At 36.6% G+C, this 54,542-nt stretch overlaps 2 protein-coding genes across 3 annotated transcripts in view; one reads left to right on the top strand and one right to left on the bottom strand.

The window, feature by feature from the left end:
* The first annotated feature begins 11,363 nt into the window (after positions 1-11,363).
* On the top strand, positions 11,364-43,352 carry psidin (phagocyte signaling impaired). The gene is made up of 17 exons (XM_068370943.1): positions 11,364-11,447; positions 15,746-15,970; positions 17,142-17,335; positions 24,584-24,721; positions 25,123-25,283; positions 26,251-26,471; positions 26,780-26,949; positions 27,611-27,774; positions 31,417-31,610; positions 32,217-32,386; positions 34,392-34,535; positions 36,793-36,926; positions 38,936-39,088; positions 40,015-40,135; positions 41,198-41,321; positions 42,109-42,380; positions 42,919-43,352. The coding sequence occupies exons 1-17, from the start codon at positions 11,387-11,389 to the stop codon at positions 43,198-43,200; spliced, it is 2,928 nt and encodes a 975-aa protein (XP_068227044.1). The 5' UTR covers positions 11,364-11,386; the 3' UTR covers positions 43,201-43,352.
* Positions 43,353-48,990: 5,638 nt separating this feature from the next.
* LOC137638661 (microtubule-associated protein futsch-like) overlaps positions 48,991-54,542 on the bottom strand; it is a 75,130-nt gene continuing 69,578 nt past the window's right edge. For both annotated transcript variants that reach the window (XM_068370941.1, XM_068370942.1), the window contains exons 7-10: positions 53,927-54,096; positions 52,879-53,056; positions 51,205-51,364; positions 48,991-50,654 (exon numbers count right to left, since the gene is read on the bottom strand). In XM_068370941.1, coding sequence (XP_068227042.1) covers positions 50,404-50,654; positions 51,205-51,364; positions 52,879-53,056; positions 53,927-54,096 — 759 coding nt within the window. In that variant the 3' untranslated portion in view covers positions 48,991-50,403. The remainder of the gene's footprint in view (positions 50,655-51,204; positions 51,365-52,878; positions 53,057-53,926; positions 54,097-54,542) is intronic.

The following is a 54,542-nucleotide window of genomic DNA, read 5'->3' as shown; positions in this document are numbered from 1 at the left end:
TGAAGCCTTTTAGTATTATCATTATTATTATTAAAAATGTAGAACTATTTGTTTATCAAGCTCAGAAGGTTACTTTGACTTTTGCGAAGCAATGAATAACATATATGACATGTAGTAATCTCTACCATTATAAAAAGATTGGGAAAGAAAAGCACAAGAGAACATACGCACCTCCGCCACCCTGTAAGCGCGTGTTCGAGGACCGTGAATAGTTCGTAATCGTGTTCCAAACGGAATCTCACAGCTTAGTACGAGACACAGCCCCCAACCGTCCTTAATTCGCCGAAGTAATAATGACCGAACCCCTCTACCAAGATATTCTGTTCTTCCAAAAGGTCTTGTTCCATATAAGTTAATGCCTTGCATCTTCCAAAAATCTAAACACATATTAAGTTGAAGACTAATAATTATCTCTTTTAAGTTTTTTTTTTTCATCATCGTGGTAGTTTTTTTTATTGAAATGGCTCTAAACTTTTTACCTTCGCATACACTGGCAAGTAGATGTATAAAGTATGTATACGTCCAATTCATACATGAAGAAGAAATATACTTTCCATGCCAAAACGCACATTGCATATTGAACGTTTAGACGTTCACTCACGCAAACTAATACATTTATCAATATAGTATAATAGTGCCCAAATTTGGTAATTTAAAAAGTCAGCACATAGTACCACAAAAGCCTGCTTGCAAATACACAATAAAAGACATTTCATATTACTGTATAACTTTCTTGCTATTACTTTACCAATATGGAGGTTTTTCACTCTACACTAACGGAATCTTTGACAGGTATGTGCTATTAACTATACACTGAAGATTGATAGCCTTTTCAGATATATCTGAACTTGTTTCATGTTTACATCACAGAAAACCTGTTTTTGATAATTATCGGAAGTAACTGTGGCATCGTGAAATTTGTCTTTATTCTTTAGGTAGACCTGAACGTAAGAGGGGTTTCATGCACAAACTAGGATAATCGTTCGGTAAGAGTTTTCTTACGTTAAAAACATGCTGTCACCGGCTCATGGATTAGAGTTGAATAATTTAATCGTTGGGACTTCCATGGCAAATCTACCCGCACTTCATCGTAAATCACATATCATTAGGCCTTCCGAAACATAGATCGAACAGAGGAATCGTAAGCAAAGTCCTATTAAATGCATATCAATTTTATACACTGTTGTCGTTTGTTAAGTGTAAGTGGAACTTGCCTCTCTCCATACCAATCGCCGTCTCTGAACTAGGGAGTCGTTTGTCTGGTCTCTTCCCCTAACCAAAACCAAACCTTCTCCTCCAAAGCCTCCTTTGCTTCTCGACCTTGAACCCAAGTTCTCGCAACTCTCCTATCCTTCATTGTAAAACCATAATGTAGTTTGGGGTCATTAAACTTTTCAAAGTAAGATACTAGGTCATTTAACACATTCCTTTGTGTTATTGTGACGTATTTGATAAAGATCCTTCCTTTGTGTTATTGTGACGTATTTGATAAAGATGTTGAAATTTCTTGTGTTTCGCTGGATTTCCTTCTTTTTTTGGTCGTTCCTATTCATTGTTAATATTTAGTCTTGTTGCATGTCCGTTGATATGAATAGAGTTATCTCACACTTACCACTGATGTCGCCTAGATCATCGATTAAAGTCCTGAATATGAATTTGGGTATTAAGGTCCACAAAGCACAAGGGAATTAGTTACTCGTGCAACCGCAAAGAGAGAAATTTATTGTTAGAGAAAAATGTTAATAATCAATAATGACTTCGTATTCTGATGGGATTCAAGGCTGTGGGATCCTAACAGAAACATCCCTGACTAGCATTGCGCGGAGTGGGAGTTAGTGCGTGACTAACACCGTATAAACCATACTATCGTGGGCTAGGGATGCTCGCATCGTTATTCTGCGAACCATCGGTAGTGATCGCCTTGCCCTCCCTGTTTCTAGTGCGTGCCAAGAGGGGTTCTTGGGTGCTGATCATGACGTGTACAGATTCAAGTTTCATCTCGAGTTTCTTTGATATAGCGTGACACGAGTAATTACTGGCCGCTTGCCTCTGCCACTCATGAATAACTCAAACTTTGGAGTCTGATTGTCTTTTGAATCTGACTTTTGTATCGAAACAAACACTTTTCTTTTGATGAACTGTATTGATTAGTTTTTATGTATCTTTGCAAGGCTTAAAGTTATGTTTAATATTATGATCACGTACTATAAATAGACCGAGTCTGCTGGAAAATGAACGCCCAATTCTAAATGAGGTAGAGCTTGTAAATGTGTTCATGGGAAGTAGGATCAAAACAGTCCTAGAAAAATTTAAGTTTTCCGGTTACATATTGTCCGTTACACCTCGGTTAACGTTGTTTGAGATAGGGACCTTTTCGTTTTGTTTGATCAAGAGTACGCAGCTCCAAGTGTATGCAGAGGTTAGTCTTTAAAGTTTCGTATAGATAAAAGTAACAGAAATAAGGAATTGGATTTATATTGGTTACATACAAATACTCTAAGAGTTGTAGATTAGTAAGAGAAAGGCAAAAGTTATCGTCTTGACATTTAAAGAGACGCCATTAAGGAAAAGGGAAAGAAAGAAGAAAGGAAAGGTGCGGCCTAATCAAATAAAAATGGTACATCCATCTTTTAGATTATGCAAGCTGTCAAAGACTAGTTCTATTTTTTTTTTATCCTTAGCAAATTCAGTAAAAAAATCATTGCCTTACAAAGTATGCAATTAGATTCATAGACTGACTGACCCATTCTCTTCACAAATTGTGTGGTAGTGGAAGTTTATATGATAAACATTGTGAATATATTGTATATTTAAACAACCTTAAGGTAGCCAACAGGCCACTGGATGTTCGCCCGAGCGTCGGGAGTTATAGAAAACTGGCAATGTCCGTTCAGTGCCGCGTCGATCTGCGTTTGCTTTAGTTAGTAGATGTCCGGCTAATGTGTTAGATGTAAGTGTTCTCCTTTTAAGAAATGCGTTTGGATTGCCAAACCTTATAACCACTTCATGTATATGTATATTAACCCTTTTACCCCCAGGCTTTTTGGAAATTTCCAACCCTTAACCCCCAGGGGGTTATTTTTTTCCAAGCACATTTTGGTGTATATTTCTTTTAAATTGCTCTAACAGCCTTAATTTTTGTCCTAGAGAGGTCAGGTTAGTCTCATTCTCTTGGAAAATGTCTGAATTTTCTCATAAAATTATCAAAAATGTGTAAAAATATGTAATTAACAGTGTTTTGCAAGGACGTACCGGTACGTCCATGGGGGTAAAGGGATGGCTTTTGTGAAACGTACCAGTACGTCCTTTGGGGGTGAAAGGGTTAAGGTTTGCATCTTCTACCGTAGTTGTGTAGTGGTTAGTTAACTGCTATTCCAGGATTTTTCTAGTGTAATCATCTTGCAGTGAGTATCGGAAAAGTAATACTGGTGGTATACATACGGACTAACACTTACGCTGTATTTACCTTGCATCTTGAAGTACGCGAGTGTATTTTCCAACTGTTAGATGTAAGTTGCCGTAACATTGAAGATATTTTTCCATATGTTTGAGAAAATGTTACCCCCAAAGAATATAGAAGTATGTGTATATAGATATATATATATAGTGATCATCCAACTGACAGGATGTCTTGTTAAAAACCCAAATGGGTTTGTATGTTAGTACCTTGTGTCGTAGAGCACAGAGTGCTACGAGGGTAATTTCTGTCTTGTGTCTCTATACCTGTACTTTATGTCGAATAATCGTCTCTTGCTTTTTGGTACTCACTTCAGGGTGAACTATTAATGAAACTATGTGTATAAGTGGGCTTTGTTTTGAGAAGAAGTGCACAAATATATATCTTGGCAAATGTCATTTCATAGCTGGTAAGAATCGAGTGTTAAAATACCCCGCCAATGAGGAGGTATGCGTCTGTGTATTATAGCCATATTTTTCATAGGGATTAAAAATTGCTCCAGATATTAGTGCTGTATAGTTTTAAAAAAGGTGGTGATACCGAGAAGCAATCCCAAAACAAAGACCCAATTATGTTTGAGTCTCCATTGATGTTTGATTACCTTGAAGGGGGAAGCGAAGTCTCAGGGAAAAGAAGAAGAAGAATGGCCCGTGACGCCGTGGTATCCATTTGTGCGTGTTTACGAGGTGCGAGTCTTGGCCGTTTATCGTGGGTACTTCGGAATGTCTGCGGTTACATCACCATTCGATAGTAAAGTGTTTGTTGAAGATAATTCACCCTAAAGAGAAGATATTTGATATCCTACCTGTGTTGATTGTTGTGTTATTTCTGTGTCTTGGCTTTCATAGGATTTTTAACATTGGCAGCCTTTACTAGTCTGTCTGTGCTCCGTACGTATGTAATATTCTGGTGTATTATGCATCAAATCTAGTTTTGACATCAGTAATAAAGGAAACATTAAATAAACCAGGATGTGCGAAGTGTTTATCTTGAGAACTGTTATCCCATGTAATTTTGAGAGAGATCAGACGTGATTAGTCGTTTTCGATCTTGAATTCCTTATATGAATTATGAGTAATTGGTCTTTTAAACCTTAATCAACATTGGTGATTCATTTTTAAAGTGGAAATTGTTATTTTCATACAAAATATGTGCAAAAATATTACCTAACTGTTTATGTAAATGTACAGTTTTATGTTTTAATTCTGTTGACTGTTTAGTGTTGATCAATACTTCACATATAGTATAAGTTCTAGAACATGGAGAATAGACATACTCTTCAAGCGCAAAGATGAACATAGTGTTTCTCTTGATGGGGTGACAGCGCAAGAACCTGCGTCTCACAGTAGGTGGGGCGACTTTAACGAACGAACATCCTTCTTATATCAGATAACAGTGTTTAATTCTGCTGCCTGTCAATTTAAAAGTTATACGACATAGGAGAATAAACATAGTCTTCAAGCGCAAAGATTAACATAGTGTTTCTCTTGATGGGGTGACAGCGCAAGAACCTGTCTCACGAAAGGTGTGGACGAATTTAACTAACTAACGAACGTCTCACATCAGGTAACAGTGTTTAATTATGCTGCCCGTCAAGTTAATCTAATACATCTCTTTATTATTATTATGCAGTGCATAGGAGGTGAATAACAGACACAGCCTTCAAGCGTAAACATTTATCATTTTGATCGAAGGTCGAACGAAGCTATTTCCCTGAAATGATTTCCCAGTTAATCCCTCTTCAAGTTTTTATCTGTGATACCTTGGGATTGTTAATAAGGAATATTTTTTTAATTCATGTTTTCAGCTGATGAATAGTTGGTTTGTTAGAATTATTATGGAGAGTCAATCATGAATATTAATAAACATGTTTTGTGTATTTGAGTGTTTCATTGGTCCCTGGCTCGATCTTGTTAACTTATTTATAGAGAATGTAATTTATGCTTATGTGAAGTAAACTTGAAAGGACAAATACCTTTATTATTAGTAGTAGTTGTACTAAGCAGTATGAATATACTTTAATTTACTTTATTAAAAGGCTTAAAGATAAACTTTTTAACAAATAATAATTAAAACATGAAAGAAATAAAACTTATCATCCCTTAGAAAAAGTTGCAATATAAAGATGAGTCTGAGATATAGTTACATAAAAATTTATAATTCTGCGATGTACAGAGAACGATAGATGTTGATATAATGCAGATGATCACTGTATTATTATTATCATAATTATAAAGGAATCTTTCTCAGGACATCCTCCAAGTGTCACAACAAAATTTCTGTTATCAGCAGAAATAAACCTTGCTACAGAAAAATATAAACTGATTAGGTCTGCTTTACACAAGGAAAATCAAATTCAGGTTTTACAGTTAAATTAAAAAACATTTTTGTTTTTGTTTACGTGAAATTCTCGTTTTAATCATATGTAATTTTCTTACTTATTTTTTGAAGTCTGAACTGGATATCATATTGTATGACTTCACATCTAGGTAGATTTCATATCTGACACTTTACCGGTATTCATGGCAGCATTGAATTAATTTATGGGTGAGTGATACTGTACAATCCAATCCATTTGGAACTTCTTAAAAGAATTTCCAATTGAAAACTTATATTTGTAAAGGTAAAAACAATTCTGCTTTTAAAACTGCAAACAAAAACTATATTAAATTGTACTGTGTACTTTGATTTTTGTAAGTTTTCATTTTTTATTACTAACATTCCCTATATTATAATAGAGTAACATTATAATAAGTTGTTAGGTTGCACAGATGAGCACTTTTGTTATGATTACACTTTACAATAGAATTCATAGGTTGTGGTTGAGTTCAAAGACTTCTAAAATGAGATGATATTGTGGGGGAAAGTCAAAGAAGTCAAACAGCCAGGCCTTAAGAAATTAAAGGAAGCAGTTTAAATATAAAAGGCAGAAGGCCATGCACCTAAAGATCAATCAGGCTTAACGCTCTTCCATTTGAGGGGCCAAATGCACGGCGGACAGTCACTTTTACCAATTTCGTTATATGGATGACGAGTGCAGATGACGTCATAAACGAGGAAACAATGGACAAACCATCGAAGTTCCCGTGTCTGATGAGGCACTGGATGGGTGCCTGACTATTGTCTGACATAACTGTCAGCACTCTGCCCAATGTCTGGGCCTAAGTCATATGTTCGCCTGCCTATTCCTACTGTCTGTCTTGGACTATTTGATCTGGTAACACTGTTTCAAAGCAAGAGAATTACGGGCAAATCTGAGTGTCTGCCCTGCGTTTGCCCCTCATGTGGAAGGGGCTTAAGGTACGGTGATTTGACTAGATGTTACAGAACACAGCAAACCAATTTAAACTTGATGTCTACAGCTTTATCTAGTTTCACTCCACTGACCACTACATACTAGTAACTTCGCAATAGTAATCTAGTACTGTACTAAACTTTGCCCTATCGCAATAGAATGGATACAAGAACTTTTGTTTTTTATTGGGTCTCATCAGCATTATTCATGTTAATGAAATGTCAAATTAAAAGGGTATATGAATAGAGATACACATGATATTGCTATGGGTTATTTTTCCTTGTTGCAGCCCCAGGGCTTATAGCATTGTGCTTTCCCAATTAGGGTTGTAGCTTAACCAGTGATAATGATAATAAGAGACCGGTTTGATAACCGACAAAATAGCAGAAGATATAAAAAAGAAAACTCACTACATTGTAAGTACAAGCGAGAATGAGAATAGGAAAAGTCAAGGGCTGGGTCTATAATTTGCTACATTTCTTGCAAGACAGCAATATTTGAGATGACCTCCTCATTGAAAAATATATTTCAAAAGTTGTTTAGCGTAATTATTCATCAATATGATTATGAAGTATTACTAGCCTATTTTGTGTATTTCCATTATCAACTATTATTTCAATCAGATTATGATACAGTCAGCCCTCTATCATCGCGGGGATTCGGTAACAGAGTAACCCGAGATAAGCAAAAACCTGCGTGATACTGCTTCATTATTATTATTATTATTATTATTATTGTTATTATTATTATTACTTGCTAATCTACAACCCTAGTTGGAAAAACAGAATGCTATAAGCCCGAGGGCTTCAACAAGGAAAATAGCCCAGTGAGGAAAGGAAATAAGGAAACTACAAGAAAATTAGTTAACAACTAATATAGAATATTTTAAGAACAGTAACTACATTAAAATAAATATTTCATATATAAACTATAAAAACTTAAAAAAAAAATAACTTGTAATCCTCTTGAAACAAATGGCTGCTACCTATGTATGGTTGACTAAATACCACAAAAACTGAAACAGTAAAAAGTTGAAAAATCTAAAGAAACCTGTGACTTTAAAGACCAATTTTCCGGAGTTACTGCCATCAGTACACCTCCTTTTGAGGACTGTATGCATTACCAAAAGATTTTTACACCATCCCTGTAGTCTGCCTAGCTGCACCTACTTTTTTGTCATCTATTTAACCCGTTTCCGTCATCTAAATTTTGATTCGTCATACTACTATAATGTTTAAGAGTTGCAAAATGGCGTTGAATGGCACCCCCAGCCCCAACAATTGGCCATATGGTCCAAATATTATATATAAAATTTTCTCTTCATCAGCCAGAAGTTCTTGAAGACCTTCAACAGACTATAGGAGTCACAGGTAAGGGTGAATCCGGAAATTTAATGAGCGCAGGAAGTAATCAAATAAAATTATAAAGAAATAAGAATTATAATTATGAAGTTTTATGATAATAAATAAATGTTCATTCGAGAAACAGTCTTAACCATTTTAATCAAATAATTGAATCATTAATTTGGAGTGAAATTTCTCATTTTAACGGGCTTCTGACGCGATGAATATGAACAATATTAGTTTAATCATTATAAATGTAATATATTCTACGTATTTAAAGCAATAGTAAGTTGAAATTTGTATATTATTTCACTTATTTCCCAATTGTAATAAATGTTATTGGGATAAGTGTAGGTTGGGGTTATAAAAGGACTTTTGTGGACCTCTTCTGACACGATGAATATGAACAATATTAGTTTAATCATTATAAATGTAATATATTCTACGTATTTAAAGCAATAGTAAGTTGAAATTTGTATTTCATTTCACTTATTTCCCAATTGTAATAAATGTTATTGGGATAAGTGTAGGTTGGGGTTATAAAAGGACTTTTGTGGACCTCTTCTGACACGATGAATATGAACAATATTAGTTTAATCATTATAAATGTAATATATTCTACGTATTTAAAGCAATAGTAAGTTGAAATTTGTATTTCATTTCACTTATTTCCCAATTGTAATAAATGTTATTGGGATAAGTGTAGGTTGGGGTTATAAAAGGACTTTTGTGGACCTCTGGACTCATTAACGGAAATAGATAAAACTAATATAAATATTGTTACAAATGATAGACGTAATTATGATATAAATAACATGAAAATAATTTTAAAATGTTTATAAAATATATATTACTGTAAATTTAATTTCATAATGATCAGATTAACTTTTTTCCAAATTGTCTGCAGAAAACTGATATGAAAACAGATGAAATAATAGAATAATGGAATAAATAATATTAAAACAGTTTAAAAATATATAGAAAATATATATTAATGTAAATTTAACTTCATAACCCTCAAATTCACATGTTTTCCTAATTGTTTATCACTCGTAGAAATGTTTGCAGAAAAATGTTCTGAGACTCAATTATGATATAAATAATATAAAAATAATCTAAAAATATGTAGAAAATATGTAAAAAATATATATTAATATCAATTTAACTTCATAACCATCAAATTCACATGTTTCCAAATTGTTTATCACTCGTAGAAATGTTTAAAGAAAACTGTCCTGAGACTCAATTATAATATAAATAATTAAAAAATATTATAAAAATATGTAAAAAATATATATTAATATAAATTTAACTAAATAACCATCAAATTCACATGTTTCCAAAATGTTTTTCACTCGTAGAAATGTTTGCAGAAAACTGTCCAGAGACTCAATTATAATATAAATAATATAAAAATAATCTAAAAATATGTAAAAAATATATATTAATATTAATTTAACTTCATAACCCTCAAATTCACATGTTTTCCAAATTGTTTTTCACTCGTAGAAATGTTTGCAGAAAACTGTCCAGAGACTCAATTATAATATAAATAATATAAAAATAATCTAAAAATATGTAAAAAAATATGTAAAAAATATATATTAATATCAATTTAACTTCATAACCATCAAATTCACATGTTTCCAAAATGTTTTTCACCCGTAGAAATGTTTGCAGAAAACTGTCCAGAGACTCAATTATAATATAAATAATCTAAAAATAATCTAAAAATATGTAAAAAATATGTAAAAAATATATATTAATATCAATTTAACTAAATAACCATCAAATTCACATGTTTTCCAAATTGTTTATCACCCGTAGAAATGTTTGCAGAAAACTGTTCTGAGACTCAATTATAATATAAATAATCTAAAAATATGTAAAAAATATATAAAAAATATATATTAATATTAATTTAACTTCATAACCATCAAATTCACATGTTTCCAAACTGTTTTTCACCCGTAGAAATTATTATTATTATTATTATTTGCTAAGCTACAACCCTAGCTGGAAAAGCAAAATGCTATAAGCCCAGGGGCCCCAACAGGGAAAATAGCCCAGTAAGGAAAGGAAAGAAGGAAAAATAAAATATTTTAAGAAGAGTAACATTAAAATAAATATTTCCTATATAAACTATGAAAACTTTAACAAAACAAGAGGAAGAGAAATTAAATAGAATAGTGTGCCTGATTGTACCCTCAAGCAAGAGAACTCTAACCCAAGACAGTGGAAGACCATGGTACAGAGGCTATGGCACTACCCAAGACTAGAGAACAAAGGTTTGATTTTGGAGTGTCCTTCTCCTAGAAGAGCTGCTTACCATAGCTAAAGAGTCTCTTCTACCCTTACTAAGAGGAAAGTAGCCACAGAACAAATACAGTGCAGTAGTTAACCCCTTGAGCGAAGAAGAATTGTTTAGTAACCTCAGTGTTGTCAGGTGTGTGAGGACAGAGGAGAATCTGTTAAGAATAGGCCAGACTATTCGGCGTATGTGTAGGCAAAGAGAAAGAACCGTAACCAAAGAGAAGGATCCAACGTAGTACTGTCTGGCCAGTCAAAGGACCCCATAACTCTCTGGCGGTAGTATTTCAACGGGCGGCTGGTGCCTTGGCCAACCTACTACCTCGAAAATGTTTGCAGAAAACTGTTCTGAGACTCAATTCTAATATAAATAATATAAAAATAATCTAAAAATATGTAAAAAATATGTAAAAAATATATATTAATGTAAATTTAATTCTATAACCATCAAATTCACATGTTTTCCAAAATGTTTATCACTCGTAGAAATGTTTGCAGAAAACTGTTCTGAGACTCAATTATAATATAAATAATATAAAAATAATCTAAAAATATGTAAAAAATATATATTAATATATATTAATCTAAATTTAACTTCATAACCATCAAATTCACATGTTTTCCTAATTGTTTATCACCCGTAGAAATGTTTGCAGAAAACTGTCCTGAGACTCAATTATAATATAAATAATCTAAAAATATGTAAAAAATATGTAAAAAATATATATTAATATCAATTAACTTCATAACCATCAAATTCACATGTTTTCCAAACTGTTTATCACTTATATAAACATCTGCAGAAAACTGTTCCTTTAACCGCAATAATAATATTAATGTATGCATCTAAAAACAACATAATTTATTCTTTAAATAATCCAAAAAAATATTTAATTTCTATAATAGATAATTTAATAATCGAAAAAAAGGAAAAAATTAACATAGACTCAAATTTCGCAAACCATAACATTGGGAGCAATCATGGCAGCACGTCCGCATGTAGACGATTCTGTGATCGAAAGAAGATTGCGTCCTATTTATGGTGAGATTATCCCTTTATCCTATTTTAAATGGCTCCAATTATTAGCTAAAAGCAATATCTTTAATTTAACTGTAAAATATCCCGAAGGAAACGTGTATTTTATGTAAAATAACGAAGGTCTTAAGTACCTCTTCGGGTCTCTGCCCGTATTTTTGTCGTCCAATCGGGACTTAGAATTGCTCTTAACTTTGGTTAAATTCAATAATGATTATCTTTCCCCCCAATTTAAATTGGTCCAATCATTAGCTAAAAGCAATATCTTTAAATTAACTAAAATATCCCGAAGGAAACGTGTATTTTATGTAAAATAACGAAGGACTTAAGTACCTCTTCGGGTCTCTTCCCGTATTTTTGTCGTCCAATCGGGACTTAGAATTGCTCTTAACTTTGGTTAAATTCAATAATGATTATCTTTCCCCCCATTTTAAATTGGTCCAATCATTAGCTAAAAGTAATATCTTTAATTTAACTAAAATATCCCGAAGGAAACGTGTATTTTATGTAAAATGACGAAGGACAACTACCTCACCTGGTCTCTTCCCGTAATTTTGTCGTCCAATCAGGCCATAGAATTGCTCTTAACTTCGGTTAAATTCAACAATAACTATATGACAGTGGTTCTTAAAGGTCGTATATTAAAGGTAAATTAGAATAAGGACTGGGAAATTGATAGAATACACTATAGGATAACGTATGATAAGTATTCGCTTGATGGCTGGCTGAGGATATAGGAGATTTGGCAACCCTACCTTACTATTAAACTTATATTTAAGGACAGGAATGTGTTCTGTATTTGTATGTTATTTTATATCAATTCTATTTATTTTCAATTATTATAACCTCAATTTCAATCTGAAATACTTATTTATAGATATCCAAACACTAACTCATGTTTATATTGTGAACCTTCAAGGTGTATACATTACGATTTTTGGTTATAAAACAATATATATGTCATTTGTTGGATTAAAATTTTTAGTGACAAACAATATGATATATGTAATCATGTATTGTAATAAATCTTACTGGGATAAAGGTCAGAGCCCCACACTAATACGTAAGAACACTGCATCCTAGGTTAGGTTATGCTGGGGTAAAGTTATATATATATATATATATATATATATATATATATATATATATATATATATATATATATATATATATATATAAAACATCAAGTATTTATCTGCAACAAAAATAAGTGTCATTTTCCAAGGGAACGGACTTTTTTCTACAGGGAAAAGTTGGGTTTTACTAGGAAAGTTTTCCCTTTCCGTAACTTTAATAAAACCTGTGCCGATATATAAGGTTTAGGGGGTGTGTGTATGATAGCAGCCATCAGTATGTATGATGACGGCCAACTAAGAATTCGGCAGTGTAAGGGGTGTTGCAGGCGGGCAGTTAGGTAAGCAATTAAGGACACGGCTTGTAGATTAGGTTAGGTAGGGAAGTTTAGGTTGGTTGGTTTCCATTTTCTATGAACAGGCGGAACTGGTCGCTGATATACAAAAGCTCCAAGGTTTCTGTTTAATTTTGACGGCGTATTGATAAGTATTTACTTCTAAACTGACCGGATTTAGTTTATTAGTACAATATTTGTAGAATCTTTATCACCAACAATGCAGTTGTATATTACCCTACTAAAACACTAGTTTGAACCTCATTACCTAGTTCGGCGCTTAAGAATAACTTTGATACTTACTTTTGTAAAAATTCCACGGAACCTTTGTATATCAGCGGCCAATTCCTCCAGTGTGGATTAAAAATGGACATCAACTAACCTAAACTCCCCCCCCCCCCCCTAACCTAGCCTACATGCCATGTCCTTACCTACTTACCTAGCCAGGAGGTGTGCGACCCCCAAACACAGCCGTATTTTAAGTTAGACATAATCATACATATATGTGGCCACTATCATACATACACCCCAATACTATTTTTATCCTGGTATTTTAGTACTTCGCAGATCATTGGGATTTACCATATACAGTTGTACTATATGAGGAGATAGATTAACATAAGTAGATTTCCTCAAACATACTATTTTGAGCCCTATATCCAATAGGTGGTGATTTTTAATAATCACGGTACTTGATTTGATTGAATATTGGCAATGCATTGGCTTTCTAAATTTGAACGGGTCGACATTTGAATTTTCCATCCGAGTGGCTATTAAGAGACTTTTTCTAGTAACTATTTTTTTTGTCAGTCAACCTCCCTTCGCTTCTAAACAGATTTCTAGCCCCAAATGAAGCGTCCTTTATTATTATTGGTATTAATATTAGCTAAGCTACCACCCTAGTTGGAAAAATAGGATGCTATAAGCCCAAGTGCTCTAGCAGGGAAAATAGCCCAGTCAGGAATGGAAATGAGGAAAAAAAACTACAAGAGAAGTTTAAGAACAATAACATTAAATTTTCTTTTAATCTCCATTAGCAAGGATGTTGTTGGCATTTTTGAGGAAATGATGGGTCCTAGTGGTGTGCGTATAGATGTTTTGAACAGTTTCTGTTATCGTTATTGTCGGAAAGTCATACTTTTCAAGTTATAATGACGAGCGAAAGTAGGATACGCCATGTCTGAATAGCCATGTTTCAGCAGGAAGGCCGGTTAGGAAGCTAACACAGCGATACCTTAGGGTAGGGTAAGAACATATAGGCCTTAAGTGCATTGCAGGCTGCCATAGTCTTCCCCCCTCCCCTCCGAAGACAAGGACAGGATTTTAATGTTAAGTGGGAACCTTGGGTGAGGCCACATATTTGTGTTCATATCTTTTGAAATATTGTATGTTTTTTTTGCTTTAATTAACGTCTTGCTATTCGTATGTCTTTATAGCAAGAAAAGTACAGAATTCTGTCCAGATGTCGTCAGAATCTTTCAAATCTCCTAAAACCACACCAGGAACATCTTTTATTTACTTCGTCACGGTTATTGTACTAATAGTGTGTATATTTTTACTGATCGGCATACAGTTTGGCATAAGCATATAGAATAAGGAAAGTTCAGTCTTATTTTACTAATCAGAGATATGATCTTGCATAAAATACCTACACCTAACCTAGAGATATGGCCTTGCCTAGAATACTTAACCTAACCTTAACTTCGATGGCATGCTGTTATGTATAGAATTGGTGACAACCTTTATCGGGACTAATTGTAGGTTTGTCTACTGTTCCACAAATTACCCTTAACTGGGCATATTGGGCCGGCCAGAACTCATCAGAAATACACGAATGTACGGTGGATTTTTGCCTTATTCACGCCTTTTCACATTTCGCGAACGCAATGTTTCGTGGATAAGACATATCCCCTATTAAGTAGAGTATTACGGAAATGTTTCGACCTTTGTCGATTGCATTGTCATTACGAATAGCTGGACTAGTTCCTGCAAGTGCGATAGTTCAGTATCTCATTTTGGTGGCATAAGGTAACAGTAACGTGAATGAAGAAAAGATGAAAACAGCATCTGAATGTCCCTCAGTAACCATTGCATTTCTATTCTGGATTGTTGTTGTTTAAGCTTGTTACTTTTCCTCGTAATATTTTGCTTTTCATCACGGCTCGCGATCGTAATGCAGGCGAGGATGTCGGTACATCAAAGAAAAGTAAAGCTAGTACTATGGAAATGAAGTTGAGAGATTGTGATACAGGTAGAAAATGGAGAAACATCGACAAACCGGGGATTAAATTTAAACTGCGAGAAGGTGGGAGCCAATCATGATGCTTGTGGGCGGAGCATGTTGGAGATTTAGAGCTGGACCCATTTGCTTCGGTTTAGAGAAGTGTAACATATGGAAGGGTCATTGGGAAAATAAAAAAAATACACAGAAGTTTTAGAGATATTTTGTTTCCATTAGAAGAACTTAAGTCTTTTTTTTAATATGCAGAGTAGCGTCTGAAGTAAGTCCTCTAGATGAGAACTTTCCACTTACGAATTTTCATAGATAAATATAGTAAAGTGTTTGAAATAAGTATAATACAGAGTACTCTACATATATATTAATTTCTCTTAAATTTATTCTATCGTGTAGAATTAGCTGTAGGAATTCTTGATTCTTAAATAGACTGATTCACTTGTGTTAGCAAAATTGGCTAACTTAAAAGATGAGTAGCAGTGTGGGAGGGAGTAGTTGTGGAATATGACCAGGATGCTTGAATTAATTATGTTTGACTCTGGACCTTTTCCACTGAGGAAACTTTCTTGGAACTCATCTCATTATTATGTAAGGGACTTGTCTCTACACGCTGTAAAATGATCCTCTTTTATGTCTTATAATAACAAATGTGTCTTTCAGAATGGTTGGACACAGGCAATAACAAGAAGGCAGTCCAAGAGGCCGACAAAGTCCTGCGCAAACAGGCCAACCTTCACTGCGCCAGAGTTCTCAAAGGTCTCGCCTTGCTTCGGCTGAATCGGCGGGAGGAATGCGAAAACCTCATTTCGACCGTCATCCAGGAAGGTCCGACAGATGAAGCGACGCTGCAGGCGCTCACGATATGTTTTCGGGAGATGCACCAGCGTGAGTATTGCATCCAGTCGCCTATTCCGTCCGAGGAGAGATGTTAATGACGATGTCAGTGGGTTTGCCAAGTATGTAAACAAAAACCTAAAATACATGTCTTTTTCAACGTGATTTTGCAGAGTACGTAAATAAACATGAATTCCATTTTTCCAAGTACGTAGATAAACATGAAATCGATTTTGTCGTACGTAAATAAATGTGAAATCCATTTTGTCGAGTACGTAAATAAATTGTTGAGTACGTAAATTAATTGTCGAGTACGTAAATAAACATGAAATCGATTCTGTCGAGTACGTAAATAAACATGAAATCCATTTTGCCAATTACGTAAATAAACATGAAATCCATTTTGCCAATTACGTAAATAAACATGAAATCGATTTTGCCGAGTAGATTATTAAATATGAAATTCATTTTGCCGAGTACGTAAATACAGTAAACATGAAATCGATTTTGCCGAGTATTTAAATAAACATGAAATCAATTTTGTCGAGTACGTAAATAAACATGAAATCGATTTTGTCGAGTACGTAAATAAACATGAAATTGATTTTGTCGAGTGCGTAAATAAACATGAAATTGATTTTGCCGAATACATAAATAAACATGAAATCCATTTTGCCGAGTACGTAATTTAACATGAAATCCATTTCGTCGAGTACATAAATAAACATGAAATCCATTTTGCCAAGTACAGTACATAAATAACCATGAAATCTATTTTGCCGAGTACATAAATAAACATGAAATCCATTTTGCCAAGTACGTAGATAAACATGAAATCTATTTTGTCGAGTACGTAAATAAATGTGAAATCCATTTTCCCGAGTACGTAAATAAACATGAAATCCATTTTGTCGAGTACGTAAATAAATTGTCGAGTACCTAAATAAACATGAAATCGATTTTGTCGAGTACCTAAATAAACATGAAATCGATTTTGTCGAGTACGTAAATAAACATGAAATCGATTTTGTCGAGTACGTAAATAAACATGAAATCGATTTTGCCGAGTACGTAATTAAACATGAAATCCATTTTGCCGAATAGATAATTAAATGTGAAATCCATTTTGCCGAGTACGTAAATGAACGTAAAATTGATTTTGCCGAGTACGTATATACTGTAATCATGAAATCCATTTGCAATGTTTGTTTTTACCTTCCAGCTGACCGCATATGCACCGTATACGAAATGGCCGTCAAGTCCGAACCCAGCAACGAGGAACTGCTCTCGCACCTCTTCATGGCCTACGTCAGGATCGGCGACTACAAGAACCAGCAGCAGACCGCCATGAAGCTCTATAAACTTAAGCCAAAAAACCCCTATTATTTTTGGGCCGTAATGAGTCACGTTATGCAGGTATGCGGTGTTATAGGTAGGGCAAAACAGAATTTCGCATGTGGGATTTGTTTCTCTATTGTAAAGTCGAGGATTTTTCTTTGAAAGAGGAAATTGAAAAGGGTTTTTGAAGAAATGGATAGTTTTATGTATGAGTGTATATTTCTTTCTATTTAACCCTTTTACCCCCACCATAAAGTTAAATTTCGAGCCCATTTTGCTATATATTTTTTTTAAATTGCTCTAACAGGTTGAATTTTTGTCCTAGAAAGGTCAGGTTGGTCTCATTCTTTTGGAAAATGCCTGAAGCTAAACATAAAATTATCAAAAATATGTAAAAACATGTAATTAACAGTGTTTTGCAAGAATGTACTGGTACGTCCTTTTTGGGGGTGAAAGGGTTAAATTTCTAATCTCAGTGAGGCTAAACATACGATTACCTAAAATATTTTCATAGGGAACTTTGAAAAACTATCCTTTATAATATTTTCCTCTTGTAAAAAAACAATTTTTCAATATTAAACTTACCCGATAATCATGTAGCTGTCAACTCTGTTGCCCGACAGAATTCTACGGAAGGGATACGCCAGCGATCGCTATACAAGAGGGGGGTGTACTCACAAGCGCCACCTGTGGCCAGGTACTGCAGTACTTCTTGTTGACACCACTTCAATTTTTCCTTGGTCGTGCTTCCGGCAAGACGTTCATGGATACGCTTATAATTTTGGAGTCTTGTTCACGGTTTTTGGTGAAGTATTGCTCTAAGATTTCAGCTTTCGCTATTCAGGAAGTTTTATCATTAGCTTAGCTAACTTTTGGAATTAATTTGATTAATTATGGTGACGAAGAGAGTATGAACTCTCTTTCACCTTTAAATGGCCGACCCTTCCCTTAGACGGAAGTGTTGGTGTCTAAGAGAGTATAGACTCTCTTTCTTAATTTTGCTTAACAAAAGTTATAGATTTATTTTATATCTCTCCGCCTTTTATAGGCCTCTTCGATTAACTTCCTTTTATTATAAACTTATTAAAATTAATTTTTATATTTGTTTATATTCAACCTTTCCTAATAGTAGGCGGTCTTTTCTTGGTACCGAAGTTAATTAACATTGAGCCCGTCATTTCGGTTTTACCTGTTAACATATTATGCTATTTTAATGTTTTTGAAAGAATTTCTTTGATAGTCTCGTACTGTTTTCAAAGTTGAACTAACGTTTTGTTTTGTCTCTGCAGTTGTTGACGTTCAGAACGTTCAACTTGCGCTCTATCGTTACGATAGAGAGAGAATTTTCACGGTGTCACATTGCAGTAAGAGTAACCGTGTCTAGCGTTTTGTTCATTCTTTCTTAACTTAATGATTTTAATTCTAATAAAGGAACTTTTCATTTTGGGAAATATTTCAGTTTTTTCCTTTAACAATAATATGTTTTAACGATATATATGATTGGGCTCTTCTCTCAGGTTCTAAGTCAAGAGAGAGAGAGAGAGAGAGAGAGATAGAGACGGAGGGAGAAAGAGGAGGATAAACGTTTCGTTAAAGCGAGTAACGTTGTTATCGTTTTTGCTCTTCTCCCTAGTCTCTTTAGGGGAAGAAGGTAAACGTTTCTAGAGTTTTTTCTTGTTCTCAAGCTTTATGCGGTGAGAGATTTTAAACGTAGTTTATTTGATCTAGTGTTTAGTCTCCAGCCACTGAATTATTTATCTTTCATTAGATTTTTCTGTTACATTGTAATTCTGTTTTCGCAATTACTAACTTTTGAGAAAGGATAGAATTGCGTGTTTCAGGTACAAACCACTTAAAGTTTCGAGTTCAGTGAAATAAGTGCAAACAGAAAATCAAAAGTGATAAGTGATTAGCGCAAAGTGTGTCAGTGTTGTGCGTGAGGGTACTTCTGTGCGTGCCAGTCGCCCTCCCAGTCCGGGACCTCTTGCAAGCTCCCAAGCCCAGGGGAGAAGCAATGTCGAAGGGCAAAAGGGTTCGGCAGGCCTTGATCGGCGCACAGAAGTATCCTTGGTGGTTGCGGGCGTGTCTTACAGAGACCGTCACTCCCACCCGCAGACGATTGAGCCCTTATTTTGCTCGTCTGCAGAAGAAATTTCGGGGAGAAAACGCTGGTCTCAGGTCTCAAGACCTCTTAAACGTAAAGTCCAGACCTATGCCAGACGTACGAAGTTAGAGTTCAACAACCCGGATGCAGTCATTGGGTTAGCTCTGACTCTCCTCAGTCATCAGGTGACTGCACACCTCCTAAGAGAGGTAAGGCGATGCCTTCTATTAAGGCTTTGCCTCAACAGACCTTATCGTCTGTTGATCCCAAGACGACTTTGCTGCAGTCCATGCAGTCGCAGCTTGCGGTCTTAATGCGTGAGTTTCAGGCTGAGAAGGTTACACCTCCTCCTGCGAACGCTCCGCCTCTCCGCAGTCCAGTCTGCCAGGCGTACGAAGTTGAGGTTCCTCAGGCTACCTTACAGCGTTCTGAGTTGCCAGTTACCAGCGTTGTGCAGCAACCTTAACCTTCCTTAAGACAACCTCAGCAATGGGAGCAGGAGTTTTATGCCTTACTTCCTCCGCTTCCGCTTGCGGTTCCACCAGCGAGGCAACAATCTCTTGAGGTACGACAACCTCTTCCATCAATGAGGCAGCCACCTCAGCACTCGCTGCAGCGACCTAAACCCTCCTCAAGGCAAGAGTCTCAACTCCTTAGGCTAGCACCTCAGGAACCTCAACTCGCGAGACAAGAACTGCGTTCTGCGCAGCCGCTACCTCAACTCTCGCAGCTCACACCTCAGGAACCTTAACTCGTTCCTCAGGAACCTGCTACTGCGCATCCGCAACCCTTACAGCAAGCGCAACTCTTGAGGCAGCAACCTCATGCTATGAGTCAGCCACCTCAACGCATGCATCTGCCATTTTTTTCCTCAACTTGAGCTTCTTCCCATTCAACTTGGGAATAACAAATGACAATAATAACACCTCATTACTTTCATAACTTGCATTTGTAATCATATACATGTATGCCTACACAAACATTATGATAATGGAGGTTATTTGTATTTCTTATATAAAAATATATTTGTATTCCTTGCAATATATTTTTAACAAATCGCAAAATATGGCAAAAAATATCTTCTAAACAAATGAATCATGAGTTATGAATGTAAGGTAATATTATGTTGATATTAAACCCCATGCAAGCATGCATGAAGTAATGCAGTGTTGCCAACAGGGCGAGTTTCCCTTTCCTGAGGTGAAGTAGATTATAGTACATTTAGTGTAGCTTAATTCTACGATTATCATGCCGGCTATCAAATTCATCAACAAAACAGTCTAAATCAATTCCCTCGGCACGTGCACTTTCAATGGACGGTAATGCGATATTACTCACTCTAGCACTGGTCATGGAATTTCTGAGAAATGTTACACGCCATGCAACACGCTCTGCTTACCTTACAGCATGCTCTACATACAGCATGCTCTGCATACAGCATGCTCTGCATACAGCATGCTCTGCATACAACATGCTCTGCATACCTTACCGCATGCTTCTCAGTCACACATCTTTGGTTGTTGCCAACTCACTAGACTGTCAAGCAGTTTCATAACGTTGCCTTCTAGTCTGCTGCTTTTGCACCAGTGAAACCCTCACTGAGAGAACTTAGCTTTTCTCGGATATGGTCCCTGTAGATGAGAAAGTGCTTTTCTCCCTCCTTCTGATATTCCCTTGAGGACTCTGTCATTTGGAGAGGAGCCTTTAGCTGCGTAGCCTCCTATGGACTTTTATTTAAGCATAACATGCTCCCAGGGAAGGTAATGGTTCCACTTCAGTCGCTAACCCCGTCTGTTACCACACCTGCTCCCATAGACCTTGAGCTGTGTTGCAAGACATGCAGTCCAAGCTTAGTCCTTGTTAGAGGATTTTTTTGTTTACGGAGTCAGTGTGTCACTGGGAAGACGTTCAACAACCAGCAGAAGTGACTTGTTGTGACGCAGTGCGGCAACCTCAGCAACCCGATAAGGAGTTGTCTGTACGACCCAGACAGTCGGGTTGTCACTGTACTTCCTCACTTCCCCATGGTTGACAGTTCACAGACTGTGCAGCAGTACCATGATCTTGTGTCCGGCTCCGGCAGACGACTGGCTTTTAAGAGCTCCCACAAGTCGTCGCTGTCTGGAGATTCTCAGATGGACTATGGATCTGACCAAGGAACTGGGCCTCCTGGTCAATTTTGAGGAGTCTCAGCTCGTCCCATCCCAGACCATTGTCTCCCTGGGTATGGATCTTCAGAGTCGAGCTTTTCGGGCTTTTCCGTCGGCCCCAAGGATCTTCCAAGCCCTAGAATGCATCCAGAGCATGCTGAGAAGGAACCGATGCTCAGTCAGGTAGTGGATGAGTCTAACAGGGACACTTTCATCGCTGACCCTGTTCATCGTGTTAGGGAGACTCCACCTCCCCCCCCTTCAGTATCATCTAGCTGCTCACTGGATAAAGGACATGACGCTAGAGACGGTCTCAGTTCCTGTTTCCGAAGAGAGGAGGTCTTCTCTCGCGTGGTGTAAGAACAGCTTTCTTCTCAAGGAAGTCTATCTTTGGCTGTTCAGAAACCCGACCGCCTTCTCCTCTCGGACGCATCAGGACAGGAATGCTCGGGAACATTGGAGTCAGGAACAAAGGACACTTCACATCAATTGCAAGGAGTTGTTGGCGGTTCTTCTGGCCTTGATAAACTTCAAGTCCCTCCAGCTTAACAAAGTGGTGGAGGTGGACTCTGACAACACCACAGCCCTGGCTTACATCTTCAAGCAGGGAGGGACTCTTTCGTGAAGTTGTTCTAGATCGCAAGGGATCTCCTCATCTGGTCTAAAGATCGAAAGCTCACGCTGGTAACGAGGTTCATTCAGGGCGGTATGAATGTCATGGCAGATCACCTCAGCCGGAAGGGTCAGGTCATCCCCACAGAGTGGACCCTTCACAAGAATGTTTGCAGCAGACTTTGGGCCCTGTGGGGTCAGCCAACCATAGATCTGTTCGCTACCTCGATAACCTAGAGACTACTGTTGTATTGTTCTCCGATTCCAGACCCAGCAGCAGTTCACGTGGATGCTTTTCTGCTGGATTGGTTCCATCTCGACCTGTATGCATTCCCGCCGTTCAAGATTGTCAACAGGGTACTTCAGAAGTTCTCCTCTCGCAAAGGGACACGGCTGACGTTGGTTGGCTCCGCTCTGGCCCGCGAGAGAATCGTTCTTAGAGGTACTGCAATGGCTGGTCGACATTCCCAGGACTCTTCCTCTAGGAGTGAACCTTCTACGTCTACCTCACGTAAAGAAGGTACACCCAAACCTCCACGCTCTTCGTCTGACTGCCTTCAGACTTTCGAAAGACTCTCAAGAGCTAGGGGCTTTTCGAAGGAGGCAGCCAGAGCGATTGCCAAAGCAAGGAGAACATCCACTCTCAGAATCTATCAGTCTCAAGGGGAAGTCTTCCGTAGCTGGTACAAGACCAATGCAGTTTCCTCAACCAGTACCACTGTAACCCAGATTGCTGACTTCCTGTTATATCTAAGGAAAGTAAGATCCCTTTCAGCTCCTACGATCAAGGGTTACAGAAGTATGTTGGCAGCGGTTTTCCGCCACAGAGGCTTGGATCTTTCCACCAACAAAGATCTACAGGACCTCCCTAGGTCTTTTGAGACCTCAAAGGAACGTCGGTTGTCCACTCCAGGCTGGAATCTAGACGTGGTCCTAAGGTTCCTTATGTCATCAAGATTTGAACCTCTCCAATCAGCCTCTTTTTAGGACCTCACATTAAAAACTCTTTTCCTCGTGTGCTTGACAACAGCTAAAAGAGTAAGTGAGATCCACACCTTCAGCAGGATCATTGTTTTCACATCTGAAACGGCTACATGTTCCTTGCAGCTCGGTTTTTGCTAAACGAGCTTCCTTCACGTCCTTGGCCTAAGTCGTTCGAGATCCCAAGCCTGTCCAACTTGGTGGGGAATGAACTGGAGAGAGTACTTTGCCCAGTTAGAGCTCTTAGGTACTATCTAAAAAGGTCTTAACCTTTACGAGGACAAACAGAAGCCTTATGGTGTGCTATCAAGAAACCTTCTTTTCCAAGTTCTAAGAACTCAGTTTTCTTACTATTCAGGCTTCTGATTAGAGAAGCACATTCTCATCTGAAGGAAGAAGACCTTGCTTTGCTGAAGGTAAGGACACATGAAGTGAGAGCTGTGGCTACTTCAGTGGCCTTCAAACAGAGCCATTTTCTGCAGAGTGTTATGGATGCAACCTATTGGAGAAGCAAGTCAGTGTTCGCATCATTCTATCTCAAAGATGTCCAGTCTCTTTACGAGTACTGCTACACCCTGGGACCATTCGTAGCAACGAATGCAGTAGTAGGCGAGGGCTCAGCCACTACATTCCCATAATCCCATAACCTTTTAACCTTTCTCTTGAATACTTTTTATGGGTTGTACGGTCGGCTAAGAAGCCTTCCACATCCTTGTTGATTTGGCGGGTGGTCAATTCTTTCTTGAGAAGCGCCGAGGTTAAAGGTTGTGATGAGGTCCTTTAGTATGGGTTGCAGCCCTTGATACTTCAGCACCTTAGAGTTGTTCAGCCTCCTAAGAGGAACGCTGCGCTCAGTAAGGAAGACGAACTTATTTAAGGCAGAGTAATGGCTCAAGTCGACTTCCTTACCAGGTACTTGTAATTTCATTGTTATTTTGAATAACTGATAATATGAAATACGGGATACTTAGCTTCTTGATATACATGTACACTGGTTTTCACCCACCTCCCTGGGTGTGAATCAGCTACATGATTATCGGGTAAGTTTAATATTGAAAATGTTATTTTCATTAGTAAAATAAATTTTTGAATATACTTACCCGATAATCATGATTTAATTGACCCACCCTTCCTCCCCATAGAACCAGTGGACCGAGGAAAAATTGAAGTGGTGTCAACAAGAAGTACTGCAGTACCTGGCCACAGGTGGCGCTTGTGAGTACACCCCCCTCTTGTATAGCGATCGCTGGCGTATCCCTTCCGTAGAATTCTGTCGGGCAACAGAGTTGACAGCTACATGATTATCGGGTAAGTATATTCAAAAATTTATTTTACTAATGAAAATAACATTTTAAATTCCAATTACTGTTTAGTCATCCAAATTTTAAAATCAATTAGCAGAGATACTCATCTTCAAATTTCTCCTGGCCTACAGTAATAGAATTTAATATGATCATTATATTTTATTTCTTTCTAAAGGCTCACAAATCAGTTGATCCAAAAGGGAAGAAGATAAGCCTTCTGCTTGCCGAGAGAATGGTTGACATGTTTGTTAAAGACGGGAAAATAGACGCAGAAGCCGAGGTTTTAACTTATCTACATATATTAGAAACTCAGGTGAGTTAAATAAATTTGATGAATCTTAACTTGATGTGTCAGAAGTATAATTGCTTATCCTTACTTGATGTGTCAGAAGTATAATTGCTTATCCTTACTTGATGTGTCAGAAGTATAATTGCTTATCCTTACTTGATGTGTCAGAAGTATAATTGCTTATACTTACTTGATGTGTCAGAAGTATAATTGCTTATCCTTACTTGATGTGTCAGAAGTATAATTGCTTATCCTTACTTGATGTGTCAGAAGTATAATTTCAAATCTAGCTGTTAAACTTCCTCAAGAACAGAAACTTTGCCGAGTGCTCTCTGAGTTTAGAAATGTGGGTAATCGGCTGTATATTAAAGGCCGTAAATCTTGCCGTTTTGTGTTTTAAATCCTCCTTATTGTTCATTTTCCAGAATAAGTATGCAGAAGCCATAGCTGTCTTAGATGGACCCCTGTCCGATAAGGTAATCCATCAACCACAGAATTTTTTAGCCTTGAAAAGGGGGACCTACCATGCCCGCTTGAACCAGTGGGAATCTGCCTCCGCTGTTTATAAGGATCTGATTACCAAAGAGTAAGTTGATAGTCTGTCCTGTTTATAAAAGTACTCTCTCTGTCCTGTGCACTTCTTGTCCCAGCATCCATTTATCCCAAGTTCTCAATTGTGCCTTTTTCCCTGGATCATCTAGACCCAAACACTAGCCGATGTCCTGCCACTTCCACGTCTGTTATATTTAGACGATTGCTTCTCATCCATTCTTTTCGGGATTCCAGGTCACCTTATTCTTTAGCTCTTCATATGTTTTCCAGTCTCTGAGCACATCTCTTTCACTGCCTTTATTGTGAAATGGTTTTCCCTGTACACTCCAGTAAGAAAACTTGGCATTTTGTTGTTGCATCTTTGCAGAATCTCCTTTCTGTTTCTTCACATATCTTTATATCCACTGTATATAGAAGTTGAAGTCTTATACATTTATTTACCAGCAGGCCAAAGATTTTGCCTTACTGACACTCGATATCAGCTTTCGAGACGAATGTGTTGCTAAGGTTAAGAACAAAATAATCGTTTCCAACATCGGGCTTTTTATCTTGATATAATCATTCCTTTCCTTTTCATGGATAGGTCTTCATACATGTGATGGATATCGTTAATTCTTGCTTGATATAAACTTCAAGACTTTTGGGCATTTCATGTGACTACTTCTGTCAAGTACAGTATGTACATTAATGCTGTTTACGGCTCATGTCTATCTTGCATCATCCATTTTCCTTTGTTTCTTCTCCTGACACTGGGAGCGTGGTTTTGTTCACTTTAATTTTCAATTCTGTCTCTCTCTCTTGCACTTTTTTATTAGGCCTTCCCAAGTCATCATAATAAAACAGTTCCTGGTAGCCTCTCACAGCAGTCTTTTATAGCTTCTTCCTTTACCAAAATAAACAGATGCATAGAATCTTACGTATAAACATTGATGTATATAAATTCATTTTAGTATTCTTAATAGGTTCACTGTATCTATCGTTTAATTTTTTTTATCACAAAGACCAGATAATTGGCAACACTACGTCGAGTATATTCGGGTAATGATGGAGCTAAAGTTAGCCGGGAACTCGCCCAACGACCCCCTCGTAGAAACGTCCACCTTCCTCTCTGGCATCAGGCAACGAGAGGCCCCCCACAGCAGAGGTCCCTTGCTGGGACTTCTGCAGCTAGCTCTCGTACTCCAGGAGAAGGGAATGGCTGAACGAGTAGAGGAATTGTGTGGTAAGTTTATGTTCTGTGCGCTCCTGTTTAGACTTAAATTTTCGTGTTCATAGTTTCATTTTTAATTTAAAAACAAATTTTGTTTCTTTTAAATCTGTCTCGTTCCGACTCGTATTTCTTTTAAAAAAGATTGGTTTGAAAAGTAATTTCATTATGTTTTAAAACTAGCAAAGCAATTCACTTATTGATTTATTTTGATTGCAACTTCCTGACTAATATATCCCTTTAATATCTTTTGATTCTTTTTATGATTAGAATAAATGTTAACTTATATACTCCAATATACACTAATTTTTTTTTTTCAACAGGAGACTTTGTAGAGATACTCAGAGAATATATTGGAGAGTATGGAGACAAAATGTGTTGTTACGGTGATATTGTTAACTTCTTACCACTTGTGCCAAAAGACCGAATCTCGGGTTTCCTGGAGTTTGCGAAGAGTCTCGTACACTTTAACGAAGAAGGAGTTCCCGCAGACGTAAGTTCGTGCGAAAAGTGGTTGGAATTTAGTGTTTAGTATCTTTAGTGGCTGACAGAAAAAGATTTTATTTTTATATATGCGCATACAATTTCGAGATAAGTCGTATGATTTTCATATTGTAAAAAAGAACGAAAGTGTAATACAGTACTTCATTGTTGTGTAATAAGCTTGACACTGACTTTTCTGTTATTTAGATATCAATAGAATACCGTGCAGTGTCTTTATATTTGAATTATATTACTTTATTCTCCTATTTTCTATTTCATTCGGTCTCAACTGTTTCCTCTTCCTTCCATCTTGCTGTTCAACCTCTTTTAACTTTTACTTTAATTCTGAATAGCCTTTACAGATCCTAGCACTAGGCTATATAACCAAACCACTTCATTTATGAAAATAAAATCCTCCTGGAAGGTTGTAAAAGTGTGTATGATGTAGTAAATTCATTTATGTTTATTCTCACTGAATTGTATCCCTTAACAGGTAGAGGCTGTTCCTGGAAGGTTGTAAAAGTGTGAATGATGTAGTAAATTCATTTATGTTTATTCTCACTGAATTGTATCCCTTAACAGGTAGAGGCTGTTCCTGGAAGGTTGTAAAAGTGTGTATGATGTAGTAAATTCATTTATGTTTATTCTCACTGAATTGTATTCCCTAACAGGTAGAGGCTGTGTATCGCAATTTGTGCTGGTTGCAGCTGACAAGAGCCTTAGGTCAACAGGAAAACCTCAGTGCGGCCGAGCACGTCCAGTTTGCCGACACTCTGGTGAAGTTGTATAAGCAGACCTTACACTTGTCCTTGCACATGGCAGATACAGACATTAGGTATGGCGGCTGGCTTCCACCAGCTGATTCTTTTGTTTGTAAACTTTTTGCTGTAGTTTGCTTTACTATTGTTCTTTAGAAGTAGTTTAGATATTTTCTGATTGTGTCAGTTTAAATATTTTTTTGTCTGATAACTTGATAAGTGAAGGTTCATATATAAAAACAATTTGTTCCTACTTGAATATAAATCTGTGTCCTTAATTATGAGTATGATTTTAATGAGCTGTAAACGGCTGTTAAAATTTATGTGTCTGGGAAATCCCGCACTACTGCCCACCAAGTAGCCACTTTGATTTCACCTGCTGAGTGGTACGGACATACTTTGTGTGACAAACTTTGTTATATTTACAATTTTTTTTCTATTTGGAGATATCTGTATGACTGTTAGAAAGTAGAAACCATATGCATGCAGTCCTGCCCAGGTGTATCGGGTCATAAGGAATTCTGTGGATCCCCAAACATTGTGCCCTACTTGCAGAAGGTGATGACTGGTTGCAGTCATCAGCCTATGAAGAATATAAGAAGTGGCCATGCTTCCAGTGATGGGAGTACAATCATAAGAAGAAGAAGACAAAGCGAGATTCTTCATCTTTGGGATCTTTCTCTAAGTCAAAACTATCCTCTAAACCTCTCTCTTCTTCTCCTGGTACTCCAGCTTCCAATTCAGACACAACTTAAGGACTAGCTCTGAGTGAGGCAGACTGCTTCACCTAGAGGAACAGGTAGTCCCTGCCCTTTAATTGGGAGTGAGGCCAAAGTTGCTTTTTCAGATGGCGTTGCTGCCTTGGACTACACCCTAAGGACTATGGCCCTCCTTAGCTCTTCCTCCAGGACCCAGCCCTCCTTTGTTACCCTGCAGAGGAAGCTACTGACATGACTTCCTCAGTCCAACCCAGAACTCTAAATAGTGGAGTTGAACGCCGATCATCTACTTTCACAGCCTCATGGTAAACTAGTACTGTACGGCCTTCATCTCCAACCAGATTATTTCCTTCGACTGTGATAAGGAGATGGTAAACTAATACTGTACGGCCTTCATCTCCACCCAGATTATTTCTTTGACTGCGAAAAGGAGAGAAAACGCCTGCAGATTTCCCCAGGGAATCTCCATATCCATCAATAAACCTTACTTTCACCTCCTCTGAAGATGAATCTTCAAAGACTTCAGATTGCATGAAGAGTTTTCTGATCGTTAAGAGAGAGATCGCAAGCACACTCATATTTGCATGCAATCATGTGATCCTTAAACTCAATGCAAACATTCAGCTTTTGCCAAGTATTTTTCTAAGTGTACGCGCTTTCCAGTGACAGCACTTTTCTGATCCTGTATAGTCATCTAAGCACATGCTAGCTTATCTAGGATTATGCATGCTCTTTGTATGCACTGATTTGAGATGGAACTTTCACCTGTTAACACCTGTTTACCAGATATTGTACAATCATCTGTACAGGATTACTTGTTGGTATGTAACCTTCTGTTCTCACCCGTTCTCCTGAGAGAATATTTTCACCATAACCTGAATTTGCTATTGTTTGCACGAAGGCCCTCCTGTTGCCACCATAACGTATGCACAATCTGTGGCAAGGCTCATTTCCGCCTAGTGGCAAGATATACTTTGTCAGCCTTTGAGGCCAGAAGGGCTTGAGACAATCTTGTCTGAGTAATCAACCCTTCAACCTTTTCAGCGTATTGCCAGAATGTTAACCTGGTAAGAGTCTACTCTAACACTTGCAACATCCTCCCATTTGCTTCCATCCTAGGTAAGTTAAACCAGCCAGTTTGGTTCATAGGGACTCCCTTTCTCCTAAAGATGAGTTTCCTATAAAAGGTGTATGGTTTGTATTTATGTAGGGACAAATCACAAATTTTAAAGTAATTTTTTCTTTCAACGAACGTATCTTTCAAGTTACGCTTCACGCCTCAACCACCCCGTAAGTCCCTAGCTTAAGGTCAAAAGTGAGTTCAGAGCTGATAACTATTACCTCGCTATAAGTTATTAGTGCTGCCTTTGACCGTGTTAATCATGAGGCCCTTGTTTTCAAACTGAAACAGTTGGGAGTGGGTGGGTCGTTTCTTAGCATTATTATTGATTTTTTAAGTAATAGATCTCAAAGAGTTGTTGTTGATGGGCACCATAGTGATTATAGGAATGTGATATCTGGTGTTCCACAGGGTAGTGTTCTTGGCCCATTACTTTTCATACTATATACACATGACATGTGGTTTGGCCTAGAAAACAAGCTTGTTGCATATGCAGATGATGCTACTCTCTTTGCATCAATTCCATCCCCTGAATGTAGATCTAGGGTTGGTGAATCCCTTAATAGAGATTTAGCTAGAATTAGTGCATGGTGCAAATTATGGGGTATGAAGTTGAATCCTAACAAAACTCAAAGTATGATTGTAAGTAGGTCAAGGACGGTGGTTCCTCAACATCCGGATCCCAGTATTGATAATGTTTCTTTAAATATGTATGACTCTTTCAAAATTTTAGGTGTGATTCTCGACAGTAAATTTACTTTTGAGAAACATATAAGGTCTGTGTCTTCTTCAATTTCACAAAAAATAGGCTTATTGAGAAAGTCTTTCAAGATTTTTGGTGATCAATCTATTCTGAAGAAGTGTTTTAATTCTTTCATTCTACCTTGTTTTGAGTATTGTTCTCCTGTCTGGTCTTCAGCTGCTGAATCTCATCTTAATTTTTTGGACAGAAACTTACGGTCTATTAAGTTTCTTATTCCTGATCTAGATATTAATCTCTGGCACCGTCGTTCAATTAGTTCATTATGTATGTTGCATAAGATTTTTCACAACTCTGACCATCCTTTACATTCAGATCTCCCTGGACAATTCTATCCTGTTCGTAATACTAGGCAGGCAGTTAATTCTAATAGCCAGGCCTTCTCCATCACGAGGCTCAATACTACGCAGTACTCTAGAAGTTTTATTCCAGCTGTGACCAAGTTGTGGAATGATCTTCCTAATCGGGTGGTTGAATCAGTAGAACTTCAAAAGTTCAAAGTGGGAGCAAATGCTTTTTTGTTGACCAGGCGGACATGAGTCTTTTTATAGTTTATTTATGACATATTTGTTTTTGATGTTGTTGATAGTTTATTATATGACATGTCTGTTTTGACGTTGTTTCTTATTTTAGAATGATTTATTGTTAATTTGTTCTCTTCATTTATTTATTTCCTTATTTCCTTTCCTCACTGAGCTATTTTTCCCTGTTGGAGCCCCTGGGCTTATAGCATCTTGCTTTTCCAACTAGGGTTGTAGCTTGGATAGTAATAATAATAATAATAAGTTAAGGGGCCATTTCCAGCTACAGTAAGTCAAAATCATAGTCCTATTAAAAGTCTGTGGTTTCTATAGTTAAGAAAAATACAAATCACTTAAGAAATTTTGTTGATTTATTGCTAGTAATTTGTAAAAAAAAAAAATTCTTGCTTTTATACTGTTGCTAGTAATTTTTAAAAAGATTCTAGTTTTTATACTGTTGCTAGTTATTTGTAAGAAAAGTTTTGGTTTTTATACTTGTCATTAATTTGTAACTAAAATTAATTTTCATAATCTGTTACTAACACTGTAAAATATGTCATTTTCTTCTTCATCTCATCTTTTCTTCTCTGTCTCGGCAGGCCGGGTGATGCGTATTTAATTTTAGCAGCTCACAGTTACCTGACAGCCGTAGTCAAATGTGGAGTTACTACAAATGACGTCGATCCACGCCAGTTAATACTCAAAGTCGCGACTGTTTTAGAACAAGGCATCGAAATCTCCAAAGCAAATTTCCAGTTGAAACTATTGCTGATAAAGATATATAATATGATTGGTAAGTTGGTTAAATATTAGATAAGATTTTACAATTATAATGTAGTGAAAGTCGGGTGAAATTAGTCAGACACGCTTCATTGTAAGTTGTTAACTTGTTCTAAGACTAGCAATGCAACGGGAAAAATTGGGGGAATATTGTTGGATAGAAATTAATCTTTTAAAACTAGATATCCTATTAAACTCATTTACATTGACATTGATTTCCCATATCATTTAACAAAATACATACATACATATACCAAGGCACTTCCCCCAATTTTGGGGGGGTAGCCGACATCAACAATGAAACAAAACAAAAAAGGGGACCTCTACTCTCTACTCTCTCTCTCTCCTGTATCTACATCTTGTGAGACATCGACATTAACAAAATATAATTTGTAAAAAACCAACTTGAACTTTCAAGTCTGCATTGTAGAGAAACATATTTTTGTCTTATAAGATCATCTTAAAGATGACAGACATGTTTAGTTGTAAGAGCAGTAAATATATGTGCTTTTAAAATAACCTAGAAAGCCATGCTCACTGCTTAAATAAAGAAAGAAGAAAGCATCAGTATATATAGAACATATTAGACTAAATAAGAAAAAAATGTTTATCCCCACAGGTGCCACGAATGCCTCGCAGACAGTCTACGAAAAATGTGATCTAAAACACATCCAACTCGATACTCTGGGTCACGTCCTGGCTTTGCAGTCTCTAGACTCGGCAAATTACGCCGTCACTATGGACATCATTTCGTTAACGCTCAAATTTTTTATGGCCAATTACAAAGATGTAAGGACTTTGAGCTTTGGTTTTTGTCTAAAATTCTTTTATTTGAAAATTTTGTAAACAGTTTGTTCCTATACAGATGCATAACCATTGTCCTTTAGTAGGTGTATGATTTAACTCGGTGTTAAAATTTATAACGAGGTGTTGGTAGTTAATGGTGGGAAACGGAAGACACACACCGCCCCACACCAACAATCTGAGTAGCTATTTAGATTTCAGCCACCAAGCAATATGTACCTGCTCTCTTTGTTCCTAAATTAGCTGCTTTAATTTTCTTATTCTCATTACTGTGTTTGGTTGCCATTTGATTTGGAATAGAGAAACAACGGGTGGACAAGCTGTCATGCCCTGGTGTGTCTACCCGTAAGTGTTCCAATTTTACGAGTAGAATCATTATTGATCCCCATTTCTTGGGCCCTCCTAGCAAGGGATTATGCTTTCACAGTCCTCCTCCTGTTAGCATTTCAGAAGAACTTGTCAGTGTCACAAGTGTTGAAAGCGGGTGTCTGGAAGTGCCAGATAATATTCTCTGCCCACTACAAGAGGGAATATACCCAGAAGTCCTTCAACATGTTCTCTCATGGAGCTGCGGTATTTGCTCAACAGGGTATGTTGATTACCTTCAAAGGGTAAGATGCATCTCATCGTAGCAGTCATAAATGTTATGGATAATTGTAGGAATGTCTGGCCGTATTTCCTTTTTCCTTTTCCCGTTCGATAGGGTGCTACGGTCACGCCGTTATTCCCTGGAACTGACTTGGATGCAGGTAGGCTACCGTAAAGAGTAACTACAGTATTCTATTCTATCTACCATGGCACTTCTCCCAATTTTGTGACGTAGCCAACATGAAAAAAAAAACAAGTGGATATTTTCATCTTAGATCTTCCTTGCTTGGTACTGCTACGGTGCCACAATTCACCTTCCCCCCGTTATCCACCACAACTGAACCTTCAAATGCTGACTCCCCTATTGCCGCTACCTCATCGGTTCCAAGGCAGCAACAGTGCCTGTCAGAACTGCTTCATAATCGCTTGCTAATTATTTCTATTCCTAGCATGCTCTTTCGCCTCTTTCATAATTATCCTTCTCTACATGGTCAAACCACCACGACAAATTCATATCCACTCTAACTTCTAATTCATTCCTTTCACCTGTTCTCACTCTTATTATTTCGTTCTTAACCCTATCCGATCGAGATACAATAGTAATACTCGGACATTTCATCTCTAACACATTCAATTTTTGTCTCTCCCTCAACTCCGATCCACACATCACAGTTGGTACAATCACTATCTCTGACAGAATTCTCTTTATATTCATCCCTAACTTTGTATCCTTCTCTGCTACCAACATTTAAAATTAAACATAGAAGTATTTCCCCTCTCTTCCTTATGAGGGCTTGAAATGTAAACTTTTAATATCAACACATTTCTGACTGTCTACAGTATCCTAGTAAGGATATAGGTTCCTCTGTGACTGACAGTTCTCAAGCAGAAACCTAGCCTATCATATGAGAATATTTCTCAGGTTGATAGGAGGCAGATTGGAGTCGAACGCTATTGCACCTCTTTAGATCCGATTGATATGACCTCCCTGGTATTTTAAATCAGCCAGTTTGGTATGGTAACCTCCTCCCTCCTTTGTATAAGTATCATATTAAAAGAGCAATGCTTTGTATCCGTGTAAAGACAAATTAACCGCCTCGTAAGTCCTTGGTGAAGGTCAAAGTTGCTACTCCTTGTGTTTGAGGGAAGGAGGCTTCCCCACCAGTAACTACAGACACCCCTTTATAAAAATATAACAATCAAGTTTCCAGCATCGCTAAAATCATACCCATATTAAAGAACAATGGTTTGTATAATTAGAAAAATACAATTTTAGAAATTTGATATTTTTTAAATTCAGCTTTGTTCTCTTGTAGCTAACATAATCCTTTAGTGTCACTCTCAATTTGTGTATGCAACTTGTTCTCCATTTTACCACGTGCGTTGCTCTCTCTATTTGCAGACTTCCGATCCATTAATATCTTCATATAAATTTGGATCTTTAACGAGAATTCCAGAATTCGTGGATTTCCGTGAAAGATTGAATAATTCCCTCCATTTTGCCATACTGACAGCGGAACAGATGTTGCTGGATCTAACTATGGAAGTGAGTATTTTTTAATGTTATTATCATCGTTATTATTGTTTTAAGGCCATCTCTGGAAAAGATATGAAAACAAATATCAAATATAAAAAGAACAACTAACCACATTAGCCATTGCCATAGTGTACTTCCTTTTAAGGGAATAATAGTCTCACCAGCTCTTACCATTCAAGATTGAGAAACTTCCGTAATGTGGCTGGATTCTCGTATGATACTTCTCATTCCACATAATTCCATCAGCCATAAAATTCTTGACGGAGAAGGGCCATCATCTTTGCAAAGGATAAGAAAACAAATTTGAAATATAAAAAGAACAACTAACCACATTAGCCATTGCCATAGTGTACTTCCTTTTAAGGGAATAATAGTCACACCAGCTCTTACCATTCAAGATTGAGAAACTTCCGTTATGTGGCCGGATTCTCGTATGATACTTCTCATTCCACATAATTCCATCAGCCATAAAATTCTTGACGGAGAAGGGCCATCATCTTTGCAAAGGATAAGAAAACAAATTTGAAATATAAAAAGAACAACTAACCACATTACCCATAGCTTGCCGTAGTGTACTTCCTTTTAAGGGAATAATAGTCACACCAACTCTTACCATTCATGATTGAGAAACTTCCGTTATGTGGCCGGATTCTCGTATGATACTTTTCATTCCACATAATTCCATCAGCCATAAAATTCCTGACGGAGAAGGGTACTTACACTGGTTGTGTAGGAAGAGTTTTTGAGTTATTTCTTCACTACAAATACAGTGATTGTAGATTGCATATATAGCCATTTGGGAGACAGGACTTAGGAAGAACAATTTAATGAGGTGTCAGAAGTTTGCAAATGGGAATAGTGTGGTACATAAGGTTGAAGACCTGTCCCTCTGGAAGTTAACAGTAGCATATTAGGAAGGATTTAGATTGTAGAAATTTTAACAATCTTCCCATCAGTAAATTAAGATTAGAAGAGGTATTTCTCAAAATGCCATCTTAAAAGTTCCTGTGATTGAAATTGAGATAATTGAAGTTAACAAAAAAACACACTGAATTGTACCTCAAAGCCTATGGAGGAGATATATTATAGAGATCATGCACCTTTTATCTAAAACTGATTTGAATTCACATGTGACGTACCTCCGTAAGCCTTATTGGTAACGTACTACTGTATATTCATAAAGAACAAGGCAAGATCAGAATTACAGTTTGTGCTTGAATTTATAGCCAGTTTTCCTAACCGAGACGAGAGGAAGCCGTCCTTGCTGGAATGGGACAGAGCTGAGATGCTGAACTAGGATTCAAAAGTAAATGTACATCAAGATCAGAAAAACAGAAAGATAAGATACCATTAAAGGTCGCTCATGTATGGCAGAGGCAAGGGACAGTGACATTGCCATACCAAGCAGGACAATGCCCTAGAGACTGACCTTATAGTATATGATCAGCGCCCAGGCCTCCTCTCCACCCAAGGTAGGATCAGGGAGGGCCCGGCATTGGCTGCTGATAACTCAGCAGATAGCCCTATAGGCTCCCCCAAACCCCCTAAACCTTAGCTCACAAGGATGGTAAGGTTGCAGACACTAGTGGCACTAACGAGTTTGAGCGGGACTCAAACCCGCGACTGGCGATCACCGGGGTTGTCTTAAATGATTCCAGCAATAGTTTTCTCTCAATCTTGAATGGTACCAGTTAGGGCGACTGGAATTCCGTTTTACGGAGGTAAAAATGATCTTTGATAAACGAGGTTCTCGTAAACATTAAACAAACAAACACCAACATTACAATGCGGAAAATATTAAAGACAATTTTGCATGGCACTTCTCTTTTAAACTTTAGATAAACAACACTCCATCCTTGGATAATTTGATGCTGTAGTTGGCATTAAATATGAACCATTTAGAGTTTTATGCTTTTGTAGTTTGGAACTGACTTCTTGTTGTTATCATTATGTTAACTGAAAGGACTCTTTGATGTTAAATTTACAGAATGAGAAAGAAATTTCAGCTATCTAGTGATGATTGTGCATTCCTACAAAAAAAAGCAGGTACATGGAAAAACTAGGAATATCTTATAGTTTTATTTCTTTGGCCTTGACTTCTTGTACACAGAAATAGATATGACTATATTATATTTATAAAAATGTTTCATAGTTTCTTTGTTACATTTTGAATCATAGCTGCAAGAATCTCTCTTATTAATCTTATGTTCGAATTAACTCGGTAAGGAAAGTGGTTCTGTATTCAAGTTACGTATCGTTCCGACAGGTAAGTTCTCACGGCCAGTTTATAGAAGCCGTACAACAGATGGACATAGATCCAAAATCGGACAAAACAAAGTGGGGGGAACTCTGCGACAATCGCGACTTACGGGTTATGAACACTTGGGAACCCCTGCACAGGTGAGCTCAGTAATCGAAGGTAGATATGTTGTATAGTATTATTTTTAAGGTTCATCTACAGCATTTTTGGACTTGGCTGTATATTTTCTCAATGTCACTATTTTATCTTTTCCGTTTTTATATTTTTTTAACCGGTTGTGCTTTTCTTTGTTCTATATTATACATTTATTCAAGACTAAACCATTTGGTCCAATATTACGGAGTTTAGATTGGTTTTAACTTCTAAAAAAATGGATAGAATAAAGTATATAGTTTAAAATTTTGTCCAGGAAAACCCATATATCATAAGTCGCCTTATCATTTCCGAAATAGTTGTCAGTCGCATTCTAAAAATGTCAAGAGTGTATCCCTCTAGCTCAACTAGGCTTAACTGATCTGGTTAATGTTCTGTACCTCATTATATTGTGATATTTCTTGAGGTTAACCTTTCATAATCCGTCCATCCATCACTCATTTTACGTCAATCATCTGTTGATAAGTTGTCTCATTCCTATGTTCTTCATTTCTCTTTATGGATGAGATCTTTCGTTGAAGGGATTTTGTTTATATGTAGAAGCTTAGTTCCTTGTTTTGTGTGAATTTTACTGTTCTCCACAATTTATTATATTTCAGCGAAATTATTGCTTTAGCAGTAATATTTTGATAACCAGTTTCCTAAGTGAAATTGAATGGGAAGAGTTGATGTATTCTAGTTTTTAGATTTTGATATAATCTTGATATGTTACCATTCCTTTAGTATTTATAATTTGTCACTCTGGAAAGGCTACCCTATCGTGTCCTACCAATTTGTACTGTTAGCATAGTTTGGAATTACGAGCTTTGCTTCGTTTCATAACCTTGTTTTTGTAAATGTTATTTCTTTTAAATTGAAATTTTGGAGTGTGTATTAAGATTCAATTTTGTATTGAACAGTATATGAGGTAATTCTGCACCTTTGTTTTTCTTGGGCAATTTATGCATCATGACATGTGAGCAATTGCCATGTAAACTCATGTCTGGTATTCCTTACCTGCTGTGGAAATAAATGTGATGTGTGTAGTGTTTGGGAGACAGACATTCTGGTTTGATGGCGTGAAATTTTACACAGCATAGAACTTACAATCTGTCATCTTCTGAGATCCTTGCCGAGTCTTCGATTCGTCTGGTGTCTTATTCACTTACATTTTCTTTGCAAAAGGCTTTTGTTCATACACGATACAAACCCTTGTTCTTTAATTCAAATTTGCTTTTATGTGCTCACACATGGGTGCATGTCCTCAACGGTTTGCAAATGTCCCACTTACTTTTTTGAGCAGTGCAACCTCACCCACATCTGTTCTAGCACCCACTAGCACATTATTTTGCGCATGGAGGAAGGATAAAAAATTGTCTCCTTCAGTGTGCCCTCATCTTGCTCATGTTCCTATAGGAACGAGCCCTCACATGTTTACGCGAGACCTAGTGCACCTTTTTCCAGCAGTACACCCTCACCTTCTTTCGAAAGCACACATTTGCCTTCTTGTAAAGCTAGAAAGCAAATAGTTGTTCTTATAGGAGCGAGCCCACACATATTCACATGAGACGTGGGCCCCTTTCTACAGCAGTACACCCTTACATTCTTTCGAAAGCACACATTTGCCTTCTTGTAAAGCTAGAAACCAAATATTTCTACGTTTGCCAGAATGAAACGAGGGAAGAGAATGCATACTGAGTACGTTCCTTCGATGAAAATACATATTGGTATGTGGTACGGTTCACTAGCTACTTGTACTCTTTCCGCACAAGAAAGAACATGCCCCTTGCTGATAGGAATAAGGGCATCAGTCCAGTTGAAGGGGCCATTTGATTTTCCTTTTTCTAGGACATGACCAGCCATCTTCTTGCAGATAAAGCAGCTTTTGATAAATGGGTTTTTATATTAGAATATAAGTTATATCATAGAAATAGTTTTTCATTTAGAATATAAGTTATATCATAGAAATAGTTTTTCATTTACAAGAATGAGTTATTATAACATTTCATCTCTCCAGGTGTTTGCAAGAAAGTGATATCAAAGCCAGTGCGGAAGCAGACATTGCCCTGCTGAAACTCCGCAATGTCACTTTACGATTGGTGGGCGCGGCGTCTAGACTCGGCCACTCGAAGGCCAATAATGACCAAGCATCTGCCAATAAGGAGAACAGGTATGGCTCCTTGATTAATACTGTTTATCATCGATGAAATTTCTAATATTTTTAGACATGGTATTTTAGCAAGAAACTTTTGACATATCACAATGTCTTTAATCAAGGTTTTCATGTTATGAAGTTAAATTGTTATAGAAATGAATGTGTAGATAAAGAAATGGGTAAAAATAGCAAGAAGTCAACCATTGGAAAATCATAAAAAGTCATGGTTGGTGTAACTCGATTCATGCTTTATTTCACTTTGCTGTCCAATCTGTTAACATTTACCTCACTGTGCAACTTTGAGGTCCCCCAAATTTGTATATGGCTGCTGAAGACCCACTTAAGCCCCAGTACTGAGCCAGTGGCCCTAATGCACAAATCTATCCTTTACAACCCTCCTTCCACTTCTTGCTTGAATCTCAGTCTAATTAAAGTCCCCATCTGTACCCTTTCTCCAAGACCTCTTAGAATTTCCCACTTGTTGACTTCATGCCATTTTTGTACCCAAACCTTATCTTGTTAGTTCCTCCTCCTCATCCCTGTCTGCACCATATTGGTTTTCAAGTTCTCAGTATATTTTACATCTACCGGTACAGTCTTTCATATTTTGATCACAGTTTTTCAGTCTCGTCCGTTTTTCGAGTTTCCAATATTCTATGGTGTGAGGATAGGTTTTATACATGAAAAAATCTAATCTTATTATACTTAAGATTCCCTTTAATTACCAGCACTATAGCATTTTTTGTCTCATCCAGGCTTGAGTTACTTTCATTCTTTATTACCCTCTGTGTTTTGGTTAGTTTGGTTCGATTGTGATAAGCTATTTTGACACTAATGGTTGTTATTTATATTTTTTCTCCGTTACAGATGTAGGTAAGCATCCCTTCCCTGCAAATTATTTATATATTCATAGATGTAATTATTATTTTTCTCGTCGACAGTGGAATCATGAATGGTGAAGCAAATCAGTCCAACGACGCACAGCTTTTAGTGGAGCTTACGAAGCGCCTTGAAGAAGATTATGAAGAGTGTAGCAAATACAGGAACAACAAACCTCCTGAGGTAGGTATTATCTGTTTTCTGATAGGCTGTGCAAGCAAATTTATGCTGATCATTGTTAAATTTGTGTAAATTACTGTACCAGCTGAACTCGGTTGAGTCCCTTGTTAGGCCGGAGGAACGTAAAGAGTAGAGGTCCCCTTTTTTGTTTTGTTTCTTGTTGATGTCGGCTACCCCCCAAAATTGGGGAAGTGCCTTGGTATATGTATGTATGTATAATTTCATTTAGATGCGTTTGTTAGTCTCTACATGTTTTTACAATGCATATGAACCCTAAAAATTTATTGTATGTAGAAGTATTCTGTGACCAAAAGCTAGTTTGGTTGTTGAAGTTTGTTACCAAAATAGGTAAGGTGTGTTAGCTGAAAACTCTTTGGCCCTCATTTGGATTGACTAGAGAGCCTCGTGTATAAGCTGACCCCTAATCTGTTAAGCCATGAGCAAGGTACATTCCAGTTAGGGAATGGGGTAGTGTACTAGCCCAGTTAAAGGGACTACATTTTAATAAAATGTGGACCAGCATGGGGCACTTAAAGACATTGCAAATTCCCTTTAGTAATGCCTACAGTGCCTTGCACAAGGTGTACTGATGGCGGAGCTATGTTCTTTTTATTTGTTCTGAAAAAGGATAGAATGGGGTAGTGTACTAGCCCAGTTAAAGGGGGCTACGTTTTAATAAAATGTGGATGCAGCATGGGGCACTTAAAGACATTGCAAATTTCCTGTAGTAATGCCTACAGTGCCCTGTACGAGGTGTACTGATGGCAGAGATATGTTTTTTGTATTTGTTCTGAAAAAGGATAGATTGCGAGAGGGTTAATACAGTGGTTGATAATCATGGGGGATGTAACCCATGGTATTATTAATATAAAATATTCTTAACCAATTTATAACTGTATGGAAGTATACTTTATTGAAAATAAGTGATTTTAAATATATTTGCATTATCAACATACGATATTAAAATGATTAGCGTGATATATTGTACGATATTCGAGCGTCCAGACAGAGCACCACCTTTCAATTGAACATTTCGACTGTTAATTTCCTCCTCTCTTATTTCAGCTACCAATTCAAGGTCCAGATCCGTCCAGAATATACCTCTACACAACCAGAAATTATATTCCAGTCCTAGTCAGACATTCACATATTTTACAACAAGTCCAGTCCTGCACCCAAAGCTCAGTGGGTACGTACATGTACGCTTCCTGTTTTTACTCTGCGTATAAGTGGAGTCGGATTTGATTACCTTAGCGATATATTACTGACAGTTGTAGAAGTTTCTTGATACATAAATGACTTCTTGATTATATGTTATGACAATATGATATATCACTGACAGTTGTAGAAGTTTCTTGATACATAAATGACTTCTTGATTATATATTATGACACTATGATATATTACTGACAGTTATATAAGTTTCTTGATACATAAATGACTTCTTGATTATATATTATGACACTTGCTGTGTTTTCTCTGCTTATAAGTGAAGTTTGCCTTAATTACCTTAATGATATATTACTGTCAATTGTATGACTTTCTTAACCCTTTTACCCCCAAAGGACGTACTGGTACGTTTCACAAAAGCCATCCCTTTACCCCCATGGACGTATCGGTACGTCCTTGCAAAAAAATGCTATAGAATTTTTTTTTTCATATTTTTGATAATTTACTGAGAAAATTCAGGCATTTTCCAAGAGAATGAGACCAACCTGACCTCTCTATGACAAAAATTAAGAATGTTAGAGCAATTTAAAAAAAATATACTGCAAAATGTGTTGGGAAAAAAATAACCTCTTGGGGGTTAAGGGTTGGAAATTTCCAAATACCCCGGGGGTAAAAGGGTTAATGCATAAATTCTTGATTATATATTATGACTTCTGAAGGTAAATCTTTTTTACCATTACTCCCAAACCCCTCGATCTAACGAAAAGAAACTTGATTAATTTTGACAATTTTATGAACCCCAACAGGGATTGAAAACTGTTCTGGAGAAAGCATAAAACAAGCACGGGAAGAAATAGAAGATTTGATAGCGTTGCACCTGCAGGACCTCGAGTCCTTGGAGACGAGCACACCCAGAATTTGCCCCGGCGTGAACCCACCGGCACTTGCGCACCTTCACCACCTCACTCAAACTATAGGCATTGTGGCTGTGCTCTTAGGATGCTGTTTCGTTATCTTGAAGCCCATCAAAGCTGCTATTTCGAAGAAGAATAAAAAGAGAAAAGAACCCGTAACGATGGTAAGTGTTTCATAGTAGTTTAGAAATTTAACATTAAGGAACTCTTGCATACCATTAGGTAGTAGGTTGGTCAGGGCACCAGCTACCTGTTTAAGATACTACTGCTAGAGTTATTGGGTCCTTTAACTGGCCTGATGGTACTACATTGGATCCCTCTCTCTCGTTATGGCTCATTTTCCTTAGCCTACACATACACTGAATAGTCAAGCCTTTTCTTCCCACATTCTCCTCTCCTGGTACTACACCGACAACACTAAGAATACCAAACAATTCTTCGTCACTCAAGGGATTAACTACTACATTGTAATTGTTCAGTGGTTACTTTCCACTTGGTAAAGGTAGAAGAGACTTTAGCTATAGTAAGCAGCTCTTCTAGAAGGACACTCCTGGTAGTGTAGACGTTTGGTGGCTAGAAGTACATTTAACATTAAGGTTATGAGGAACTCTAATGTAACTGTAATTTTTGTATCAGTGTGTAGAAATACTGTTATTTCCCCCTTGAAATTCCAACTAATTAATTTCCTTTCCATTTCCACAGCCAGAAGTAGTCCCCCAATTCATGAACTACATCACATCCCTGTCCGGCGATCTTCAAAAGTTCGAAAAGGCCATCGGCGACAAGTGCAAGGAAGTCAAGTCGTGCGCGGAAGAGAACAACCAGAAGGGCTACTCCTCCGTGGAAATCTCCTCTCCCTTGACAAGTCACGAAGATGCCAAACAAGTGTGCGAAAAAGTAGAGCAAAGTTTTATTAAGAGCTTAGGAAACCTTTCATTTTCTATAAGCAATAAAGTTAAGTATGTGTCTTCTCTTAAACTCTAATGTTTAATATTTTTTTATCTCCCAATAGATGGCCAGGCGAGCTTTCTTTGGCGATACTCGCCTGGCCATCTAAAAAATATTACACTATTGGTCTTGTTTTCGGACCGGAGGAATCATTATTACTTTTGTTTATAATGAAAATATATGATCTAGATTGTGTATTTGTTTCCTTTTTTGAGTGTGTGAAAGTGATATGCATTTTTGTAGAAAAGAACTTTGTTTCATACTAATATAATTTGGTTGTAAATCTTTCTATACTTTACCTTTTCATAATCTTTAGAATGTTTTATTCCATGCAGGTTGAAGTATGTGGAAATCTCTTTGAAAATAGCAGGTTATATGCTGTTTCAGGTAAATGAAATATATGGGAGTCCAGAGGGGCTAGTTTAGGCCTTCCTTAGAAGTGAGTCTGCCCTCATTGCACCCATATGGCTACTGCAACTTTAGTATCAATAATATATGAGAAATTTGATCCACGATACTAATATAATTTGGTTGTAAATCTTTCTATACTTTACCTTTTCAAAATCTTTAGTATGTTTATTCCATTCAGGTTGAAGTATGTGGAAATCTCTTTGAAAATAGCAGGTTATATGCTATTTCAGGTAAATGAAATATATTGGAGTCCAGAGGGGCTAGTTTAGGCCTTCCTTAGAAGTGAGTCTGCCCTCATTGCACCCATATGGCTACTGCAACTTTAGTATCAATATTATATGAGAAATTTGATCCACGATACTGGTATAATTTGGTTGTAAATCTTTCTATACTTTACCTTTTCAAAATCTTTAGAATGTTTTATTCCATTCAGGTTGAAGTATGTGGAAATTTCTTTGAGTATAGCAGGTTATATGCTATTTCAGGTAAATGAAATATATGGGAGTCCAGAGGGGCTAGTTTAGGCCTTCCTGCTCTCATTGCACCCGGGTATATGGCTACTGCAACCTCAGTATCAATAAAGTATATGAAATTTGATCCACGATGCTGGACTAACGAAGTCATTCAGCTGTCGTAGGTGCTAACAAAGTATTTGATGGACCAAATGCGGCCAAACCAATGATCTAGCATTATAACCTAAGAAAAAAATGCACTGAACTATATATTTCTTTCATCCACTTGATCAAATATATTTACAGCATAGGTGACAAAAATAATTGGGAACTCCAGAATTGGTTTTTTGCAAGGGTTTAAGGAAGTCACTTGTGTTTGAAAGGAGACAAACAAAGGTATGTATATATATATTTTTTTTTATTAAGAATTAATTGTTTCGAGTAAAAACATAACCGATTCAGTTTATGTGGTCGAAGTTTTTGTGTTTGCGTATATGTAACTGCGTTTCAAAATACAAAAACTTGAATTATTCAAGACAAACTATTATTGATGCAATTAAGATTTAGATTTTTTTGTGCACTTTGCATTTACTTGTCAAGAAAAGGTTTAAAATCAAGTTGAATATCTTATTCAAGCTGTCCAGTGATTCCGTAGTTTCTCAAAATAATTTAATACTGTTCAAAATTCATACTCCCAGTTAGCTTTTCAGACCTTGTCGTGCCTTGTCATTCTAACCAGACTTCCAGTGATCAGTTGTAATTTTCGCTGTTGGTAACAAGATGTGTCGGTGGCATTTGGCTCATTTTAGTTGTCCTCCTGTATTGACTTGGACCTTCACATAGATACAATTCACCGATGGAAGGACTTAACGTTACTGGTAGGGCATATTATTTTATGTTTACTTTATCTGTACCAAAGTGAATCATTGTTTTCCACGAAATTGAAAACCAAATTAGGCTAAAACTGCCATTTTATTTTATGTTGAACTAATCTACACCAAAGTAAATCATTGTTCTCTACAAATTTAAAAACCAAATTAAGCTAAAAGTACCATTGATTATTTTGTGGTAGGCTTTTGGATACCTCCGTGCTTGGTGATTTGCTTAAGCTCGATAGTTCCTTGTAGTGTCTGCAACCTCACCATCCTCGTGACCTAAGGATAGAGCGTTTGGGAAAGCTCATTGGTCTACCTGCTGAGTCGTCAGCAGCCATTTTCTGGGCCTCCCTGGACCTTGTTTTAGTGGAGAGGTGGCTTAGGTGCTGATCATATGTATATATGGTCAGTGTCTAGGGCATTGTCACTGTCCCTTGCCTCTACCATTCGTGAATTCATGACTTACCTTGAAAAGATCTTTAACTTGGGCTGTCTATCTTCATAAGTATTTCAAACATCTCATGGTGCTTTTAAGAATAGCATAATTGTATGCTGCTACCATTGTCCTTATAGGGGACATGTGCTGGTATTTATATTTCCTGTACAGTTAATATCATTCCTAAATTTTACATTTGCTGTACCATGCTGATTTTAAATTATTGACAGTTTCTATTATGATCTTGATAAAATTGGTTGGCAATGTAGTAATTCTTCACCTAAACTTATCTTTTTATTATTTGCTTGTCATCTCACCATTTGCAAGACCAGATTCCTAACTTTTGCTAATTCTAACAAACTTACACCTTTTTGGTTTCTTCTTCCAAAGCCATCGGAACTAACTCACTTTCTTTGACATTCATGTTCCCAGATAACATTAATAGTTCACTTCTTAGAACTCTGTATGTATATTCTTCTAGTTTTCCTCTGAATTCCTCCTCCCCCTCTTTACAACACTGTTGTTGAGGGGTGTATGCCGAGTTGTGCCATACTCACTTATCTTTTACAAACTTTTAAGACCATGAGCCTGTCACTGATATGCTGGCCCTCTGTGTCCTTCTCCTACAAATGTGGATGAAGGATAATCTTTACCTTATTTTTCTTTATCCCTCCCCAAGCTTTCTTCTACTTTTTACCCCGTCCATTTAGTCTCCTGTATAAATAGAATCATAACTTTCATTTTCTGCGTGAAAACAACTCGCTCTCATCCCTTTCCTGTGAACTTACCAACATTCAAATGTCCCAATCGCATCTTTCCTTTCTTTATCCAATACTAGTTCGGCTTGTTACCTCTGGCCCAAGTCAACGAGGTGACTTTCAGGTGGTAGTTAATGTTCTTTATATCATACTGTGTTCCTCACTGTCCAAAGAATAAGACAATCCTTTTGGCTGTAAAGATTAACAAGAAAGTCTAGTCTTCCTTATTCCTGTTTTCCCAAAGCTAAAACTAACTAAGTTTAGGTTTTTGGTCTTGTGAAATTAAAACTTACTCATCCTTGATGCTTATGGAGGTGTAGACCCAAGGGTTATTTTTGATTACTTTTTCATAAATAAAACATTTCTTAAGTTGTCTAATTTTTTTGCAAGTTAGCAAGAAGAGGTTCTTCTTTGCACTCGTTGGGAGACTTGGCAATATGTATTCTTTAAGTAATCATCTGTTCCATAGTTTGCATTTCATTTTGGCTTTTGCAAAGGTCTTTGAGTTTGTGATGCCATTCTTACAATTTCCAAAGCTGTAGAGATGCTTGATTATATTTAGAAATTTCATATAGTTTGATTTGATTTTAGTGCCCCCTTTGACTGTTAGTCATTTGACCCTAGTTTCTAAACTCAAACAGAAGGGGTTAGGTTTTTCGTAGCATTACTATTAGATTACGCAATCGATTGCAAATAGTTGCTGATCGGCATCACATGATAAGAACGTAATATTCTCGGGGGTGGTGTTCTCGGCCTCTTACTTTTCACTCTATATACAGTAGATGTTGTTTGGCCTGGAAAGCAAGAAAGCTCATTGCATATGATGTCTGTTTTGACGTTGTTACTGTTTTTAGAATGATTTATTGTTAATTTGTTTTTATTTCCTTATTTCCTTTCCTCACTGGGCTATTTTTCCCTGTTGGAGCCCCCGGGCTTATAGCATCTTGCTTTTCCAACTAGGGTTGTAGCTTGGATAGTAATAATAATAATACTCACTGCTTCAATTTCAGCTCCTGAATGAAGATCTAGAGTGGCTGAATCCTTTAATAGAGTTCTAGCTAAAATTAGTTAATGGTGCAAATTATGGGGCATGAAATTGAACCCAAACAAAACTCAAAATATGATTGTAAGTAGGTTGAAGACAGTTGCTTCTCTACATCCATCAACAGTTCTTTGTCTCATTTTAAGTATATACTAATTTAAAATTTTAAGGGTGATTCTTGATTACAGAATTCAGAGAAACACATTGTCTTTCTTCTTCAATTGCACAAAAAATTGGCATATTTAGAAAGTCTTTTCAAGTTTTTCTTCAATTGCATAAAATGGCATAGTGAAAAAAAGGTCTTTTCAAGTTTTTCTTCAATTGCATAAAATGGCATATTGAGAAACTCTCCTGAGAGTTTTAATTCTTTTATTCTATACTGTTTTGAGTATTGGTGTCCTGTCTGGCTTTCAGTTGGCTGTTCTTATTGTTGGACAAAATATTGGTTTATTAAATTTCTTATTCCTAATTTGGATATTAATCTCTGGCACTATTGTTCAGTTAGTTCTTTGTTCATGTTGCACAAGATCTTTCATAATTCTGACCATGCTATGCATTTCAGACTGTACCATCCTATACTTAGTATTAGGTATGCAGTTAATTCTAAGTCTTGCCTTCTTCGTAATAAGTTGCAATACTAAACAGTAATGTAGTTTTATTCTAGCTGTGACTGAATAGTGGAATGATCTTCCTAATCTGGCAGTTGAACTGGTGGAACTTTAGTTCAAACTTGTTGCAAAGGCTTCTCGGTTGAACAGATTGACATAAATCACATTTTATATTTTTGACTTTTTTTATACTTCATGTATAATTTAGTCTTTATTTCTCTATTTTTATTCCCTACCCTACTTCACTGCTTTCCTTGTTGGAGCCCTTATTCTAACAACCCCCTTTACTAGCAAGGGGCGTAGATTGGCAAGTAATTTCATTCCAGGATATTAAGGACTTGTTAAGTAAATAGAACTCAAAGAGAAATAACTTGAATTGGTTAAGTATCTAGTAAAATTGGAAAGTCCAACAATGGAAAAATTCAGCTTCCACTGAGCCGATCATACCAGTAATGTTGCACACCAAAGACTTTCCAGACTTGAGATTACGTGTGCAGTACTACAAATATAGCTTTAATATTTATTCTCTGTTGTATAGCCGTAACTTTGTACCTTACTCTGTACCAAAAAGTACACTCTAATAAGAATGAGTGTTAGCCCTTCTTTAAGTAGGCTTTATATGATTGAACTTTTTATTTTTTTTCTGGTGCTTTATTTAATCATATACTTCGAGAATTAAACCTTCGCACAGGTGGAAGTACGTAAGTTTCTGTCCGTACAAAAATACACTATATGGTGTATTACACTTCCTGTGATTTATTTAACCCTTTTTACCCCCAGGCTATTTGGAACTTTCCAACCCTTAACCCCCAGGCATTTTTTTTTTTCCAAGCATATTTTGCAATATATATTTTTAAATTGCTCTAACAGTCTTCATTTTTGTCATAGAGAAGTCAGGTTGGTCTCATTCTTTTGGAAAATGCCTGAAGTTTTTCATAAAGTTATTAAAATTATGCAAAACAAAATGTAAATAGCAGTTTTTTGCAAGGACGTACCAGTACGTCCATGGGGGTAAAGGGATGAGTTTTGTGAAACGTACCAGTACGTCCATTGGGGGTAAAAGGGTTAATAAATGTAAATTTTGATATCCACAGCGGTCTAAGAACTCATCCCACATACGAGGTGGGGAGAATGCATTTGATTATAAAGTTAACATAGGTGGAATATCATTTTCAGAGACAATTTTCCATTTTTTCCAAATGTTAAGGAATCTTAAAAAGAAAATGAAAATGAAAACAATTGAAAAAAATTCTCCTTTAATCAAAAATCATATTTTTAATTCTTCAGAAATAAAAATTTTACTGTGTTACATTCATAAATTATTCTTCAGAATTAACTAAAAACTAAAAATTCTAATAGTCACTGCATAAAAAAAATTATAAGAAATGGCTCATGTACATCTATACAAATACAAACTGAACTAAGAAAAGTCTAAGAATAAACAAAATATACATTAAGAAAGTAAAAGAACATATTTACATTTTTCACCCATCTCACTTCAATTACTTTCCTTTTAGCAACGTGCATTTAACAAAAGCTGTCGGTGTTCCTTTTCGTATGTCAAAGAATGCCCTTACGTGCGCTTGGTTTGTCGAGGAAACTGCATAAAAACAACTACAGTTTTAAAACTCATAACCAATTGCGAGCCTACTCTTCATCGGCTGTTTCTCTTCTATTTTATCCCATAAGGATTTCAAATGTAATGAGACTAAGTACATACTGGTATGTATTAACCAATTTTCAGTATTAGAAGTCTGTGGAGATATTTTTTTTTAAGATTTTTCTAGTAATCACATTAAATTGCTTCTTCTATGTACTACTTTTTTATCACAGAAATATATAGTAGTCTACAAATTATGAATTAACGGTACAATTGTTTTGTACAGATACCAATTTTGGGCTAGAATTGATTCTCATTTCAATTTTTTTAGGCGCACTTCTAATTACTAGAATGAATATCAATACTGTACAGTAGGACGAGCCAATGTTTTGTCCACCAAGTTAAAGATATCATAGTAAAATAAACCTTTTTTGCACAAAGCAACTCCCTTAAAATTACAACCGAGAAGACAGAAAAAAGAAAGTTCTTTTCTCCCCTGTGAATTACGAAAAGCTACAAAAAATGTGCTTTACACTTGAAGCTTGGTCAATAGTAACTGATTTCAAGTAGAATGCATTAAAGTTTTTAAGGGGATAATGTAACGCCCAAGCTTTATGTATCAAAATATTTTGAGATTAGGCAAAGTCATTGTATAATTTGCCAACGTCAAACCAAGTACTACTATAAAATCTGTTTCAGACTCTTGCCATCGTTAAAACAGAAAGTTATTTCTTTATCAGTGTAACCTAGTGTATATACAACTCATTTTCATTTAGACCCACAGAAAATTCACCATTTTTACATCCTGAATCTCCAAATAAAAATATAAAGTTGGTCATCGCATCTATTACACAGGCGATTATTTTATTCATAACACCTCAAGTCTCCGTTTACAGCTTTCGTAACTAGAGAACGCTATAGGATCTATCTGTACTTTTATTTCTTGCCCAAAAAAATATAAAGTTGGTCATCGTATTTATTACATAGGTGATTAATTTTTATTTTACAACACCGAGTCTCCTCCGTAATAGCTTTCGTCAGAGAGAACCTGTACTTTTTATTTCTTGCCCGCTTTTTGGGGTGACGAGGTAGTGGGCTGAGATGACAAGGAACTAGGGAGAACATACTGCAGCTGTTGACCAGCCGAATAGACAGTGGTATACACATAGCCGGGGTAACGGAATACTCCCCCTGGCGTTACGCCACCCAAGCTCCCTAAGGCTGCCTGTTGTTGAGAGTTAGTTCCTTGTTGTATCACCATTCCACCTGGAACGGTCATAGTCCCTTGTGTCTGTCCAGAGGCATAGGCTGAAAAATCATTGGCATATATACAGAGGGAAATATGAAAATATTTCAGATTAAATTCTTTACTCAATGGATTTTTTTTAAAAATCCTACTTTCAAACCTTGGAGATTACTGCTTTTAACAATGTCTTCTTTCAGAAAACTATACAAAACTAAATAATGATTGTTCCTACAATCAAACTACTTAATTCACCCACATAATGGCATATAGCATAGGTAAAGTAGACAGTTTTTAAGGACCAACTTTAGTTGACGAAATTTTTTAGGTATGTATCATTGATGTAGAAGCACAGTAGTATAATTCCATTTATTTTTTTTTTAAACTACATAATTTTACAATTTTGTTTCATACAAAGAAAATATTTGCATCGGCAACAAAGAACAATCGTGTCCACTTGACGGTAGTCTAAACACATCACACACAATATATTTAAAGAGGTACACCAAACTCAGGTTCCACATATTAAGGCTGCAGGCAGAATTAATTCACCTTGTACTTAAGAGTCCAATTATACAAATATATCCGATAAACTTTGTCCGTATAGTCACTTACCATAGGTCTGCTGTGGCTGTTGGGCATATATTACTACTGTTCCAGGAGCAGTGTAACTGTAGTGTGTATATCCTGGGTACAGTTTGAGGGCGGCTAATGGAGGAGGAGAACCGGGGGGTGGAGGGGGTGGGGCGTCTTCGTTCTCGTCATTAACCTTGTACTGTAAAAGAAAAAGAAAAAAAAAGTGAGTGAAACAGATAACCAGAATTACTGAACACTGATTGGAATTTTATCCCATAAACATATAAAATTTTGCTAAATCATAAATTTTTTAAAAGTAATTTTTATTTTTCCCCAACTATAAACCAAATTTCTTTAATGGGAAGCTTGGCTTTATGACGAAGTGGCGACAGCTACTGGCAGGTAGTGCTTGAGCCTTAGCCCAGCCAGTTCATTGAGAATACACTTAGATCACTTAAGACTTGCAGACTGGATGAGGTGTGGAATATAACTTTAAAAGGACTCAGGTTTGTACAGTTTGGAAATATACAAGTTACTTCAATATATTTATAACTTATTCCTACGCAGATACAAGCCGGCGTCCTTCAATAGAAAACATCCTATAGATTGTATGACTTCAATCCACTTCCTATACTAGAGTTAAAGGAGAAAGGCTAGGTTACAGTCATTTAACAGTGGCCATAGAAGAACCTACCAGAGGCTGGGGGAAAAGTTAAGATAGAACAGTTACTCGGTATGGTAATTTACCTTTATCAAAGTCTGTTCCCTAGGAGGAAAGAGAGAAAAAAAGGCTATATTCATATTCTCATACTAGAGTGACGTTGCAAACATTTTCTTAGTCAAGATGCTTTTTGTCCTGCGAGGGAATGAAGTGGAGACCTTATCCTGTGATTTGCCCAACTTCTGGTGGCAGTTTTCATGCTATGGTCTTTAGTACAACATGGAGGAGTTGGATCTAGAAGAGATTGCTTTAGAAATTCTAGGGCAGTCTCCTCCTTGACTGGTTTCATTGTCCAGAAAACTTAGTGCAGAACTATATGTTCTTACAAATTTTAGAATCCTTCCTCTGAGCACAAGCAAAGGAATGAATTGGAGAGTTTTCTACTTAGAAGAGGGTCTAGTTGCACAAACTCTTTTTGTCTTTATTTACCTTCAGTCCCACTTCCTATCTCGCATTTTGCTGACCAACCTACAACTGTGGGGGACCCCCCCCCTCCCCCCTTGCATTTTGCTAGTGAATGGAAGAGGCTTTATACAGTAGCTATAACTACAAAATTTGAATCTACCAAATAAATTAAAATCTAACACTAAACCTAGAGCAAAGTTTCCAGTACAGTTCTTTATAAGTAATAAAGAGATTCAGTACTTAAAAAGCTAAAATTTCAAATCAGATTAGATCAAATTATAATTTCCAAAAGCATCTAGAAAATGCTATATTGGTTGATATTAACTTTTGCTGCTTATAACTTTAAAAATACCCATGTACTTTGTTTATCATTCTTTCTTTCTTTCTTTCTTTAGGAGCATCTGGGACAATTAGCAACATGAAAAAGGCCAATCATAATTAATAGAGGAAACAACATTAAAATGAATATAATGACCCCCAAAAAGTCTAATTTCAAGAAATTTAATTAAATTTAACAAACGGAAAAAAATGTCTTCGTAAATACAAAACTTTTAAATCGTAACTGTACCCACAGCAGTATTACTCACCTCTTTGATAACTTTGACTTTAACCTTCCGTTTCTTGCGGAGTTTCTTTTCCTTGGGTTTGTCGCCTCCAGGGGGAGGTGGCGAGTGGATTTCTTCTCCACCAGACGGCGATGTGCCTTCACCTGGCAAAATACCATCAGCAAACTTCACTGCTTTTGGGTGGTACTCTTCTCGGTATCTGCAATGATAGGAAGCAAGAAATTGGAAAGGTATCTACATTGAGAAAATTATACAAAAGGTTAAAGTAAACTCAGTAAATTTTCAGCAGCTTTAAATATAGTATCAATGGTTTGTGCAGAATATATTTAAAATGAACTGAATTTTGAGAAATTGCAAGATACTTAAATGCTGAGTGTGCAAATAATCCTTTTGTGTAATGTATCAGTCAAAATATCAAGTAATGATATCTTCTTTTCTTAGGTATTGTTTATTTACTGCAAAGCAATTGGAGGATTTTCCAAACCAAGGTTTAAAAGAGATTGGCTGAATAAAAGGGAAGAAAAACTAAGCTTGGACACATAATTGGGAAGATCACAGCTTGATAAAATTTACGCTTGTTCATTACTACTTTTATACAAGGATTTGTATGTTAAAATGTTGGGTGTGACTTGGACATTAGGCCCTAAAAGCCCACAAATCGTTAAGCAACTGCAAAAGAGGAAAATCCCTGCAGTTTAACTATGAAGAAAAGGTAGGATTGCTCGGTATTCTCTTCTTTCCGGGATTTTTTATCCTGAGATAGGACTACTTTGTTATTAGATAATGCAAACGCCTAAAATTGGGTTTATTAATTCATTGAATCTTCCCTAGGAATCATGTGCTATTCATTTGTACATTTAAAAAATCCATTCCATGATGAAAAATACAAAACAAAATATGTTTCTTATCCCGAGACAGGACTTTATTTTATTTATAGATAACGCAAAAACCCAACATTGGGTTTATCCTTTCAGTGAATCTTCCCTAGGAATCATGTGCTATTCATTCGTACATAAAAAAAATCCATTATGTGATGAAAAATACAAAAAAATATGTTTCCTCAACGTACCTGTAGCTTGGGCTCATCAGAATACCCTTTTCGGCCGGGGGTAAAGGAACGGGGAGGCGCCGCTTCTTCTTCAGTAGAGACTCGGCTTCATCCTCCTCTTCATCTTCCTCTTGTATTATTTCGTACTCTGGAACCGGCGAGCCAATGTTCGGCACCTCATAAATCGCCTCCTGGTAAGAGAAGGTGAATGTACAGTATACTATACAATGCTTCTGAAACTTTAGCTTGGATTCTCAACTTGGGGTACATGTAACCCCAGTGGTAAATTGGATTTTAGAGAATACTTTAAAAAATATATGATGTAATCAGCATTGAGATTGAATAATAAAATTAACAATAAAAATTTCAGTTTCTCTTTTTTATCCTCAATTTTAGGGGCGCACAGTTATCTATAAAAATGTCCAAAGGATACAGGATTTCAAAAAAAGGTTAGGGACCTTTGCTTTCGATAACTGCAACAACCTTAGGGCTTTTGAACTTGGAACATTTAAAGCCAAATTATTTTTAATAATGACAGTTCTGGAATTAACAGATTTTTAATAAATTCTATTTGAATACTTACCAGTAGCTTAGATGATATTAGTATGATGATTACAAGGTACGATTAACCCTTTTA

This window comes from Palaemon carinicauda, chromosome 3, assembly GCF_036898095.1.
Source record: "Palaemon carinicauda isolate YSFRI2023 chromosome 3, ASM3689809v2, whole genome shotgun sequence".
Taxonomy (NCBI): Eukaryota; Metazoa; Arthropoda; class Malacostraca; order Decapoda; family Palaemonidae; genus Palaemon; species Palaemon carinicauda.
Note: the sequence above shows the minus strand (reverse complement) of the source record. Positions and strands in the feature narration are given on the sequence as shown.

Bases quoted from the DNA above. Each gene is read 5' to 3' on its own strand.
- psidin (XM_068370943.1), top strand. From the start codon at position 11,387: ATGGCAGCACGTCCGCATGTAGACGATTCTGTGATCGAAAGAAGATTG. The intron at 24,722-25,122 runs GTGAGTTAAATA...TTCATTTTCCAG, and splicing joins TACATATATTAGAAACTCAG to AATAAGTATGCAGAAGCCAT. The intron at 42,381-42,918 runs GTAAGTGTTTCA...CCATTTCCACAG, and splicing joins GAAAAGAACCCGTAACGATG to CCAGAAGTAGTCCCCCAATT.